Source organism: Schistocerca gregaria, chromosome 1 (genome assembly GCF_023897955.1).
Source record: "Schistocerca gregaria isolate iqSchGreg1 chromosome 1, iqSchGreg1.2, whole genome shotgun sequence".
Lineage (NCBI taxonomy): Eukaryota > Metazoa > Arthropoda > Insecta > Orthoptera > Acrididae > Schistocerca > Schistocerca gregaria.
Window position 1 is genome coordinate 651,497,813 of NC_064920.1, and position 72,089 is coordinate 651,569,901.

General features: G+C 42.4%; 1 protein-coding gene across 1 annotated transcript; it reads left to right on the plus strand.

Moving 5' to 3' along the window:
• Positions 1-612: 612 nt before the first annotated feature.
• Positions 613-29,420, plus strand: LOC126267024 (facilitated trehalose transporter Tret1-2 homolog). The gene is made up of 3 exons (XM_049971843.1): positions 613-658; positions 19,670-20,700; positions 29,079-29,420. The coding sequence occupies exons 1-3, from the start codon at positions 613-615 to the stop codon at positions 29,418-29,420; spliced, it is 1,419 nt and encodes a 472-aa protein (XP_049827800.1).
• Positions 29,421-72,089: the final 42,669 nt, after the last annotated feature.

Consider the following 72,089-nt stretch of genomic DNA (forward strand, 5'->3'; position numbering starts at 1 on the left):
ATATGCTGAACAAATGATTTCTGTATTACGATGTTTATTATCCTCTTTTACATAAGGGAGGGCCAACGGCCTTGCTGCAGTGGTAACAACGGTACGCGTAAGATCACCGAAGTTTAGCGATGTCGGACCTGGCTAGCACTTTGATGAGAAACCATTAGCGTCTGACGAGTGCTGTTGGCAAGTCAGTTGCACTCAGCCCTTCTCAGGCCAATTGAGTATCTGTTTGACTGAGAAGTAGCGGCTTCGGTCACGAAAACTGACAACGGTCGGGAGAGCGGTATGTTGACCACATGTTCCTCCAAATCCGCACTCATATACCACCACATGCCTTCACACTCAGCTGAAATATTGAAAGTGGCTGATATGTTATCTTCAAGTAATGATTAGGAGAACAATCATTTGGAAGCTGATGACACGTAAGCTTTAACTACTTAGTTTTCGAGCATAGAGATAAATTGTTATTCACTAAATAATAACATGTAGATAATAAGAACTGAAAACAAGAGCATCCTCCGACTCGATTAGCATCTACGGATTATCTGCAGCTACTTATCGAGCTATATTGCTGGGTATTCCACCATTCGTGCGAAGAGCTTTGGACACTGGAGCACGATGCTGAAACGCAGCCGGCGGTTGCAGTACCTGGCTGCACTAGCAGGTAAACAGGCGCTGGGGCGTTTCCCATGCCCTCGGCGGATCATCTGTAAGTAAGGAAGTTACGGTTAGCAAAAAAGGAAATACGCTACAGACAAAAATTTGTCGTATAATTGTGGTACCTACGACGTGCCCAGTTATAATGAAGATTCTGTGTATAATACGCATATCACAAGCACCCTTAAGGTGGAACGTAGTTCATTTCTGTCGTTGTGCAGGACTAAAGAAAACGAAACGTCTTCCCTCGCCTATGAAATAGGAGAATGTAGCATGATGTGTGGTTGCGATATCTGCAGATGCTGTCGGAATCAGATGCAGACAGGTCTCCGACTCTAGAGAACGTACTCGATTTCTGTATCAGCTAAGTCTAGTAACTGGATTCGACCTGTATTATTGGCTTTCGCGGGAAATACAATTGCTCGTTAGGCGAAAACAGCTGGAATAGTATTCACTAAAAGTTATCGCACTGATGATTGAAACTGGTGTAGTCCCCTTCTGTTATGGATTTTCTTGGCTGCTAAATATTTCAAAAAATAATTATTCAAGTGGAACAAAAATACCTTATAGAAAATAATGTCTTCTTAAACAATGTGAAAAAACCACAGTGCCTTCTACTACGATGACGAAAAAAATGTGGGCATGAAATATTTTAGCGCTGGTATAAATAATTTAACGAGTAACAAGACATTGCCAGAACAACTCTTTTAGTTTATGTATTTTCAACATTTCAGCACGGTCAGCAATCGTGATAATCTAATATATAAGGAACTATCAGCCTCGATTGCGGTAATGAAACCTAGGTAAAGGTTGGTTTCATTACCGCAATCGAGGCTGATAATTTCTTATATATCTTTTAATTTACATATCGCGGGGTATTGCTATCTGGAATATCTTTTCTAAAAGAAAATTTCTTCCATTTGCCCGTAGCAGGAGTGTGCACTTTCCCTGTATATTGAATGTATATTGTCTAATTCCTCTCCGAGTACGTTGGCTACTTACATGATATTTCTGTGACTATCTGCAGATCTCAGTTAATCTTAATGAGAGTCCTTGGCCGGCGTCAGCTCAGCAGCTTACGTCCTTCAAAGTTTGAGTAATTTTCTAGTGGCCTTAAATGGTAGCCGAAGTCCCAGTTTTGTTTCCTGTCACAATTTTCTTCTCAAGAAATTGTGGTTAAATAATAATGAAAAGTGGCCTATAGTTCTATTCGGTTAGATTCCTGAGGTTTCAATACTGTAGCTGCAAACATTCAAGTATTCTTTTACAGTCTTTCCCCTGGACGTAAATGTGTAATGTGTCACATTTTCCGCCAGACATCAGCTTTATATTTGGCAGCAGGGAGTGGTTTGCAGTCGGGTTGCAAGATGTTGATTTTGACTGTGCGGACTGCATTCCGTGTGCTGAGACTCAGTTTTATTCTAGGCGATTCCCAAATAGTCATGTCATGGTCTGCTTGCACATAAATACGTAGGCTCACTAACTCTGTGGGATGCAGTTCGTGTGATGATACTCAGATTTTTCCTGGTGCATTTCCTATTAGTCATCGTGTGATGATAATTTCCTGCAAATAGTTCTTATCGTAGCAAATCGTAGTTTTTAACAGAATTATCCTTTGCCTCTTTCCCGAAGATGTCACTAAAACTGACCATAGCGCTGTCACTTTAATGTCCAGTAATATAGAATGATCGTTTTTCCATATTAGGCTCCAATTTGTTTTTGGATGTTTCGCTATCAAATAACGTCTCGGCACACGCCTCATGTCAAAGTGGTGTAGACATACAGCCATCTGTTGCAGAGAATTTGGATCGGCGTAGTTATGTTGCAGACAACAATAGTAAATACAGCTTGGTACTGATCACCCCGCATCTAGATTTACTGGTGGGGTGGCATTTTTTATATATTGTGAGGCGTGTTGCAATCTTCCTGGTAGAGTGCCTTCGTTCTTACTAACAAATCTATAAATGTCTTTAAATACATGGCCACACAATGTTTATACGTGTCAGGCAAAGCCAAGGCCACCACCATGGCAAGCGGTAACAGTTTTGAGAAAGCATAATTTATGTACACTCCTGGAAATTGAAATAAGAACACCGTGAATTCATTGTCCCAGGAAGGGGAAACTTTATTGACACATTCCTGGGGTCAGATACATCACATGCTCACACTGACAGAACCACAGGCACATAGACACAGGCAACAGAGCATGCACAATGTCGGAAACTAGTACAGTGTATATCCACCTTTCGCAGCAATGCAGGCTGCTATTCTCCCATGGAGACGATCGTAGAGATGCTGGATGTAGTCCTGTGGAACGGCTTGCCATGCCATTTCCACCTGGCGCCTCAGTTGGACCAGCGTTCGTGCTGGACGTGCAGACCGCGTGAGACGACGCTTCATCCAATCCCAAATATGCTCAATGGGGGACAGATCCGGAGATCTTGCTGGCCAAGGTAGTTGACTTACACCTTCTAGAGCACGTTGGGTGGCACGGGATACATGCGGACGTGCATTGTCCTGTTGGAACAGCAAGTTCCCTTGCCGGCCTAGGAATGGTAGAACGATGGGTTCGATGACGGTTTGGATGTACCGTGCACTATTCAGTGTCCCCTCGACGATCACCAGAGGTGTACGGCCAGTGTACGAGATCGCTCCCCACACCATGATGCCAGGTGTTGGCCCTGTGTGCCTCGGTCGTATGCAGTCCTGATTGTGGCGCTCACCTGCACGGCGCCAAACACGCATACGACCATCATTGGCACCAAGGCAGAAGCGACTCTCATCGCTGAAGACGACACGTCTCCATTCGTCCCTCCATTCACGCCTGTCGCGACACCACTGGAGGCGGGCTGCACGATGTTGGGGCGTGAGCGGAAGACGGCCTAACGGTGTGCGGGACCGTAGCCCAGCTTCATGGAGACGGTTGCGAATGGTCCTCGCCGATACCCCAGGAGCAACAGTGTCCCTAATTTGCTGGGAAGTGGCGGTGCGGTCCCCTACGGCACTGCATAGGATCCTACGGTCTTGGCGTGCATCCGTGCGTCGCTGCGGTGCGGTCCCAGGTCGACGGGCACGTGCACCTTCCGCCGACCACTGGCGACAACATCGATGTAATGTGGAGACCTCACACCCCACGTGTTGAGCAATTCGGCGGTACGTCCACCCGGCCTCCCGCATGCCCACTATACGCCCTCGCTCAAAGTCCGTCAACTGCACATACGGTTCACGCCCACGCTGTCGCGGCATGCTACCAGTGTTAAAGACTGCGATGGAGCTCCGTATGCCACGGCAAACTGGCTGACACTGACGGCGGCGGTGCACAAATGCTGCGCAGCTAGCGCCATTCGACGGCCAACACTGCGGTTCCTGGTGTTTCCGCTGTGCCGTGCGTGTGATCATTGCTTGTACAGCCCTCTCGCAGTGTCCGGAGCAAGTATGGTGGGTCTGACACACTGGTGTCAATGTGTTCTTTTTTCCATTTCCAGGAGTGTATATTTAATCTCTATACGAACCACGCCACTAATGTCAGCATTTATCTAGAATAATTTTTTGGCATCTGTGGGACTGCTGCGAAGTAAGAGAATTTTGCAAGAACATATATATTGTTCGCATCTGTTTAACTTGTGCAGATGCAGATATATACCTAATAAACTAGTAAGAGATAGCACTGATACCCCATGGTATATAAAATACATGAGAACACTGTTGCAGATGCAACGAAAAAACATGCCATATTTAACCCTTTATTTACTGTAATTCTAAAACATATAAAATCATGGTCCATCATCTTTACTTTGATTGTCGATGAATTGTTATTAAATCCATAACTAATTATTTTTTGAAAAATGATAGAGATTCATTAAAATGCATGAAAGATTAGGAGGACTTGTAAGTCCGGACGTTATTATACAAGCGAAGTAAACTGAAGTGACAAAAATAGTGGGGTACCTCTTAAGATCGTGGCACGGCGTAGTACAGAAATCTGATGTGGCATGGACTCAACAAGTCGTCGTAAGTCCCTTGCAGAAGTACTGAACTATGCTGTCTTTATAGCTGTCCATAACTGTGAAAGTGCTGCCGGTGGAGGTTTCTGTGCACGAACTGACCTCTCAATTATGTCACATAAATGCTCGATGGGATTCATGTCAGCGAACCGGATGGCCAAATCATTCTTTCGAATTGTCCATAATGTTCTTCAGACCAATCGCAAACAACTGTGGCCTGGTGACATGGCGCATATTCACCCATAAAGATTTCATCATTATTTGGGAATGTGAAGTCCATGAATGGCTGAAAATGATTTCCAAGTAGCCGAACGTAACCATTTCCAGTCAAAATCGGCATAGTTAGAGCATAGCACCCAGCCCATTCCATGTAAACGCAGTCCACACCACTACAGAGCCACCACCAGCTTGCACATTGCATTGTTGACAACTGGCGTCCATGGCTTCGGGGCGAATGCGTCATACTCGAATCCGTCCATCACCTCATACCAACTGATATCGGCCCTCAACTGACCAGATCACAGTTTTCCAGTCGTCTTGCGTTCAGATCCAGCTGTTATGGTCACGAGCCCAGGAGAAGCGCTGCAGGCGATGTCGTGCTGATAGCAAAGACTCTCTCATTGGTTGTCTGCTGCCGTAGCCCATTAACGCCCGGATTCGCCGCGAGGTCCTAATGGTATGATGGTCGCACGTCCCACCATATTTATGCAGTTATTTCACGCTGTTTTACTTGTCTGTTATTACTGACAATGTAAACAAACGCTGCTGCTCTCGGTCGTTAAGTGAAGGCCGTCGGTCCCTGCGTTGTTCGTGGGGAGAGGTAATACCTGAAATTTAATATCCTTGGTACACTCTTAACACTGTGGATTTGAGAATATTCAATTCCCTAAGGATTTCCGAAATTGAATGTTCCATGCATCTAGCTCCAACTACCATTCCGCGTTCAGAATCTGTTAATTCCCGTCGTGCATCCATAATCATACAGGAAACCTTTTCACATCAATCAGCTGACTGCAAATGACACCTCCTCCTATGCACTGCCCTTGTGTATGCGGTACTACCGGTATCTGTATATGTGCATATCGCTATTCCACGACTTCTGTTATCTCAGTGTACATCAAAAGGCTGAGAAGTCCCAAAAAGTTCATACATCTATGATTATTACTTATGGTGATAGTTATAAATTCAATAAAAAATATTACACTCTGAGCACTTTGAATGGGGTCTAGATTCCATCTTGTAGACGAGCTTCATATCTGCGTTTTGAATTGACAAATGTTGGCCTTTGGAAACGAAAATGCTTTTTTCTCCTTCGAGTAGAAAGAGGATATTTTTTTATCCTTTTTGGTTTTTGCAATGTTCTGTACGTTCGCTTTCCAAGTGGAAGTAGACCAAGCGTAGTTCTACTTTTGAAATCAACCAATGTAACTGTCCCTTTTACGGCATAGCGTGAAATGTAGGGATACATAAGGGTCATTTCCACCATTGAATAACACATTCAGTACCAATAAAGTTTTGACGTTCTGACTACCTCCTAAGGAGAGCTCACCATGTCAGCAGTATCTGTGCGACCCAAGTGTTCATTACAATCATGTTCGACTGTTAGTGCCTCCACTTAAATCTCTGATACATCGCTCTGGGTACTGGAAATACTGCAACTCCATTCTCATGATTTTGAAAGAAAGTGAACTGCATGATTGTCAGTCCACATTGTGCGAAGTATTAGCACATACTTCAAGAGATACCGCTTAAACATTTTGTTCATTGCCTGAATATTTTTCTTAAGCACTTAGTTCAGGTTCTGTAATATTTTGTAAAGTGTCTTTGCGTTATTATTCCGCCGAGTACTATGCATCATTTCACCTTCACTGTCATCGCTACATTCAGATGGTGTATTAGTATCATCTGGACACTTTTTCTAGTTGAGTACGAATTTCTTTGTCTGTTACCCCTCTTCTGCAATAGGTAGTCATAGCCTGAAAGAAAACCGTACTAAGTGCATTAATGTTTTACAAGTCAAGCATTATTTCTGTTGCTTTTTTATAAAATGGAACGTCATAATGTTGTCAACAATTATGTGTCTTTACTTACAAAATGTGAAAGCACAAAAAGCTATAAACATCAAAGCAAACTTGTGAAGTCCCTATCCTGTACCTGATGGGACTAATAAATCTTAATCATATTTTACATTATAACTGAATATTACAGTGGTACTGCATTGATATTTTATCCAAATTAACATTTGTATCCACAAACTACACCTAAATTTTCAATTTTCTTAGTTCAAAAATAAATCTTACTTTTACGCACGTAACCTTGCAGCGTTGTTCCACACCCCAAGCAGCCATTTGCAGTAAAGCTGTTCACATTTCAGGCTGTTGTATTGGCATTGGAGTGGCTATACTGACGTGCAACGTAGTAAGCACAAACTGTATGAAAGAGGTGTGACTGGTTAACTCCTAACTCCCACCACTAAATGAAGGGTTAAAAGAACGTGAAACCCGGAAGATTGGCGTAGTCTTACGAAGCTCATAATTTAGCGCTAACTTATGCGAGATGCTTTTAATAGTTTCGACAGCGAAACTCTGTCTTGAAATCTGCTAGAAAACAAAAAGAGATTCTGGTCGTATGTGAAGTACACCAGCAAGACGCAATCGATACCTTCACAGCGAGATAACAATGGTGATGTTCCTGATGAGAGTGTGATGATAGAAGAGTTACTAAACTCTGTTTTCCGAAATTCCTTCATCAAAGAAGAGGAAGTAAATATGCCAGAATTCGTATCAAGAACTACAGAGACCATGAGTAACTGAGAAACAAATATCCTCGGTGTAACGAAGCAACTTAAATCAATAATCGCAAGGCCTCCGGTTCAGATTGTATCCCAGTCAAATTGCTTTCTGAATTTGCTTGAACAATAGCGCCATTCTTAACTATCATATACAACCTCTTTCTCGTCGATTTCTCCGTCCCTAAGGATTCGCAAGGTGTACAGGTCGCACCAATACCCAAGAAAGAAAATATGAGTTATTCGTTTGATTAACAATACCCAAGAAAGAAAATATGAGTAATTTGTTTGATGACACTCCCATATCGCTAACGTCTATTTGCAGTGTGTTTGGAACACACAAAGCGCTCGAATATTATGAATTACTTCGATGAAAACGATTTATTGATCAATAGCAACAGAGATTCAGAAAATATCGTTCTAGTGAAACATAACTGGATCTTTATTCTCACAAATTAATGAGTGCTGTCGACAGGTGTATTGATTCCATATTTTTATATTTGGTTTTGACACTGTTCCTCAGAAGCAACTTCTAATAAAACGCCGTGCCTATGGAATATCGTCTCAGATATGTGACTCGATACGTGATTTCCTGTCAGAAAGGCCACAGTTCGTAGTAACTATTGGAAAGTCCTCGAGTAAAAGCCAAGAAGAAATTTCATTTCCTATATTGTGCAACTGCAGCCTGGAAATAATACATATTTTGTTCCTTCTATTCGCATTACAAATTGGATAAAATGTTTATTTTCCCTTCCTCATCAATGAAAATCCATTGTTTTGCTTTTTATAAAGTAATAATAAAAAATAAGATGGGGCGCTGGTTTATTTTTTTTACTTTTTCGAGCGTCTAAATAAATATATAAAAATAAAAAATGGTGTAGAGGCTAGGCTACTAAACTGTTGCATAGTTAAAAGGAAAAGCTGGGTGATAACGTGCTTGCTTCCTGTGCACTGGGTCCGGGTTCGATTCCCGGCCGGGCTGGAAATTTTCTCCGCTCGGGGACTGGGTGTTGTGTTGTCTCATCACCGGCCGCAACTCGCGCCGACTGAAATAAGACTCGCACTTGGCGGCCGACCCCGACTGGGACATCGCGGCTGGCAATGCAATGCGATCATTGTTTTAATCGAGTAATGCAAGGAATTTTCATGTACCCTCTGCTGTTCCTGCCCTACATACACGATTTAGCTGACAAGTTGTGCAGCTCACTTGCATTGTTTGTAGATGATGCTGTTATTTATCGCCTTTTCATCTCATTATATGATCAAAAGCAAATGCAAAATTATTTTCACAAGATATCTGCAGGGTGCGAAAAGTGACATTTTACTCTAAATAGTGAAAAGTGTAAAGTATTCCACATGATTAGTAAAAGCTATCAGCTAAATTTGCATTACACGGTGAATCACACAAATCTGAAGGCTGTCAATGAAACTAAATGCTTAGGAATTACAATTACGAATAACTTAAATTGGAACGATCACATAGATAATGTTGTAGGGAAATTAATCCAAAGACTGCGATTTTTTTCGAAGAACACTTAGAAAATGCAATAGGTCTACTAAAGTGTGTGCTTACATTACGCGAGTCCGCCGTCTTCTGGAGTATTACTGTGCAGTGCGGGGTCCGCATCAGAGGACTGACCAAGTACACCGGAAGAGGCCAAAGAAGAGCAGCTGGTTTTGTATTATCGCTAAATAGGAGAGAGAGTGCCACCGATGTAATACGCAAATCGGAGTGGGAATCATTAAAACAAAGGCGTTTCTCGTTGCGGCAGTATCATGCCATGAAATTTCAATCACCAACTTTCTCGTCACGGTGTCAAAATATGTTTTTGGAGTCCACATACGTAGGGACAAATGATCGTCATAATAAAATAAGAGGAATTTGATCCTTCACGAGAAGATTTAAGTGTTCGTCTTACCTACGCGCTATTCGAGATTCGAAGGGTAGAGTAATAGCTTGAAGGTGTCTGCCAGGCACATTGTGTACTGTTGAGCAGTCACGTAGAAGCAGATGTAGAGATGTTATTTTCTTAACGAAGCCTTATTTAGCGTTTTTCCTGCCGTGTCTTGTGGCTTGGCTGTAATGAAGATTCTCAGCTACAGTCCGGAGTGTGTATATACTCCGCTAGCCGTTGTGCAGTGTGACGGTGGTTGACAAATCGTACCAGTATTGGGGATGGTTTTCTGTATACCTCCGTACACCCCTGATCTCTCTTGTCTTACTGTTACGATCTACAACCGTGATATACGATTGTGGCAGCGTAATAGCCATCACGTCTTCTTGGAATATAAGTTCTGTAAACTTGAGTGTTCGGCAAGAACTATGGTGAGTTTCTTCTTTCCTTGCAACGATCCCTATTTGAGCTCAACGAGGATATCCATTACACTTTCTTATGGACTGTGCCGACCTGTTACGATCGCTCTACGTTTCTGGTCATGCTTACCCGATAAGGACTCCGCCAAATGGGATAATACGCTACAAGTGAACAAAATGACGTCTCGTATGAGGTTGTTACAACAGATACACTCCATCAAATCTAAGACTTCTCTTCGCCTTTCTTGACATTGCTTTTACTTTAACGTCCCAATCGTGCAGCTTGTTAGTATTTTTCTTACATGCTTATACGTGTGATAAGCTCTGGATGCTCACCACAAACCTTGTAACCGGCTACTATAGGGTACGTTATCTTTGTTATAGTCATACTCTTGCGTTTATCGATACTGAATCAGAGCTGCCATCCGTCGTACTAAATTTAAATCATTTGCAAGTCGTCTGCATTTTCTTATCGTCATCTGAAGACGACACTTTCCTGTATACGACAGAATCGTCAGCTGCTGAACATATCTGATAAACTGTTCACATGTACTAAGTTTGAGACGGCGGGAAATTAGGCGAAGAGAAATTATGGCTCATAGGTAGACTTATAAACAGCCGTTTTTGCCCTCTCTATTTGCGAGTGGAACAGGAAGAGAAATGAATAGTAGTGGTATACTCACCGTGCGGAGGCTTGCGGAGTGTGTACGTAGGCTTAGTGGAACAAGCTTGTAGGGAAGGCGAATGGATGACTTCTATTTACTTCCAGAATTTTGGGAACGTGAGGTTCGTCTGTAGAGGAGAACACCTCTAGTACCCTAGTGCGACCTACGTTTTAAACAAGGTATCGTTGATTTATTTCTTGTCAAACAAACGGAAAAATAATGTCTCCAGTCGCTCCTGTAAAGACACTGTTCTGGAAATTCATTTCCATTAATTTTTCTTTTTTAAGTTGCGTTTTTATAAATTCCAGGTGTATCGGATATCTCCCAGTCCCTTCTGTTGAAAAAGATGGTCACAGGGGTTCTAAGTGCCTTCACACATTACTGCTTCTAAAAAGAGTAACACAGTAAGTTGCCCCTTAGATGAAGTTGCATATTGTGGGGATCATCTGCAAGTCTGTCAAACTGCAGCCGGTGGTTCGCTGATTGTCTGAGTAGAGGACTGTTGGCCTCGTATCACTTGAAGACGTCTCGTTGCCCCTACTTGGCAATCTCCTCCGTAGCTAGTGGGCTTTTTACACTTTCTTGGGTCACACCCGTTGCTACACACTAGCGACTATTTGCCGCGAGTCCTTTGCCACCAGCCATCTCCGCCGCCCCCGCAGAGTCGTCAGCACCTGTGCCGGAAGTGATTCTGCGTCAGGGGTGGGCACGGGTATAGACGCCTTCCGTGCTCGACGTCCCAGCGCATTCTGACTTCGCGTGAGCAAGAGGTCGACGCCTGGCCACGCCCACGGAACTCGGACGCTTACCTGTCTCCGGAAAATGCATCTCATATCCTGTGTTAAATGAAGAGTATTGCCCTGCTGTTAGCGTCTTGCTCAAGGCCGATCCCGTAACGCACGCGTGGGAGAGCAAGTACGCCAGCCTCACGACCGGAGGAACGGCAACCGACCTCTCCAGTAATGGTCATACCACGACAGACGGTTACGTCTGAGAGAACCTTGCTTAGCTCCAGGAAGGTCACAGTGTTGAAACGTAAGGTATGATGTAATAGCATGCAACAGATGGATGTTAGCGATACTGGTTGCAGTTCTATGCATCACACTCTTACCCATTTTGTGAACAGGTGTGCCCTGCGCTTTTTGCCTGTCACATGGATCTATTCACTGCGCAAGAAGCTCTTGATAAATGTGAGGAGGAAAAGTATTTGTCTCCTCGATGTATTCAATGTAAAATCTAATGTAATTCCGTCAGCGCCTGGTGCATTATTCGCTTTAAAATAGTCTTCACTGTTTCTGGATGTGGACGGTACCAGTATCGAAATCTCCGACTTGTGAGTAAGGGCGGCTATCAAACGTGGATACATTGGTATCTATTTCAACGCGGACTTCTTTCAGTTTCCTGCTGCCATCCTCAGTTTCAACACGAGACGGGTTCACAATAGACCGGATGATTCGGACCCGTTCAGTTATTTCCATTAGGACGAGAACTTCCTAAAACTCTATGATAACATCTGAGTGCGGAAATTATCACAGGCTTCACGCGCCCTTCTAACTGATGCACTAGTTGCTATTAACTTTTTTTTCACACCTACATCTACACCATATGGTGCATGGCAAGGAGTACGTTCTCCCACTCCTGTCAGTTGCCTTTCATGCACCACTCGCAAATAGATCGACGGGAAATCGACTGCTTCTGTGCTTTTGTTTCAAGCACTAATTTATTATTATCGTGACTTCGCAGTGCTTACGAAAAATATACGTTGGTGGCAGTAGAATACTATTCTGCAGCCAGATGCAAATGCTAGGGCACGTATATATATTGTGAAAAGGAATGGGTCCCATAACACTCCCGGGTGGCAGGCTAGAGGTTACTTTAACGTCTGTAGACGTCTCTCCACTGAGAACAACATGCTGTGTTCTGTGTCCTAAAAACTCTTTAATCCAGCTACACAGCTGGTCTGATATTCCGTTGGCTCTTGCTTTGTTTATCAGGCAACAGTGTGGAACTGTATCGAACGCCTTCCGCAAGTCAAGGAAAATGGCATCTACCTGTGAACAAGTATCTAATATTTTCTGGGTCCCATGAACAAATAAAGCGAGTTAGGTCTCACACGATCGCTGTTTCCGGAATCCATGTTGATTCCTACAGAGTAGATTCTGGGTTTCCAGAAATAACATGATACGCCAGCAAAAAACATGTTCTAAAATTCTTCAACAGATCGATGTCATAGATATTGGCCTATAGTTTTGCGCATCTGCTCGACGACCCTTCTTGAAAACTGGAACTACCTGTGCTTTTTTCCAATCATTTGGAACCTTCCGTTCCTCTAGGGACTTGCAGTACACGGCTGTTAGTACGAGAACAGAAGCCGAGAGCAGAGCCGCGTAGGCTAGAAGGCCCTATGATGAGGGACAGACACACACATAACCGGCCGACCGCCAAGCCCACCACCCAGCCCATGTTAAAAGATAGACCCCTCCAGAAGAACAGTATAGATCTTACGATAACACAAAACGGGCCACACCAGCTGCAAGTTTTAGCGTGAGACTATACGCATCTCTGTTACATAGCAAACATTAAAAACATTGCCCCACCACGAAAAGTATAACGTTTCTCATTGGATAGGCAGAATTTTTGTAGGCAGAGCTTAAGGTTAACATTGAGACCCTGATTGATCAGTTGAAAACACAGCAAGATACCTTTTTCATACACCCACTTCAGTAACTTGTAGTAAAGGGAAGTTCGAGAGAGTTGCTACCGAGACGGCGATGTGTGTGGAGCTGCGCTGCCCGCCACCCTCTGAACTTGCCCAACCACCGACAAGGTAATGAACGCATGCGATGCCGCATAACAGCTAACAGCGCGAAAGGCTTCTCTCAGAACTGCAGAAGTCTCATCTGTTACATCCCCTTTTTACGTAATACAACTGTCGATCCTCAATTAAACTTCGTGGTATTCACATTTGCTACTTGAAGTTAAAATCTGAAACGCTATGATTTTTCTGTTATATAATTATTGAGAAGCCACATCAGCCACTGTAATTTACGAATAATTAAATAAATAATTGAAGATAATTGAGGGTCACTGTAGACCATTTTTGATAGTTTTCTCTTTTATGAAACTTAATTTAAGTATGGCACAGGTCATCCTTCGATCAATTATAGAACTTGGAAACCAATTCAGGGAATATTCGTTCACATTTTTGTTGAACGAAGTTGGTTTTTATTCGGCATAAGAAGTCAGCCTTACTCTGCCAACGGCCTTGTCAAAGAGGGCGGAGAAGCGGATATGGGTTCAGGGCACTCTCTTGTCCTAGGTGTGGGAAATTGCCCCTAAAGGCGGAAGAATCAGCAATGATCAACGACATGAGGATGCAGAAGGCAATGGAAACCACTGCATTAAAGACACGTAACGTGTATCCACAGGACATGTGGCCTGTAGTTGAAGAAGTGTCATGATGATCTCTCCATTGGCAAAAGAATAGTCCCCCATTCGGATCTCCGGGAGGGGACTGCCAAGGGGGAGGTTACCATGAGAAAAAGATTGAATAATCAACGAAAGGATAATGTTCTACGAGTCGGGGCGTGGAATGTCAGAAGCTTGAACGTGGTAGGGAAACTAGAAAATCTGGAATGAGAAATGGAAAGGCTCAATCTAGATATAGTAGGGGTCAGTGAAGTGGAAGGAAGACAAGGATTTCTGGTCAGATGAGTATCGGGTAATATCAACAGCAGCAGAAAATGGTATAACAGGTGTAGGATTCGTTATGAATAGGAAGGTAGGGCAGAGGGTGTGTTACTGCGAACAGTTCAGTGACCGGGTAGTTCTAATCAGAATCGACAGCAGACCATCACCGACAACGATAGTTCAGGTATACATACCGACGTCGCAAGCTGAAGATGTACAGATAGAGAAAGTGTATGAGGATATTGAAAGGGTAATGCAGTATGTAAAGGAGGACGAAAATCTAATAGTCATGGGCGACTGGAATCCAGTTGTAGGGGAAGGAGTAGAAGAAAAGGTTACAGGAGAATATGGGCTTGGGACAAGGAATGAAAGAGGAGAAAGACTAATTGAGTTCTGTAACAAGTTTCAGCTAGTAATAGCGAATACCCTGTTCAAGAATCACTAGAGGAGGATGTATACTAGGAAAAGGCTGGGAGATACGGGAAGTTTTCAATTAGATTACATCATGGTCAGACAGAGATTCCGAAATCAGATACTGGATTGTAAGGCGCACCCAGGAGCAGATATAGACTCAGATCACAATATAGTAGTGATGAAGAGTAGGCTGAAGTTCAAGACTTTAGTCAGGAAGAATCAATACGCTAAGAAGTGGGATACGGAAGTTCTAAGGAATAACGAGATATGTTTGAAGTTCTCTAACGCTATAGATACAGCAATAAGGAAAAGTGCAGTAGGCAACACAGTTGAAGAGGAATGGTCGTTTCTAAAAAGGGTCATCACAGAAGCTGGGAAGGAAAACATAGGTACAAAGAAGGTAGCTGCGAAGAAACCATAGGTAACAGAGGAAATACTTCAGTTGATTGATGAAAGGAGGAAGTACAAACATGTTCCGGGAAAATCAGGAATACAGAAATACAAGTCGCTGAGGAATGAAATAAATAGGAAGTGCAGGGAAGCTAAGACGAAATGGCTGCAGGAAAAATGTGAAGACATCGAAAAAGATATGATTGTCGGAAGGACAGACTCAGCATACAGGAAAGTCAAAACAACCTTTGGTGACATTAAAAGCAACGGTGGTAACATTAAGAGTGCAGCAGGAATTCCACTGTTAAATACAGAGGAGAGAGCAGATAGGTGGAAAGAATACATTGAAAGCCTCTATGAGGGTGAAGATTTGTCTGATGTGATAAAAGAAGAAACAGGAGTCGATTTAGAAGAGATTGGGGATCCAGTATTAGAATCGGAATTTAAAAGAGCTTTGGAGGACTTACGGTCAAATAAGGCAGAAGGGATAGGTAACATTCCATCAGAATTTCTAAAATCATTAGGGGAAGTGGCAACAAAACGACTATTCACGTTGGTGTGTAGAATATATGAGTCTGGCGACATACCATCTGACTTTCGGAAAAGCATTATCCGAACAATTCCGAAGACGGCAAGAGCTGACAAGTGCGAGAATTATCGCACAATCAGCCTAACAGCTCATGCATCGAAGCTGCTTACAAGAATAATATACAGAAGAATGGAAAAGAAAATTGAGAATGGGCTAGGTGACGATCACTTTGGCTTTAGGAAAAGTAAAGGCACGAGAGAGGCAATTCTGACGTTACGGCTAATAATGGAAGCAAGGCTAAAGAAAAATCAAGACAAGTTCATGGGATTTGTCGACCTGGAAAAAGCGTTCGACAATATAAAATGGTGCAAGCTGTTCAAGATTCTGAAAAAAGTAGGGGTAAGTTATAGGGAGAGAGGGGACCTTATGCAATATGTACAACAACCTAGAGGGAATAATAAGAGTGGACAATCAAGAACGAAGTGCTCGTATTAAGAAGGGAGTAAAACAAGGTTGTAGCCTTTCGCCCCTACTCTTCAATATGTACATCGAGGAAGCAATCATGGAAATAAAATAAAGGTTCAGGAGTGGAATTAAAATACAAGGTGAAAGGATATCAATGATACGATTCGCTGATGACATTGCTATCCTGAGTGAAAGTGAAGAAGAATTAAATGATCTGCTGAACGGAAGTAACAGTCCAATGAGTACACAGTATGGTTTGAGAGTAAATCGGAGAAATACGAAGGTAATGAGAAGTAGTAGAAATGAGAACAGCGAGAAACTTAACATCAGGATTGATGGTCACGAAGTCAATGAAGTTACGGAATTCTGCTACCTAGGCAGTAAAATAACCAATGACAGACGGAGCAAGGAGGACATCAAAAGCAGACTCGATATGGCAAAAAAGGCATTTCTGGCCAAGAGAAGTCTGCTAATATCAAATACCGGCCTTAATTTGAGGAAGAAATTTCTGAGGATGTACGTGTGGAGTAGAGCATTGTATGGTAGTGAAACATAGACTGTGGGAAAACCGGAACAGAAGAGAATCGAAGCATTTGAGATGTGGTGCTATAGACGAATGTTGAAAATTAGGTGGACTGATAAGGTAAGGAATGAGGAGGTTCTACGCAGAATCGGAGAGGAAAGGAGTATGTGGAAAGCATTGATAAGGAGAAGGGACAGGATGATAGGACATCTGCTAAGACATGAGGGAATGACTTCCATGGTACTAGAGGGAGCTGTAAAGGGCAAAAACTGTAGAGGAAGACAGAGATTGGAATACGTCAAGCAAATAATTGAGGACGTAGGTTGCAAGTGCTACTCTGAGATGAAGAGATTAGCACAGGAAAGGAATTCGTGGAGGGCAAAAAAAAAAAAAAATAAATAAATAAATAAATAAATAAATAAATTCCGTTTATCAGTAGTGCAATTTATAAACAATGTTTTGTGAGTAGAATAAAAATTCCATTGGTAAACGTAACTGCTTTTTCGACGTTATTTTACCAGCTAACTAAAAATTGGAAAGCCTTGAACCCCTTCCAGTAAATTTTGTTAGTATCAAGATTCTTTTACAGGGAGTGCAGTGGAGCTGACGCTGAAATCATTAAGTATTTCGTTATAGCATCGCTAGTCTCACTGAATGCTTCTGAATTCTACATGTCATGTGTGGAGATACTAAAAGGTATCAGATAGATTATATAATGGTAAGACAGAGATTTAGGAACCAGGTTTTAAGTTGTAAGACATTTCCAGGGGCAGATGTGGACTCTGACCACAATCTATTGGTTATGACCTGTAGTTTAAAACTGAAGAAACTGCAAAAATGTGGGAAATTAAGGAGATGGGACCTGGATAAACTGAAAGAACCAGAGGTTGTACAGAGTTTCAGAGAGAGCATAAGGGAACAATTGACAGGAATAGGGGAAAGAAATACGGTAGAAGAAGAATGGGTAGCTCTGAGGGATGTAGTAGTGAAGGCAGCAGAGGATAAAGTAGGTACAAAGACGAGGGCTGCTAAAAATCCTTGGGTAATAGAAGAAATATTGAATTTAATTGATGAAAGGAGAAAATATAAAAATGCAGTAAATGAAGCAGGCAAAAAGGAATACAAACGTCTCAAAAATGAGATCGACAGGAAGTGCAAAATGGCTAAACAGGGATGGCTAGAGGACAAATGTAAGGATGTAGAAGCTTATCTCACTAGGGGTAAGATAGATACTGCCTACAGGAAAATTAAAGAGACCTTTGGAGAAAAGGTAACCACTTTATGAAGAGCTCAGATGGAAACCCAGTTCTAAGCAAAGAAGGGAAATCAGATAGGTGGAAGGAGTATATAGAGGGTCTATATAAGGGCGATGTACTTGAGGACAATATTATGGAAATGGAAGAGGATGTAGATGAAGACGAAATGGGAGATACGATACTGCGTGAAGAGTTTGACAGAGCACTGAAAGACCTGAGTCGAAACAAGGCCCCCGGAGTAGACAACATTCCATTAGAACTACTGACGGCCTTGGGAGAGCCAGTCATGACAAAACTCTACCAGCTGGTGAGCAAGATGTATGAGACAGGCGAAGTACCCTCAGACTTCAAGAAGAATATAATAATTCCAATCCCAAAGAAAGCAGGTGCTGACAGATGTGAAAATTACCGAACTATCAGTTTAATAAGCCACGGCTGCAAAATACTAACGCGAATTCTTTACAGACGAATGGAAAAACTGGTAGATGCAGACCTCGGGGAGGATCAGTTTGGATTCCGTCGAAATGTTGGAACACGTGAGGCAATACTGACCTTACGACTTATCTTAGAAGAAAGATTAAGAAAAGGCAAACCTACGTTTCTAGCATTTGTAGACTTAGAGAAAGCTTTTGACAATGTTGACTGGAATACTCTTTTTCAAATTCTAAAGGTGGCAGGGGTAAAATACAGGGAGCGAAAGGCTATTTATAATTTGTACAGAAACCAGATGGCAGTCATAAGAGTCGAGGGGCATGAAAGGGAAGCAGTGGTTGGGAAAGGAGTGAGACAGGGTTGTAGCCTCTCCCCGATGTTATTCAATCTGTATATTGAGCAAGCAGTAAAGGAAACAAAAGAAAAATTTGGAGTAGGTATTAAAATTCATGGAGACGAAGTAAAAACTTTGAGGTTCGCCGATGACATTGTAATTCTGTCAGAGACGGCAAAGGACTTGGAAGAGCAGTTGAACGGAATGGACAGTGTCTTGAAAGGAGGATATAAGATGAACATTAACAAAAGCAAAACGAGGATAATGGAATGTAGTCAAATTAAATCGGGTGATGCTGAGGGAATTAGATTAGGAAATGAGACACTTAAAGTAGTAAAGGAGTTTTGCTATTTAGGAAGTAAAATAACTGATGATGGTCGAAGTAGAGAGGATATAAAATGTAGACTGGCAATGGCAAGGAAAGCGTTTCTGAAGAAGAGAAATTTGTTAACATCGAATATAGATTTATGTATCAGGAAGTCGTTTCTGAAAGTATTTGTTTGGAGTGTAGCCATGTATGGAAGTGAAACATGGACGATAACTAGTTTGGACAAAAAGAGAATAGAAGCTTTCGAAATGTGGTGCTACAGAAGAATACTGAAGATAAGGTGGATAGATCACGTAACTAATGAGGAGTTATTGAATAGGATTGGGGAGAAGAGAAGTTTGTGGCACAACTTGACTAGAAGAAGGGATCGGTTGGTAGGACATGTTTTGAGGCATCAAGGGATCACAAATTTAGCATTGGAGGGCAGCGTGGAGGGTAAAAATCGTAGAGGGAGACCGAGAGATGAGTACACTAAGCAGATTCAGAAGGATGTAGGTTGCAGTAGGTACTGGGAGATGAAGCAGCTTGCACAGGATAGAGTAGCATGGAGAGCTGCATCAAACCAGTCTCAGGACTGAAGACAACAACAACAACAATGTGTGGTCTGGCGTCTCCTTACCAGCAACAGGTCCAAGGTTCAAACTAGTCAATTCCCTAAAAAACACGCTCAGAGCGTCGTTGCGCGAAAGTGGTAAGGAGACACGACTCAGTACAAACAGACACCATGCAGAATGTTGGAATGTTAATACCTTTCTTTGGACTATCACAATTTTTTTCTGTGTTTATTTTACTTATACCATAATTGTTAGCCTCTGTAATTTACCAATATGTGGTTTTTTTCACAACCAGCTTTAATTAGATAACAATATAAACTGTATGTTCACAGCGTCGGTGATACACTTCGCTTTCGGCACGTTCATGGCCTGGTCGCCGACTACTGTGCCCATCTTGCAGGAGGAGGACTCACCGGTGCCGCTGACGCCGGACCAGGGCTCGTGGATTGTGTCCATCAACTCACTCACTAGCTTGGCGGCAGTCCTTACCACTGCCTATGTGGCTGATGTCTTCGGGCGGAAGACGCTGATACTGGCGGGTGCCGTGCCAGCTCTCATTTGGTGGTTGATGGTCGCCTTTGCCAACTCCTATGAAATGCTGCTCACCGCCAGGGTCATCGGGAGCTTAACTGGTGGTTTCATCGGTGGCTCTACCACAATGTTCCTGTGTGAGATAGCTGATATCGAGATAAGGGGGACACTCATGGCGATTCACAATATTTTCATGCTCTGTGGAAGTTTGTTCATGTACTGTATCGTACCCTATCTGTCCGTAGCTACTGTGGCCTTCAGCTGCATGTCTATTCCCATTATATTTTTGGTCACGTTCATATGGATGCCGAAGTCTCCGTATTTTTATCTCCTACGGGGCAGAGAATCTGAAGCTGTTAAGTCTCTTGTGAGGTACAAAGGCGAGCTGACATCAGAGGAACTCCATTTCGAGCTCGAAACGATACAGAAAGCTATCCACCAGAAGCAAGAAACAAAAGGGAAGTGGAAAGACGTATTTCTCGTGCCAGTTTACCGTAAAACGTTGCTCGTAATGCTTGGATACGGACTGATCCACACATCCATGGGATCTATAGCATTCTCCAGCTACACGACCTACATATTTCAGAAAAGTGGAAGTGAACTCGATGCAAATGTGTCTTCGATCATCGTGACTGCTGTTTCTTTATTTGCAAGTGTAGCGTCGTCATTTGTCATCGAGAGGGTCGGCCGGCGACCTCTAGCTGTAGGCTCAGCACTAATAATGGGCGTCTGCCTTGCCGTAATGGGCGGATACTTTTATGCTGACGCCGTCCAGGGCGACGTGAATTTCGCCTTCGACTGGGTACCTCTCACTTGCTTCATCTGTTACAATGTAAGCACATATTTATTTTTATGATGAGGGCGTTCTGAAAACTAATACCTTCTAATTTTTTTATTCTGTTCTGGACATCGGTTGGGGTGTAACACGTCATGCGTGATACTCCGTCGACTTTCTGCTTCCATGACGCAAGTTGAAACCTTTTGCCGCTAGAAGGTCCGAATTCTAGCTTGTAACGTCGTGATGTACAGTAACTATGTCGTGTGGAAAATAGTTTCTCTAATCGACTTTGTAACCGCAGAAAACTTCGTCCACACATGGCGCACCCTCTCACGACACACACGATCGCTGCGACATCTGCAACAATCTGACGCCTTGGGTTCACTGTCATCGGTCATCCTCCATACAGTTCCGACTTGGCATCATCTGATTTTCCTATGGTTCCAAAACTTTTAGAATACCTTTTAGGACTTCAGTAATGAAGTGAGGCAAGCAGAGGTGAGGTTGTGGCTCCGCCAACAACGTCAAACATTCTACAGTAGCGGAATCAATAAATTGGGAGTGATTTGTTTGTCCCAATGGTGACTAATTTGAGAAATAGATATGTAGACATGAAGAATAAAGATTTAGAATGTTATCAGAATTTGTTCTATTTTAAATGTCTGGAGACTTTTCACATAAAAAAATCGGAGGCAATACTTTTCAGCACACCTAAGCATTTATTTATTGTTGAACTACCTTCGGTATTTTTTCCTCTATACAATGTAACATAATATTTTTCTCCCATATAATTTGCATTGTTGTTTACTCCTCAGGCTTGCAGCAGATATAGTCACAAGTTACATTGATAAACCGGAGCTTTATGACCACTACGTTGCGAGCACCTGATGAGGTAACAAAAGTATGTAACCGGAGCAGACAGTTGCTCTAGCGAAGATATGGGCTTCAAGTGTGGAAATCCCTTGAGATAAGTGACTTTGATAAAGTGTGGATAATTACTACGCAGAGCCTGTGAACAAGTATCTAGGAAACGGCGGAACTAATCAAATGTTCATGAGCTCCTTGTTGTTGTTGTCTTCAGTCCTGAGACTGGTTTGATGCAGCTCTCCATGCTACTCTATCCTGTGCAAGCTGCTTCATCTCCCAGTACCTACTGCAACCTACATCCTTCTGAATCTGCTTAGTGTACTCATCTCTCGGTCTCCCTCTACGATTTTTACCCTCCACGCTGCCCTCCAATGCTAAATTTGTGATCCCTTGATGCCTCAAAACATGTCCTACCAACCGATCCCTTCTTCTAGTCAAGTTGTGCCACAAACTTCTCTTCTCCCCAATCCTATTCAATACCTCCTCATTAGTTACGTGATCTATCCACCTTATCTTCAGTATTCTTCTGTAGCACCACATTTCGAAAGCTTCTATTCTCTTCTTGTCCAAACTAGTTATCGTCCATGTTTCACTTCCATACATGGCTACACTCCAAACAAATATTTTCAGAAAGGACTTCCTGATACATAAATCTATATTCGATGTTAACAAATTTCTCTTCTTCAGAAACGCTTTCCTTGCCATTGCCAGTCTACATTTTATATCCTCTCTACTTCGACCATCATCAGTTATTTTACTTCCTAAATAGCAAAACTCCTTTACTACTTTAAGTGTCTCATTTCCTAATCTAATTCCCTCAGCATCACCCGATTTAATTTGACTACATTCCATTATCCTCGTTTTGCTTTTGTTAATGTTCATCTTATATCCTCCTTTCAAGACACTGTCCACTCCGTTCAACTGCTCTTCCAAGTCCTTTGCCGTCTCTGACAGAATTACAATGTCATCGGCGAACCTCAAAGTTTTTACTTCGTCTCCATGAATTTTAATACCTACTCCAAATTTTTCTTTTGTTTCCTTTACTGCTTGCCGTGAGAAAAAGAAGTAGAAAGAGAGTGCAGCTGTCACTAGACGTTAAATGGTTGGACGTCCACCACTCTTCACAGAATGTGGAGTTCTGAGACTTGTCTTCTCGGTAAAGTGGGATAGATGATGATCTGTGGCATCTTTGCTGAAAGAGCACTATTCTAGTGCACGCACAAGTGTTGGGGAGCACACCGTTCATCGTTCGTTGTTGAACGTGGAGCTCCGCAGCAGACCACCCCTATGTGTTCACATGTTGACCCAACCTCATCGTCAGTTACGATTGAAGTGGGCACGGGACCATCGGGATTGGACCCTCGATCAACGGAAGCGTGTCGACTTTTCTGGTCAATCCCATTTTTGCTACACTTAGTAGATGGTCGTCTCCACAAACGCCCTAATCGAGGTGAACGGCGCCTCGAAACGAGCAGCGCGCAGAGGACGCAGGCTGGTGGGAGCGTCATCAAGCTATGGGAGAGTTTCTGAAACGCTTGCATGGCACCTGTGGTAATAAACGAAGACACTCTTGGCACCTGCGACCACCTGCATCCTTTCATGCTTGATGACTTCCCTGACGGCAATGTCAGCTTTCAGCAGTACATTTGTCTGTGTCTCGGAGCTAGAACCGTAGTACTGTGCTTTGAGGAGCTCCGTAGTCTCTCTCGGTGACTAAATTTGCCTGCCGTGAATCCTATGGAACGCATTTGGGTAGCTACCGCGTGCTACCACCGCGTGCGCTAAACAGTGTCCCGTTATTTACGCGAATTACATGGCTTGTGCGGAGACATCTAACGCCACAAATCTCCACAAACCTACCAACGAACTGCCGGATCCCTGATATGTAGGATGAGTGATGTATTTCGTTGCAAAAACGGACACTCAAACTATTAAACAGGTGGTCATAATGTTTTGGCTCATGAGTGTGTACGCTTACGTATGTTTCATGACCGCAACTGTATGATGATGATTTCATGCTTTTTGCTGTTTCCACAGACAATTTGCAGCAACAACATATAGGTAGACAAGATAACGTCCATCATTATGGAGTGTAAATGAAGTCGTAATTTAGAAACAAACCATACATATTTTAAAATATTTTGCTCAACCTTACAGAAGGTACGTAGTGTCCAATACACTGCGTCACAGAAGTTAGTTACTACACAAGAACGAAAGTCCCCTCTTTCACCAAAGCTCGAGAGATACTACGGTGTAAAACCAAAAGAGCAATGTAATGTGGAAACTGAAATTGTGACCTTAGCAGCAATGGGGCCTCAAATAAATTTAGTGGCGACAAGCCTTAAATCAGAAAATGTCTATAGCTGGTATTTTTTGTGGAAATGGAAATCATGTTACTCTCTTAGAAAAACTTAAGTTTTATGGAACTGATGAATTCACACTCAATTGGTTTGCCTCATATTTAAAAAAAAAACAGAATCTTAAATCAAACAATGTTGAAAGGGGAAAGAATTTTAGTGCATGGGGTCAAATCACAAAGAGAGTTTCAAAGGTTCAATTTTGGGTCCACTCCTATTCCTTACATACACTCCTGGAAATTGAAATAAGAACACCGTGAATTCATTGTCCCAGGAAGGGGAAACTTTATTGACACATTCCTGGGGTCAGATACATCACATGATCACACTGATAGAACCACAGGCACATAGACACAGGCAACAGAGCATGCACAATGTCGGTACTAGTACAGCGTATATCCACCTTTCGCAGCAATGCAGGCTTCTGTTCTCCCATGGAGACGATCGTAGAGATGCTGGATGTAGTCCTGTGGAACGGCTTGCCATGCCATTTCCACCTGGCGCCTCAGTTGGACCAGTGTTCGTGCTGGACGTGCAGACCGCGTGAGACGACGCTTCATCCAGTCCCAAACATGCTCAATGGGGGACAGATCCGGAGATCTTGCTGGCCAGGGTAGTTGACTTACACCTTCTAGAGCACGTTGCGTGGCACGGGATACATGCGGACATGCATTGTCCTGTTGGAACAACAAGTTCCCTTGCCGGTCTAAGAATGGTAGAACGATGGGTTCGATGACGGTTTGGATGTACCGTGCACTATTCAGTGTCCCCTCGACGATCACCAGAGGTGTACGGCCAGTGTAGGAGATCACTCCCCACACCATGATGCCGGGTGTTGGCCCTGTGTGCCTCGGTCGTATGCAGTCCTGATTGTGGCGCTCACCTACACGGCGCCAAACACGCATACGACCATCATTGGCACCAAGGCAGAAGCGACTCTCATCGCTGAAGACGACACGTCTCCATTCGTCCCTCCATTCACACCTGTCGCGACACCACTGGAGGCGGGCTGCACGATGTTGGGGCGTGAGCGGAAGACGGCCTAACGGTGTGCGGCACCGTAGCCCAGCTTCATGGAGACGGTTGCGAATGGTCCTCGCCGATACCCCAGGAGCAAGAGTGTCCCTAATTTGCTGGGAAGTGGCGGTGCGGTCCCCTACGGCACTGCATAGGATCCTACGGTCTTGGCGTGCATCCGTGCGTCGCTGCGGTCCGGTCCCAGGTCGACGGGCACGTGCACCTTCCGCCGACCACTGGCGACAACATCGATGTACTGTGGAGACCTCACGCCCCACGTGTTGAGCAATTCGGCGGTACGTCCACCCGGCCTCACGCATGCCCACTATACGCCCTCGCTCAAAGTCCGTCAACTGCACATACGGTTCACGTCCACGCTGTCGCGGCATGCTACCAGTGTTAAAGACTGTGATGGAGCTCCGTATGCCACGGCAAACAGGCTGACACTGGCGGCGGCGGTGCACAAATGCTGCGCAGCTAGCGCCATTCGACGGCCAACACCGCGGTTCCTGGTGTGTCCGCTGTGCCGTGCGTGTGATCATTGCTTGTACAGCCCTCTCGCCGTGTCCGGAGCAAGTATGGTGGGTCTGACACACCAGTGTCAATGTGTTCTTTTTTCCATTTCCAGGAGTGTATGTGAATGATCTTACACTTAACAGTCAGAATTCATACTTTTTGCAGACAATACTAGCGTTACCACATATCCCATTAAAGAGAAAGAGAATGAAGAGATCGTTAATGATATTTTTCAACGAATTATTATATTATTCTCTCAAAAGGCACTCTCTCTCAATTTTGAGAAAACACCCTACGTTCAGCTCTGGAAAATAAAGCCATACCAACAAGTAATGTAGCTCAAGTACAGGAGGCAGCAAACGGGGTAGAATGCACCAAAGTTTTAGATGTGTGTATTGATGAAAGCTTCAACTGAAAGAAATGTATTACTGGACTACTCACACGTTAAGTTCAGCTGCCTTACCTTTCATATAATTGATAAAATTAGAAGCAAACGAATCGATCATATGACATATTTTGCACATTTGCAGTCAATAATATCTTCTGGATTAATTTTCTGGGATAACTCACCACTTAGAAAGTGTTAAAAGCTCATATGCAGGCAGTAAGAATGATTTGTGGTTTTTACTCAGGGTCTCCATGTAGACACATCTTTAAGAAGCTATACGTTGTAATTGCATCATCGCAGTACATATATTCGCTAATGATGGTTTTAAATCTAACTTAAAATCATTTCTACTGAACGTCTCTCTTATTCCATGGACGAATTTTCATTTAAAAACTAATAGCCTGTATTCAGCGGCATCATTGGGACCAAAAACTATGTTCACTAATGGTGGCACTGATCACGTCCAGGTATTCTATAAACTGACTCTTTCCACACAGTTCCGATTAAAAAAATCATTAAACTGATATACGGAACATATGAGTAACTAAATAACTATCAGTGATGACCTGAGAGATTTTCAAGAAATGCAAGGTCGCTACAGGTGCCGCCAAGTACTCCCAGTTACACTCATATATACAGAGTTCACTTTGGTGAATTGTACTTCTGAGCACATTCTTGTGATGAAACTGATACGTAATAAGAAATAACTACGATTGGATTGTATTCAACGAATATTTTTTCATAATTTCGAACAAACACAACACGTACAGAGATAAAATACTTATAAACATGGAGCGCAATATATACAATACATTACAGAACCGCAAGAAAACAAGGGACACGGTACATAATGAGTGAGAGACATTCGGAATTGCTAATGTAATAAGGAAACGGGACCCTTAGGGTAATGTCAGCGGCAGTAACACTTCGTTTTTCTGCGGTTCAGTTTAGAATGGTGCTAAATACGTGAGCTTATGTAAAAGAAAAAATTGTACACCTCTATAAAAGTTAAAAAATATTTGATTCAGTTCATAAAATACTTAGGTCACATTAACTTACGCACCCGGGATTCTTAAGTGTCGAGGCATCTGAAAAGCTTCGCGTATGCTGAACCAGTCCCTGGTGTGCAAGCCCTAAAGCAGCGTCTTTCACGACGCCTGTGACTCTATTCAGAGAGAAGTCGGAGAACTCGAAAGAGTGCGGCAATCCACAATGTCAAGTGTGAACACGTGCACTGCATCCCATGGATGTCGCTTTGAATATCTGTTGCGACGTGGATTTGATGCAGCTCCGTCCTGTTTCCAAGATGATTTGTTGTTGCATGCACACTGTGCGTGCCCACATGTTCATAGGACTTTGTTTCCTGCATTTCCTGTCAAGAATCCGTCCCTGTAGTTACCAAGACTGCAACTGAGCCGAACAAGAGATGGTAGTGATACGGAAAACGGGCGCACGCTCATACGAACGTGTACACTGGGTGGCGACGTGGGAACAGTATCATAAAATATGGCACAGAAATTTGGGTAGCATCTATGTAAGTAATTTTACAAATGAAAGGTAGAAGAACGTAAGGTACAATAGTTACCAGAAGACAAAAAAAGCGCTCCCAATGCATACACTCAACGGGTAACTAGAATTGCGTCATTCCAGTGTTTTAACTATGATTGCTGGAGTGGTATAACCTAGTACATATATTCTACTCCCTATTTCAAACCATTTTTATATGGCGTCATTTGGGAATCATTTCTGAAATCACTGTTCTCCACTCTGCCATTTCCTTGGTTCACCTCTAGTATTGTCATTATTGTTATGTGGTTTATAAATCACCATATGTTTATTTTCTGCTCTTAAAGCTGTTTTTAATAAACGTGTACACTTTTTGTTATTTTATAATTGTATTCCACAACGCATGGATGCCCCCAATTTGGTTAGATAATAAAATAACTATTGTAACGTTTTATGATTCTGTCTCTTCTTGCCTCTATTATCAGTCTTGGCGGTCTTTGCGGTCTCTGCGTGCCTCATGTCGTCACCACGATATTACATCTTTCGTGCGTCTATGCAACACATTTAATTTTCCCTTTCCGCAGTCCTTCTTTTATCTCGATTTTGTAAGCATCATTTTACCGAGACTTGACATCAATATTTATCGTACAATTATGCAGATTCTGTTTTTGAGATTCAGATTTTCATCATCTGCACATATAATTCGATTTATACTTTTACGTCTATCTGTTTCACTACTTTACCCTTATTCTTTGTTCCGTTTATCGGAATGATGTTTCTACAGTCTGCCATATTTTAACTAGACTACGGGGCTCTTGACGGTCGAACGTTTTTAGTTCAAACGGTCAAATCTGTGTGAAATCTTATGGGACTTAACTGCTAAGCTCATCAGTCCCTAAGCTTACACACTACTTAACCTAAATTATCCTAAGGACAAACACACACACCGATGCCCGAGGGAGGGCTTGAACCTCCGCCGGGATCAGCCGCACAGGAACCTTTTTAGTACAACTGGACAGAGAATGTTGGGTCGTCTACAGGTTAGTACTTCAACTAAGTTATTAAATAGATTTGAGTACATAATGCTACTATACAGTTTCGTGCACAGTCCCAAACGGGATTTTTATCCATTTTGCTATTGTTTATATACAGATGTATGCCTGAAGATGTGGCTCGTAAATACATGTTTATCATACACCTGAAACAGTCTTTTCCATCATGGTAGAATTCTAGAGCTGTGGATGCCCACAATACAAAATTTTCAGTAGTTTTATTAGTATAAGTTATTTCAGTCAAGTGCTCACGCAGATATATGACAGAATCGGTTACGATAATTCTTGGCTGATGGTTGTGTAAAAACATGCAAGGGATCTATAGTCCCATCAGACTCCTACCAGTAATATACAAATGTTGTTCTGTATTCCCAGAAATGGAGTAAAATCTTAACATCAATGATGTGGTATGTCCAAGGGTGTCAATAAAATAAAGTGTTTTTTTAAAGTGGTATAAGGAAACCACAATACAAATATGACTTTTTTTAAAAAAAAGTTATTAACAGTCATGGACCCAAGAACTAAAAGAAACGTTTAATGCAAAATTCATTTGGTAGAACCTATGCTCGTCTTTAGATACTCATCATATTCACCTTTGGATCGCCAACAATAGTTCCTGTAATGAGCATTAATCTGCATATTTTGCAGAATATTTAGTTGTCAAGGGATATAAAAATCTGTTACATTTGAACTGTAGCATCATGCTAAAGAGAACTTAATATGTTTCAGCTATGCAGTACTGGTGCGTCAGCGCCAATTGGATCCCTGCTCACAGGAGAGGTGTTCCACGTGTCCGTTAAGGCCATCTGCTTGACGTTATACAGCACAACAACAGCTCTCTACAGCTTTGTCCTGAAGAAGCTGTTCCAAGTGGTTTCTGACGGCCTGGGTGCTTACTACTCTTTCTGGGCGTTCTCTTTCATGTGCTTTGTCTGTGCAGTGTACATGTACAAGCTGCTACCCGAAACAAGAGGAAAGACCTTTGCAGAGATCAACGACGATATGGAAAACATCACTGGCGGACACGTTGACGGTGACAATAAAGATTCAACTAAGACAGGTTCTGGCTGAAAGTTAAAAACTTGTACCTAAGTTAATTACTCTGAAATGAAATAATATACTTTGTTCCGCTTCATTACTACTACATCACGAGCAATAACTATGAAAGAAGGAACCAACTGAATCCGTTTCCATCAAGAAAACACCTAGAAATGTCACATAGACAAACCTGATGCATGTTTCGTAGAAACTCAGAGTATCTGACGTTTCTCAAAAAGTTGTTGGATAATGTTATTCTCATTATAGACAGTGCACCCTTCACCAATCTTTGTACTGTAAGTTTGACAACTGCAGTTTCTGTATACCTAATATAACTTATCATAGGCCATCTTTTGCTTATCGTAACAAATGTGATGTATGGGTGTCGTTTTCCCCACGTTAACAAATATATTTTCTGGATGATCTGTTTTCAACAGCTACATATGAACGACATCACCACATTTAAAAATGTCTTAAAAAGTAAGCACCGCAAGAGAAATTTTCAATAAATTGGAAGTGATTATCTAATTGTCTACGGCTCGTGTTTTAAATGACAGCAGATTGTTTGTCATTTACCTTAAGAGAGTGAAAGACGTATCTTACTTTGGAAAAAATTGTTCAATCGTCATATTGTGTTCATTTCAATGATATTTTATCAATTATTGATGAGATTTATATGCGGTTTAAATTAACTTTCTTGTAGCTTCTTAGATTTACCGTTATAATGAAATTTTAAAAGTTATTACCACGCTAGGAGAAAAACGAACTTATGCTTGCGAGGATCTGATTTTCAGTAAATTATTTAATCATACAGTTAGCTGCGATTTCACTATTTTATCATTACTGTGATATAAGTCTATTTAGCTTTCTAGTGCAGTAGACTTTGTGAAACTGTCGGCTTTCTTTAGTTAATTGTGACGTGAAGTAGAAGGTTTGGTACTTACCATAACCCCTTCCGTAAGTTTTAGCAGCATATGCAGAGGTGTGCGTCTTCAGACGAAAATTACCTGGAATTAAAATGATGTGGCTTTGTTTTGTTTTCCTTAACAAATGTGAAGTATGTGTAAAGAACTGGTCAACTAATTTTATTTATCAAGAATCCAATTTTCTTCTTGCATTATTTTCTAGAACGTTTTTACAATAGTACCAAACAAACATAACAATTGCAGCAAACATCAGCCTTATTTCTTTGTATGCTGAGCATTGTTCTTGTTTAGTGCTCAGACTGTGACATTACTTTAACAAGAACCTATATCAAACAAAATTCGTGTGTAAGAGTACATATAATACATCTTTAAGCTAATGAAAATGAAGCTTCTCTAAGAAAAAACAACTAGCGAATACTTTCAGTTTTTGATACAGTAACAGCAATTGTAAAAATGGTTCATGTTACAAGTGGGTATTAAAGTAAGCGAGTGACAACACTTCATTTAAAGCTTTCAACACTTGTCTTTCTGAATACACACCATGTCTTCCTGTACATAGACAAACAAAAGTATCCTGCTCAATCTACAAACTCTGCTACACTGAAGAACCAAAGAGACTGGTACACCTGACTAATATCGTGTAGGGCCCCCGTGAGCACGGAGAAGTACCGTGACACGACGTGGCATGGACTCAACTCTATAGCAATCCAGGACGTGTGGGGTGTCGCATGGCCCCGCTGGAATTGGCCAAATCCGTCGGAATGGGCAATGGACATGAATGGATGCAGGTCATAAGACAGGATGCTTACGTACGTGTCACCTATCCGAGGCGTGTCTAGATGTATCAGGGGTCCCAACTGCACACGCCCCGCACCATTGCAGAGCCTCCACCAACTTGAACAGTCCCCTGTAACATGCAGGGTCGAAGGATGCATGAGGTTGTCTCTATACCCGTACACGTCCATCCACTCCGCACAATTTGAAACTAGGAAACAGTCCAATGTCGATATTGACGGGCCTGACGAGGCATAAAGTTTTGTGTCGTGGAGTCATCAAGGGTACATGAAAGGATCTTTGGCTCCGAAAGCCCATGTGGATAATGTTTCGTTGAATGGTTCGCACGCTGACACGTATTGATGGCCCAGCACTGAAATCTGGAGCAAACTGCGGAAGGGCTGCACTTCTGTCACCCTGAACTATTGATTCGTCGTTGGTCCCGTCTTGCAGGATCTTTCTCCGGCCGCAGCGATGTCCGAGATTTGATGTTTTGCCGGTTTCCTGAAATGATCATATGGGATAATCACCCCTTCATCGCTACCTCGGAGATGCTGTGTCTCATCGCTCGTACGTCGATTGTAACACCACGTTCAGTTTACATATCTATAATACAGGTTCACAGGAGAGCTTCTGTAAAGTCTGGAAGGTAGGAGACGGATACTGGCAGAAGTAAAACTGTGACTACCGGGCATGAGTCGTGCTTCGGTAGCTCAGATGGTAGAGCACTTGCCCGCGAAAGGCAAAGGTCCCGAGTTCGAGTCTCGGTCGGGCACACAGTTTTAATCTGACAGGAAGTTTTACATATCTATATTTGAATACGGATGCCTATACCAGTTTCTTTGGCGCTTCAGCATATATGCAAAAAGATATAACAGCACTATATATAGCTAATACAGTGTCCAGTCCACCTCTTACTCCTGGGTACGGATTTAAAGGTTCTGTTCTCAGGACCTGGTGTGGGCAGTTTCATCAATAAACTGGCGTCATCAAAATCCTATATGGATGGCCATAGGGTGCTTAAAAATGCATGATGCCATTGGCGGTAAATTAAAAGATGCAGGAAGATGGAACTAACGCATTTATGCTAGAGGGAAATCGGACACAGTAGCAGATGCAATTAAAAAAATCCAAAGTGACGTAACTAGCCTACTTGTGCTGGTTATCAACAAATACATATAGGCTATGAATTACAGCATACACACATACATCTGTAAAGGATATTATGCACATCTGTAGATTTGGGTGCTTCTGGTGGCTAGATTAAAAACAGATGAAGCCTTTGCTAGAGCTCAATTCGATATCACGCATGTCTCCAAAGACTGTTAAGTCAGCAGTAGCTGGAGTGAGCTGATATGAGATAATACACATAGAGCCTGCCACCCACGCAAAAGCTCGCAGCCAACTGTTGAAATTGTGTTCTGTTTTTTTTGGATTAAGGATTCACACATAAAAAGCCCTCAGAGGAGAAGTTTATACCCTTGCAGGCAACTGCTTTTCAAAGTCAGCCAAACTTTATATTGATTTCATGCAAAGGTAGAAAACTTCATCTTGCAGTGCAACTTGTTTGTAGTCTTTTGCCGATAATGATAAATTAAGCTGTTGAACAGTGAAGACTACGTGATACTACAAGGAAATAGCATACGGAACGGTAGATGGTGACTGGAATTACGCCCATTGACTACCACATTAAATGGTCTCATATCATTTGTTCGATGGTTTGTCTGATTGTACTGATGTATTCAATCTTGCACCACAGTTATTCATTCGAAAGAACCTTGTATAGTGAAATATTTAAACGTCCTTACTATTTAGAGTTTCATTGATCACTCTTATGTTCTTGTAAAGAGACTTTCTAAGGCCTTTTACAAATGATTCTTAACCCTTTTAGCACTACCCCTGTTACTGTTATACCATAACTTCAAATGCTGGAGACAGTACGTATATTAAACTATGTTGTTAAACCAATTATGGCATTTATAAGCAGTACAATGTTACCCTCTGTGAGGAATTTTGTAGATATGACCGTTATGTGCCTAAAGGAGATTTTCCTATCGGACGTGAAAGTCAGAATTACGTAATTATACAACAAGTAACAGATAATATTTTACCTATTTAAACCGATCAAATGATAAAGGAAAACGGTCGCCAGCCTAATTAGGCACAAGAATGTGTAACATTCCTGTTCAAAAAAATAGATTTAAGTAACTTCAGTGGATAAACACAGCTTATACCTGCCCACAGGAGAGTGAAACGAACCCAGTCACAAGCATATGTTAACGTTAAAGAGAGTGCTGACAGTTATAGCAGAACAAAGCTATTTGCATAAGCACAACATATAATGGCACACACTTCTGCATTCAGGGCTTAGTCAAACCGAATAGTTACAATAACATAACTATTAAAGATTACCGTAGAATTATAAAATTGGGCATGAATTTAGTCCCTCTTTACCAAATACTTTTTACCTGACATGAAAATTAAATAGAGTTCACTAGCAAACTATTTATCACAGTTGCCTGAAGAAAAGAAGTTACGACTTTTATAGGTAAAGTTCTTTCTGTTAATAAATTTCCAGGAATGAGCAAAAAAGACAGAATATGGATCCTGTTAAACAGGCAATATATTCTTTAACACACATAAGGACCACGAATTTAGCAGATACGAATATATAACATTCAACAGTGATAGTTTTTAGGTTTTACTGCACTGGGACACAAGCTGACATAATTATAAGACAATGACTCACCTTTTTGCATTTTTCTTTACAATGCAAAACACTACGAGCCACAATTTAAGAACATTTTCTTTTGAAACTGACAGCAAATTGTTTTAATATCTGTTTTTACTCTTTCATTTCTTTAAAATCAGTTATTCACTTTATGATTTTTGAAAGCCCACAAACATTGAAACAAGCAGTTTCAGTTGCAAAAATACCTTCAGCAAACATCATTTACTATCTCACTCACATTTGCCACATTAACGTTGAATTTATTTACTATCTTCTGACTATATTTAAGTGGCGTTATTTAGTTAAGGACGGGACTTTCACATTTTCACAACATGGACACTCGGTAAGCATATTTAGTATGGAAAGGGTCATAAGAGGTTATGTGACTGGTGATAATTCAAGGTAATATTTCAAGGTATAGTTTTTGGTTTACCTTAATATTGGAAACAAATAAAACATCCACATAAACTGATCCTTCACTTTACATTTCTACAACTCCTTATTTCCGTTGCAGTGATTGCGCAATGTGGTGGCGAGTACGTCCTGGCAGGTGGATCATCAGTTGATAATGATAAAGCTGTGTCATTTCTTGGTGACGGTGATAGATACACTTTCCAAAACAGAGCTAACTTATTAATCCTTCCATCCGAGGCTTTGGCACAATGGAAAACGGCATAAAAAGCCTCTCTCGGCAGCAGCACAATCTACGGTTGTTACATAAGCTGTTGGCGGTTCAGTAGCTCGTGTCTAACTCGTTGTCCACCTCTTCCTTCATGCTAACTACATTTTGAGCGCGCTGCATGATTCCGTTCCCGAGGGGAACCACAACTCCTTTCATACATATAAAGAACTAAGAATCCTACGTGAGGATCAGTAAATATAGAGTAACAAGACATTTTGAACAAAACATATCACTTGCACATACAGACAGTTTAACATTAAATTATTTGAACAAATTTTCTATTATATATACAGTAAGTTTTGTCTCCCTCCAAATGAGGCAAAGAATTTAACTAATAAAGACAATACATTACACAGTCTTTTATCAGGACATCAAAGTTTTTACAAATAAAGAAGTAAATACCTTTATAATATCGATTCAATCCAGCAACATTTACAGAAACTCAACGATGTAATATCAAATAAAACAAAACGCAAAATAAATCAGTAGAGCATTAGAGCTATGGTGTTACACCCTAATGTTACTTCTATTGTGTACCTTTGTAACTAAGTTTGCAATCTCAGTGCCAGTTTTGATCTTGTAGATCCCTAGGGTGTGTTGAGGAGGGAATGACAAAGTGACATGTTATGGATAACACTTGCATACATTGTATAAATGATCATGTTGCGAAGCACATCTGCACAAGTCAAAATCATGGATCATACAGGTACTAGGGAACACACGATCATTGTCAGTCATGATCGGTAGTCACAGGAGTTACACAATATGACATCTCCACAGAGTCCCCTTCACCATAATGAGAAGCACTGAGACAACTTACGAACATGATGTGAAGGTGGAGCATCGAAATGGCCCCTGTGCAGCGATGTATGTGTTGGAGGAGGAGCTGCGAGCATCAATTGGGGATATGTTCATAAAATATTCATTGCTCGTACTGCAGTTGGACCACACAGAGGTAGTAATCTTGAAGGTGGGTGGATGGTCGCCAAGTCCGGCCATAACAGGACTGGTCAGGAATGGCGGTCGTCGGAGCTGGCCCGGCAGGATCAGCCTGTGGAGTGGCGAGTTTTGTGGTCCTCAGTCATAGTAGTAGAGAAACACGATGTTGTTGAGACGGTAACAAAGGCGTCGGGAAACAGCCGTGACGTGATGGCCGCTTTATCAACTCGTTTAGTAGTTGGCAGGTACGTGTAGTGTCGCCGAATTGTGAGTCGAACTAGCAGAGGGGCACGGTGGCAGCGTGAGGACGCGGTTGCTAGCTGCTGCTGCTGACACGGCTGTGTAAAGGTCAGTGTCCTGAATGGGAAAAGTAACGTCACAGTCGGCAAAGCTCGATCGCTGTCGGGCACGCTCGGCTGATGCGTGTAGTTGAACACGCTGTTGCTGGTGCTGCGGTACGTGTGCGGTGGCATTATTGTCACTAAATTGATACATTGTTGGTTTTGAAGTAAAGCGAAGATTTTGTTCGCTAATTTGAGCCTGTACTCCAACGGATCTCTCTCGTGGTGGTAAGTTGCACTTGTGACGAAAGTGTGGCCTCCCAGAATGTCGCCAGTGTGTGGTTGGGATCCGTTGAAATTTGAATAATATCCGTTGAAATTTGAAAAATATTCGTACCGATGCCATAGTTATGATGGGGTTCTGTTTGCAAAATGTTCCTTACATATCACTTGTTGAAGTTGGTCTTCAGGTGTTCTGGAGAGTCGTTGGGGAACTGCTGTTATGTAGCAGAATATTTGTCGTCTGCTAGCGGAGCGTGTTTGTTGAAGTGCCAGAACAGAATGACAAATATTTCACCTTCACTGATAACGTCATATCTGGCGAGAATACTTCTCACTGCCGTGAATCAAATGGTGTGTTGTTCGGGATGAAAGTACTGGTAGTGATAATGTAGACGAAAATCCCATTACTGTACGTGGTGCGGTGGATAGCGAGGGCAGAATGTCCGTCTGTGTTGTCAGCTGTGACAACACCGAATCGAAAGACAGTTCTTTCAGCGCGGAAGAGCCGTCGTTCAAAGAGGGCGATCGCGAATCCGACCGGTCGGATGCTTGTGGTTCGGTGTGTGCATTTGCAGGGTGGGAGGTGGCAACGAAATCGCACAACAGGTCGGTCGTTGGTTGACATTGTCTGTAATTGTCGGTGTATTGCACTGGCGAGTGTCACTATTATTTCTGAAGAATGCGGATTATTGGGGAGTCGGTTGGGAAGCACTGTACACTCCAGTACCGCACTCTTCTGTGTAATTCGCGAATTGCGACGCGCAATGTTGCACGATGACTGCATTGCTGATGCGTAGTATCTGGATTGGCGTGCATTTAACGTTCCTTGAGGTCGTCGCGGGTCACCAATATAGATCCGTAATGCACCTTGAGACAAGAATAACGTACGCGACGCATTACGGGTAAAACTTATTTGTTCGTATAAATGGTCGCATACACAAAGTACCTCTGCAGAAGTCGAAGTCATGGATCATACATGGGACACACAATCAACACCAGAGGTCATCTGCTACGAGCCACGATCAACAGTCAGGAGGGTTATGCAACATGGCGTTTGCCACAGTCTATTTGAGCGGTGACTTATGCATATTTGAAGAGCACATCAATTACTGTTCACTTCTTCAGCCACTTCACCTTGCAACCTGTTCGGAATGAGACATCAGCCAGAAGATGTTCTGCACAGGAAAAGGGAACTACCAAACAAAACAAACAAACATGCATTCATTATAAAAAAAATTACATTTCCTTCTCTATTCATTACAGATAAACAAATTATTCAGATTCGTCACTTCCTAGAAAATCATCTAATGCAAACAGCTGGTCATTTCAATTCAAGGCAATATATCTGCAGCATGTAACCAAGTTTTATGCTACTGGCACTAGAAATTTACCTATTTTTGTGAATTCTCCTTTGAAATCAAATATGATCTCACATATTCTGTTCCTAAGATCCTAAGATCCTAAGTATGTTCTTGGATATGTGAAATTCCACACAATAATGAAGTTAACCGTTTCCATATATTTCCAATTTACGAAATGCATCTTTTGTGGATCTCATTCCTGGCGGAACGTTTTCATACTCAACTTTCCATTCTTTAGTTGCGTTTTTCACTTTATTTTCCGCAACCATTCTAAACTTCAGCCAATAATCACTACTCTCTAAACTTGCTCTTACGCGAATTATTGCCTACCGAATTTGAAGCTAGCAAAGAAACTAATCGCCCTAGAAATTAATTCTTGTTATTCCAGAGAAGATAGAAGAGTTTTGCTTACAATTTGTTGGGGGCCGTCTTACAATCATGTATATCAAGTTCACTTTTTTCCCTCCATACCTGTACATTCCCATCATGACTTGTATGTCATCACCTGTCAAAAATGATCCGCCACTTTCATCTAATGCACTTTTAATAATATGATCTTTGATAACCCTGAGAATTTTATCTCATGTGGTGTAACTCTTTTTACTGGAACTGTATATAGTTGTAGAGAGTTGAAAAAAGCATATTTGTGCCATAGACGGTACAATTTTATCTTTATTCTGTAGCGATTTAGTTTATTATCATCATCTTTACAGGAGAACATCAGTGTACATCATGGGTGAGACATAAATTTTCGACATATATGAGCACAACAAGTGTAGAATATGTAAAGTTGTCATAGCAATATGTCTTAACCCAGTCCATGTAATTGTGCTGTGCTTTGACACACTTAGAGTACTGCACACTTGTCTATAACTCCATACTTACCTTATTTGTACATTTTCTTCGTGGTAGCGGCAGAGAGGCTTCACATCTTTAAGATTCCCAACTGAATACAGAAGGATACTGGACTCGTCTACTGTTGAGTTTTAATACTAATAATGAAAGTCGCTGGTGCTTGTGTTCACTGCTGATTCGTCTATTCCGTACTTTCCAAACAATTATGCTTCAAATAAACAATTACAGACACAACGAAACAACTGCATGAAGCAAAGCCAAATTTCACATCTCACTTTCTGCCATCTACAACTTCCAACTTTTAGCCATGAAATATAGATATAATACATTTATTAAATAAATTATTTTGCTTGGCAAATAAGTTACTTATAAATAATCTTTTTTCGAGTTGTTTGCAAAGATTAAATTTAACAGCTGAAATGACTTCAAATAAAATAAAAAATTAATCGCGGATATTCGAAATAAATGTAGTTCTGTAGTAGAAACCATATTCTATTCTTAAGCAATATATCTCACATGTTAAATAATAGTGACGCCTCATTTCTAATATTAACTTATCGTGCATTACAATTTTGCCTACTAAAGTTGGTTTCGTCTTTGCTTAAGTGACATTCTTAACCTATGACACTCTAATGCTTGTTTTCGTATGATAATCTGATGAAATTAATATTACTCTACATATCTCTGAACATTCATGTTTACTAAATTACTTAATCTCAAGATTTACTGTATCTCTCGTTAACCATTTTCATTGTTCCTTTTCTCCAATTATAAATGATTTCCGATTATTTGATACTACATTATTTCCTAAACATAATTTAATACCATAGATGACATTAAGCCCCTAACTACATCTTCCTCAACCTTCATTTATCACCACATTTATTTTTGCTCACATAAAATATCATCATAAATCCCTAATACGTCTTCATTAATCCTATTATTTCACAATTTCACTATACATTCTCAATATCTCAAAAGTTACAGTGCTTCAGAGCTCAGTTAAAAAAAAAAAAAAAAAAAAAAAAACTCATCTTACAGTAACATCATGACAGTGCGTTTTACTAGCGTTAGTACATGTCACGGTCTGAACCCCATCTTGACTATGTCCTCTTCATTACCTACGTCACACACATTAGAGTAAGTATACAAACTACTCCCTCACTATAGCTACAATAAATCAATTAGTGTGACTGTTTATAAAGCTGTTCTACTGCAAGAGTTGTCAAACGTTTCTCACTGCGACCAGAATGATAGAAAATAGGTGTTACTGATGACAAACACTTTTAATCGAATCTCTGACTCCATACTACCCTTAGCAACTTCAGTATTCTCACATAAATCGTTAAATTTTTTAAATCAGCATGGCAGTACAAACCAAACTAACTCCACCGCTGTCTATGATCTTCGGTGGGGTCAGGGACTTTCAAGTGCCTCGAGATGACTAGGCGTTTGTGTTGTCCTCATCGTTTCATTGTCATTCATCAAAGTGGCGAGATGGGACTGAGAAAAGGTTGGGAATTTGTAGGGGCACTGACAACCGCGCAGTGGAGTGCCCCAAAACCAAACACCAAAATCATAACCTATCTATGACCTTCAAAGGTAACTCTGGTGGGACTATATAAATGATTGAGAATGTTATATAATTTTTGTGTTCTAATAACATTTATTGTTTCTAAAAACAGACATAAATTATGCTAAACAAGTTATTGATTGAATACCATAAACAACTAAGAGGTGATTTCAGACTACATTGCACAAGGATCCTGAATGGCCGAGACAGTTTAACTAGTGTAGTGATTCAAGTACTCTGGCCCTAAATACTCGGATAACGCAGTCTGATTTAATGTGATGTTGAGCAGACTTTGATTGATGAAATCTGCTGAAGTCTCTCCACATAGATCGCAGCTGAGAGCAAGTGGCGATTGAAACCGGTTCTCCCTGACAATGTACGAGTGGCAGTACGTTACCCCGTTTCCTTCATGTGGCGACGTAGCTTGCAGCTGGTGCGTCGGACGCGAGACGTGGAGCGGCACCTGTGAATCGATCGCGGCCATGAAAGAAATGCAAAAAGTTCATGGTCTAGCGATCACGCAGACAGATCGCAATTTTCTCTCTACCAGAACCCTGAAATCACAGTAGATTTCAGTGTGTGACACACCCATTCGCTGGTAGTACCAAGGACCAGTTTCACACAAGGATACCAAACGTCAAGACTAATAAACCAAAAACGAATAAATGTGCCGTCAGCAAACGAGGAGCCCAAGACGTTTGAAGTCACAATGTCGGTACAGTAAGAACTTCACCACAGGCTCTTCAGTCTAAACTACTCGCTATTGCAGTCAGTCTCAGGACAGGTCCCAAGTACCAACCACACATGCCAGAGCCTCGACTAGAAGTGCCTACCAGACCCAAGTTCTGCACTCGAGTGCTTCACACCATTCCAGGCAAAAATCCGTATGTCCCGCAAAGAGCACAAACAACACCACCTTCACATCGTCTTGAGCCAATCACATAGCTCTAAAGGTGCTAAATATCCCCTCTCACACGACAACACAAACTCATGTCGAACCAGGGCATGAGTTAAGAAACCTGCATCTCTGAAAAAAAAAAGAAACCGCCAATAACTGGCTTTTTTAAAATTTCGCAGAGGAGGAAGAACTGATTTTCTCTTAAATCATGTCGCTTCCCATTGCAACAAGATAACAGATACAATCTCAAAAATGTCTGAATCGTCTGAGCCTTGGAGCTTGTTAGTTCTAATCATAAGGTGTATCAAAAATTCTATCTCTCAACGTTTCTCAGGCGCCAGAGGTGTCTTATACAACCGAGGTGGCCGATGGAAGTGGTTCACTGACCTATTTTCACTATCATTGAAGACGAAAACAGGTGAATTTTTATTGTGCGTGGCTCTGCACACAATGTCTGGTCTATGGCTTCATTGTGTAAATACATTCCTTTAGACCGTTGCTCCAGTCCAGGCCTTCTGCTGGTGTCACAGCAGGTAGTGTGGCATTGTTCTGCTGGACACCTGTCACAACAAGGGGCTGATCTGACTGCCCAGTACGGCTGTGAGCCTGTCCAACACGATTTACTGAGGGATGGGCTCGCTGCCAATTGCTTACAGCTGCCAACATGCCGTTTCTTTGGGGAAGAACTCTACGAGGCTCCATCAATGTGTGCCCAGGCCATTAACTTTCTACAGTCTTGTTCAAGGTGCGTCAGTTTGTAATAAAATCTTTAACAATTTTCCGCATACGAAAAATAAGTGAGAGAGTAACTTGTCCTCTTTCACAGTCTCTGCACATGGCTCTGCACACAATGCCCATTTTACGTCTCCACTGTCTAGTTGTGTCCCTTCAGTCCATCGCCCCTGACCAACCTTCAGCTGGCGCCAATGCAGGTATCGTGGCATTGTTCTGCTGGAGTCCTCTTTCAATGAGGGGCTGCTGTGACTGCCCTGTACGGCTGTGAGCCTGTCTCACATGATTTACTGAGGGATGGGCTCGCTGCCAATCGCTTACAGCTCCCAACATGCCGTTTCTACGAGGTAAGAACCATAGAAATACCTCATGATTTTAGAGGCCGTTAACTTTCTAGAGTCTTGTTCAAGGTGTGTCAGGTTATAATGAAATCTTTAATAATTTTCGTTGTACGAAAAATGATGAGAGAGTAACTAGCCCTCTCTCACAGTCTGTGCACCACTTTGAAATCTTATCAATATTCGACTGAATACATATGCAGCTTGCTATAGATAGCATGTCATTATAGATAGCTGCATCATCTCCAAAAACCATGATTTTACTATTAATTTTCTCTGGTCATTAATATACAACACGAACATGGGAGGTTTCTAACATACTTCCCTAGTGCACACCCAAAGGTACTTCTATATCAGACGACGTCTGTCGATCCAAGATAACATGCTGCCTTTTAAAAGTTCTCAATCCAGTCACAAATTTCAGTTGATACCCCATATCATGGTACTTTTGACAATAAGTAGTGTGCGTCAGCGTCCTTGGTCTGTTAACGTGGGGTGCGGTATCATAGGCTACAATGTAATCTATCCCCCAACAACGCATGTTACGCCTATTAACTTGAACGTGGTTCGTTAATGTTGACGCGTCAGAGAACATTATACGACAAGGAATTGCAGGTCTCTTTCTATTTGCTTGAGCGCCTAATTGCAAAGGTGCATCTGATTCTGAAAATTGTGGGGCAATTGTGCTTGCATGTGGATTTGAGGCAGCACAGCCAGAACTGGGATTTCGTTATTGATGTTTTCATATACAGTTGCTCTGCGAGTTCGCTTTTTAGGCGTCAGACTTTCCTTGGTAGTAAAATGTTGCACAACACGATGAATAGTTGCACAGGATCACGGCCTATCAGCAATACGTTCGGCATAAAGAGCAATATCGGCGTCCAATTTCTTGCCGCCTGGTCGGTAGTTAAAATTGTTTCGGTGTTCTATGCATCAGATTCAACGTCCATTACGTCAGATGATTCAAAATATAAAGAAAATAAGGCTCCAGAGAGTGTTGGTGCCTAAACGTTCACTGCAATGGAGCTGCCACGTGTGGGCCGCAGAAAAATGGGACAGTCTTGTGAGTGTTTACACGATTCGTGTACATCCATGGCAGGTACGTCTATCATGTCGCTTAATGCACATTTTACTTTCTTGTGGTGGCTGTGGTTTCTATTCCACCAGTAGCTGCGTAGCGGTCAGCGCAGATGTTTCCGCGGTTGGGTAGAAACACACTGAAACCAACGCCATGATGCCAGGAACGAGGGCAGCCACCGAAATTAAGCATTGCGACGGTTTCAGCACTCACCACAATCAACCCTGTAGCGAACAGAAAACTATAGACAAGTAGCTTATTTGCCAGGAATGTCAATGTCGAGCCTTATTATTTGTACTGTTGACAGGTGTCATGCATAATTTTGGTACATGAATTTTTGGTGTCTGAATCGATTGTGAGCGAGCAGCGATGTTGTAAGCTATATCGCAGAAGTAAACTGAGTATCTTTTTCTTTGAAATGCGCGAGGGCACAGACAATGTTTAGCTTTGGTATTGAGAGTTGTCGAAGTTCTGCTATGTTAGAGTTACGCAAGTGAAGAAGCTATGGCAATATTGTTTTTCAAAATTAATGTCTCAATTTATCCTTTTGTTCAATGAAAATTATTGTATGAAAATTGTAACGGAAACTGATTTGTGAAGGAGGAAGTTTAACAGAATTAAGTGTATACCAGAAGTGAAATGTCAGGGGTAAATATTATAATGATGGTCCTTTGTTTCACTATTGCTGCTCCATCGGACTAACTTGGTTATTGTGCTAAGAGTGTCGAGATCTGAAAGATAGGAAAGTGTATTATTTGGATGTTAAGACGTTCATTAAATTTGAAATCAGCCATGAGCACTTTTTCAAAGTGTACAAAAAAAGCCTTTGTGTTGTCATCTATGCCCGTATTTCATTTTTTACCTATCTTTCTCTTACAATATTTGACGGTTTTTTTTTGTAGATTGGCAACTAATAGAGAACTCATTGCACCTCATGAATGCACCGGTGCAGATATAGTGATTTGCAGCTTTAGCATGGCCGTGCAACATACAGCAGTACTGCAACGCGTTATTCAGATTTGCGAAGGATGGAGGTAAGGACTAAATATTTGGAATTTTTTATTAATGTATTCAATCAGGCCACCTTACTTTATTCAGAGACAGTTTTTGTGATCAAATTTTGCAAAGGTTTCATGTCCAAGTTAATTATTTAGGCAGTTAATACTATGCAAAATTCTCGCAGTCAGACTGCTAGCTTCTGCAGTATGAAACACTTCCCTTTTCATTACGACAATTATTTGCTTTTACACTGCAGCTTATCTTTCACATTACGACAGTACAAGTTTCATTACGACAGTTCATCTATTATCACAGCTCTGGCTTACAATCAGAAACAGTATTTCAGATATGCTTTTATTCATTTAGATCAATTTCACTGCACAATGACATTTGTAAAACTAAAGTAACATTTGAACGTAAGTACCAACCGTTAGACCACCGGTTTTACATTTACATCGTAAATAAAATGTAGAATCAAATGCGCCGGTTCTTAATTGCCAAAAAAAGGTACACTTGATAGCTGTCGATTACATCGCCGTCTATCACGGATGGAAAACAATACTTTAAGTAAACCATACCTATTTTTGGGGGCAGGCCCTAGATGTGCAGTAAAAATGGGGGTTCCCAATTTGAAAATACTAAGCTGACCCCGCGCAACCAGGAGGGGTGGTTAAATGATCAGTTAAGCACAGACAGATGTCCCATTTACTAATTTTAACTTTTCGCTCAGAACATTTTTTTTTCGTACGATGCGTCGTTATCGAGATATTTAGTTGTCTCGAGTTAAAGCAAACGTCCTGTGTTGTACTAGAAGCATTTCTACATATTTGTGATACCAAGTTTGGTGTTTCTATGCATGTAATTCTCTATTGTTCATTATTGTATTCTTCCCCATTATTATTTATTTGAAATACTGAACAAATGATTTCTGCAGTGCGATTTTTATTATCCTCCTTTATCTAAAGGAGGGCCAACGACTTTGCTGCAGTGTAACACCGGTACGCGTAAGATCACTGAAGTTAAGCGATGTCGGGCTTGGCTAGCACTTTGATGGGTGACCAGCAGGCTCTGCCAAGCGCTGTTGGCAAGCCAGTTGCACTCAGCCTTTGTCAGGCGAAGTGAGTAGCTATTTGACTGAGAAGTAGCGGCTTCGGTCACGAAAACTGACAACGGTCGGGAGAGCGGTGTACTGGCCACATGTTCCTCCATATCCGCATCCAGTGACACCTGTCGGCTGAGTACTACAAGTCAGTACCGTTGGGCCTTTCGACACCTGTTCGGTCCGATTGAGTTTATATAAGGGATGAAGACGGTAACCTCTATAAGGCCACTCATAGATCACAACATGCCTTCACACTCAGCTGAAATACTGAAAGTCAATCGTCTTGGCTGATAAGTTATCTTCAAGTAATTATTAGGAAAATAATCATTTGGAAGCTAATGACATGAAAGCTTAACTACTTAGTTTTCGAGGATAGAGATAAATTGTTATTCACTAATAACTTGAAGATAATAAGAACTGAAAATAAGAGCATCCTCCAACTCGATTAGCATCGACGAATTATCTGCAGCTACTTATCGAGTTATTAACAGCGCAAATTGCGGGGTATTCCAACATTCGTGCGAGGAGCTTTGGCTGCGCCTGTATCTGTTCCCAACAGCCACGGCACTCTGGAGCACGATGCAGAAACGCAGCCGGCGGTTGCAGTACCTGGCTACACTAGCAGGTAAACAGGCGCTGGGGCGTTTCCCACACCCTCAGGAGATTATCTATAAGTAAGCTAGTTACAGTTCACAAAAAAATTTACTACAGACCAATATCACTGACACTAATTTGTCGTATAATTGCGGTACCTACGGCGTGCCCACTTAAAATGTTCTATGTATAATAGGCATATCACATGCATCCTTAGTGTGAAATGCAGTTCATTTCTGTCGTTGTGCAGGGCTAAGGAAGGGGAAACTTCTTCCTCCGCCTTTGACAATGAACGATGTAACATGATAGACTTGTGGTTGCGTTATGTGCAGATGCTGACGGAGGCAGATGCTGACAGCTATCTGGCTTTGGACAGCCTATTCGATTTCTGTATTAGCCAAGCCAGGTAGCTGGATTCGACTTGGATTATTGCCTTTCCCGGAAAATACAACTGGGTGTTAGTGGAAAACAGCTGGAATATTATTCACTAAGAGTTATCCCACTGTCCGCAGCTCGTGGTAGCGTTCTCGCTTCCCGCGACCTGGTTCCCGGGTTCGATTCCCGGTGGGGTCAAGGATTTTCTCTGCCTCGTGATGACTGGGTGTTGTGTGATGTCCTTAGGTTAGTTAAGTTTAAGTAGTTCTAAGTTATAGGGGACTGATGACCATAGATATTAAGTCTCATAGTGCTCAGAGCCATTTGAGCCAAGTTATCCCACTGATGGTTAAAATTGATGTAGTCCACTTCTGCTATGCATTTTCTTGACTACTAAATATGTACAAAAAAATAAATATTAACTGTTCCAGTGGAACAAAAATACCTCACAAAAAATGTCTTCTTAAGCAATGTGAACAAACCACAGTGACATCTACTACGATGACGAAAAAAATGTAGACATGAAATATTTCAGTGGTGGCGCAAATAACATAACGGGTAACAGATATAAGACTCTGGCAGTGCCGCTCTTTTGGTTTACATATTGTCAAAGTAAAGGACTTGACTTCTTGGTTGTATTTGCTAATTCACGCACAATGCCCCGGAGTGACGCTATCTGGAAAAGCTTTTCCAAAGGAAAGTTTCTTCCATTTGTCCGTAGCAGTAGTGTGCACTTTCCCTGTATATTGAATGTGTATTGTTTAATTCCTCTCCAAGTACGTTCGCCACTTACGTGACTATCAGCAGACCTCAATTTATCTTGATGAGAGTTCCAAAACGGCTCTGAGCACTATGAGACATAACATCTGAGGTCATCAGTCCCCTCGAACTTACAACTACATAAACCTAACTAACCTAAGGACATCACACACATCCATGCCCGAGGCAGGATTCGAAACTGTAACCGTAGCGGTCGCGCGGTTCCAGACTGAAGTGCCTAGAACCGCTCGACCGTGGACGATGAAATCCTCCAAGCTGCGCTTACAGGCGCATTTACTGTGTGGGATGCAGTTCGTGTGCCGAGACTCAGTTTTTTTTCTGGTACATGTCCCAATAGTCATCATGTGCTAGCAAAAAAATACCTGGATGATAATTTCGTTCACATACCACTTATCCTCGCAAATCGTAGTTTTGTTAGATATATCCATTGCCTCATTTCTAAAGATGTCACTAAATCGGACCATAGCGCTTCACGTTAATGGGCAGGATTATAGAATGACCTCTGTTTCATATTAGGCTCCAATTTGCTTCTGGCTATTTCCCTATCAAGTAACGTCTTGGAACATACCACAAGAGAAAGTAATATAGACATATAGCCATCTGTTTTATGGTATTTGCATCGGTGTAGTTATGTTCCAAATAATAATTAATGCAGCAAGCTACTAGTGGCCCCGCATCTAGATTTATTGGTAGCGTGGCATTTGTTGATATATTTCAGGACGTATTGCTATCTACCTTACTAACAAATCTATTAATGTCTTTAAATACATGGCCACACAATGTTTATTCGTGTCAGGCAAAGCCAAGGCCACCACCATGGCAAGCGGTCACAGTTTTGAGAAAGCATAATTTAAATATATTTAATCTCTATACGAACCACGCCAATAATGCCACGATGTATCTAGCATATTTTTTTTCGCATCTGTAAGACTGCTGCGAAGTAAGAGACTTCGCAAAAACACATACATATCGTTTGCATTTGTTTAAGTTGTGCAGATGCAGATATATACCTAATAAACCAGTAAGAGATAGCACTGATTCCCCATGGTACATAAAATAGATCAGAACACTGCTGCAGATAAAACGAAAAAGCATACGATATTTAACCCTTTATTTACTGTATGCTTAAACATATAAAATCAAGATCCATCATCTTTACTTTGATTGTCGATGAACTGTTATTTAATTCATAACTAATTTTTTTTTGAAATGATACCCATCAAAATGCATGAAAGGTTCATAGGACTTTTAAGTCCGGACGTTATTATACAGGCGAAGTACACTGAAGTGACAATAATAGTGGGGTACCTCTTGAGATCGTGGCCCAGCGTAGTGCAGAAATCCGATGTGGCATGGACTCAACAAATCGTTGGGAGTGCCTTGGAGAAGTACTGAGCTATGCTGTCTTTATAGCTGTCCGTAATTGCGAAAGTCCTGCCGGTGCAGGATTTTGTGCACAAACTGACCTCTCAATTATATCACAAAAATGTTCGATGGGGCTCTTGTCGGCGATCCGGGTGGCCAAATCATTCATTCGAATTGTTCACAATGTTCTTCAAACCAATCGCAAACAATTGCGGCCCGATGACATGGCGAATTATCATTAATAAAGATTTCATCGTTATTTTGGATATTCGGTTTAGTTGGACCAGAGGACCCAGCCCATTCCATGTAAACACAGGCCACACCATTATGGAGCCACCACCAGCTTGCACAGTGCCTTGTTCACAACTAGGGTCCATTGCTTCGTCGGGTCTGCGCCATACTCGAACCCTGCCACAATCTCATACCAACTGAAATCGGTACTCATCTAACAAGACCAAAGCGTTGAGCGTTCGCTGCAGATGATGTCGTGCTGTTAGCACCTCGTTGATCGTCTGCCCATTAACGCCAGTTTTCTTCGCGAGGTCCTAACGGATATAATGGTCGCACGTCCCACCCTGCTTTCTGCGATTATTTCTCTCAGTGTTACTTGTCTGTTAGTACTGACAACTCCAAACAAACGCTGTTGCACTCGGTCGTTAAGTGAAGGCCATCGGCCAGTGCGTTGTCCTGGAGAGAGGTAATACCTGAGACTTGGTATTCTTAGTACAAGCTTAGCGCTGTGGATTTCGGAATATTCTATTCCCTAAGGATTTCTGAAATTGAATTTCCTATGCATCTAGCTCCAACTACCATTCTGCATTGAGTCTCTTAATTCCAGTCGTGCAGCCATAATCATACCGGAAATCATTTCACTCTATGACCTGCTACAAATGACACCTCCACCTGTGTACTGCCCTTTTATACCTTAAGTAGGCGGTACTACCGCTATCTGTATATGCATATCGCTATTCCACGATTTTCGTTATCTCAGTGTACATAAAGAGACTGAGAAGTCCCAACAAACTCATACAGCTATGATTATTACTTATGGTGATAGTTATAAATTCAGTAAAAAATATTACACTCTGAACACTTTGAATACTGTCTAGATTCCATCTTTGTAGATGAGCTTCGTATCTACCTCTTGAATTGGCAAATGTTGGCCTTTGGAAACGAAAATGCTTTTTTCTCCTTGGAGTAGAAAGAGGATATTTTTTATCCTCTTTGGTTTTTGCAATGTTCTGGACGTTCGCTTTCCAAGTGGAAGTAGACCAAGTGTAGTTCTACGTCTGATATCAATGAATGGAAGTGTCCCTTTTACGGCATAGTGTGAATATAGGGATACACGAGTGTCATTTCCACCATTGAATAAAACGTTCAGTACCAATACTGATTGACGTTCTGACTACCTCCTAAGGAGAGCTCACCATGTCAGCAGTATCTGTGCGACCCAAGTGTTCATTACAATCATGTTCGACTGTTAGTGCCTCCACTTAAATCTCTGATACATCGCTCTGGGTACTGGAAATACTGCAACTTCATTCTCATGATTTTGAAAGAAAGTGAACTGCATGATTGTCAGTCCATATTGTGCGAAGTATTAGCACATACCTCAAGAGATACCGTTTAAGAATTTTCTTCATTGTCTACGTCTTTCTCATTAGCACCTAGTTCAGGTTCTGTAATATTTTGCGAAGAGTCTTTGCATTATTATTCCATGGAGTGCTACGCATCATTTCATCTTCATTGTCATCACTACACTCAGATGGTGCATTAATATCATCTGGACAATTTTCTAGTTGAGTACGAATTTCGTTGTCTGCTATGCCTCTTCTGCAATAGGTAGTCTTACTATGAAACTAATGTTTTACAAGTCAAGCACAATTTCTATTGCTTTTTTATAAAATGGAACGTGGTATTGTTGTCAGCAATTATGTGTCTTTACTTACAAAATGTGAAAGCAGAGAAAGCTATAAACATCAAAGCATGAACCATGGTCCTTGCCGATGGTGGGGTGGCTTGCGTGCCTCAACGACACAGATAGCCGTACCGTAGTTGCAACCACAATGGAGGGGTATCTGTTGAGAGGTCAACAAACGTGTAGTTCCTGAAAGGGGCAGCAGCGTTTTCAGTAGTTGCAGGGGCAACAGTCTGGATGATTGACTGATCTGGCCCTGTAACACTAACCAAAACGGCCTTACTGTGATCGTACTGCGAACGGCTGAAAGCAAGGGGAAACTACAGCCGTAATTTTTCCCGAGAGCGTACTGCTTTACTGTATGATTAAATGATGATGGCGTCCTCTTGGGTAAAATATTCCGGAGGTAAAATAGTCCCCCAATCGGATCTACGCGCAGGGAATACTCAAGAGGCCATCTTTATCAGGAGAAAGAAATCTGGCGTTCTACAGATCGGAGCGTGGAATATCAGATACCTTAATCGAGCAGGTAGGTTAGAAAATTTAAAAAGGGAAATGGATAGGTTAAAGTTAGATATAGTGGGAATCAGTGAAGTTCGGTGGCAGGGGGAACAACACTTTTGGTCAGGTGAATACAGCGTTATAAATACAAAATCAAATAGGGGTAATGCAGGAGTCGGATTAATAATTAATAAAAAAATAGGAGTGCGAGTAAGCTACTACAAACAGTATAGTGAACGCATTATTTTCGCCAAGATAGACACGAAGCCCACGCCTACTACAGTAGTTAAAGTTTATATGCCAACTAGCTCTGCAAATGAAGAAATTGATGAAATGTATGATGAGGTAAAAGAAATTATTCAGGTAGTAAAGGGAGGCGAAAATTTAATAGTCATGGGTGACTGGAATTCGACAGTAAGAAAAGGGAGAGAAGGAAACGTAGTAGGTGAATATGGACTGGGGCTAAGAAATGAAAGAGGAAGACGCCTGGTAGAATTTTGCACAGAGCACAACTTAATCATAGCTAACACTTGGTTCAAGAACCATAAAAGAAGGCTGTATACATGGAAGAAGCCTGGAGATACTGACAGGTTTCAGGTAGATTATATAATGGTAAGACAGAGATTTAGGAACCAGGTTTTAAATTGTAAGACATTTCCAGGGTCAGATGTGGACTCTGACCACAATCTATTAGTTATGACCTGTAGATTAAAACTAAAGAAACTGCAAAAATGTGTGAATTTAAGGAGATGGGACCTGGATAAACTAAAAGAACCAGAGGTTGTACAGAGTTTCAGGGAGAGCATAAGGGATCAATTGACAGCAATGGGGGAAAGAAATACGGTAGAAGAAGAATGGGTAGCTTTGAGGGATGAAATAGTGAGTTCAGCAGAGGATCAAGTAGGTAAAAATACGAGGGCAAGTAGAAACCCTTGGGTAACAGAAGAAATATTGAATTTAATTGATGAAAGGAGAAAATATAAAAATGCAGTAAATAAAAAGGGGCAAAAAGGAATACAAACGTCTCAAAAATGAGATCGACACGAAGTGCAAGATGGCTAAGCAGGGATGGCTAGAGGACAAATTTAAAGATGTAGAGGCTTATCTCACTAGGGGTAAGATAGATACAGCCTACAGGAAAATTAAAGAGACCTTTGGAGAAAAGAGAACCACTTGTATGAATATCAAGAGCTCAGATGGAAACCCAATTCTAAGCAAAGAAGAGAAAGCAGAAAGGTGCAAGGAGTATATAGAGGGTCTATACAAGGGCGATGTACTTCAGGACAATATTATGGAATTGGAAGAGGATGTAGATTAAGATGAAATGGGAGATACGATACTGCGAGTGGAGTTTGACAGAGCACTGAAAGACCTTAGTCGAAACAAGGCTCCCGGAGTAGACAACATTCCATTGGAACTACTGACTGCCTTGGGAGAGCCAGTCCTGACAAAACTGTACCTTCTGGTTAGCAAGATGTATGAAACAGGCGAAATACCCTCAGACTTCAAGAAGAGTATAATAATTCCAATCCCAAAGAAAGCAGGTGTTGACAGATGTGAAAATTAAGTACAATCACTTTAATAAGCCACAGCTGCAAAATACTAACTCGAATTCTTTACAGACGAATGGAAAAAACTAGTGGAAGCCGACCTCGGGGAAGATCAGTTTGGATTCCGAAGAAATACTGGAACACGTGAGGCAATACTGACCTTACGACTTATCTTAGAAGAAAGATTAAGGAAAGGCAAACCTACGTTTCTAGCATTTGTAGACTTAGAGAAAGCTTTTGACAATGTTGACTGGAATACCCTCTTTCAAATTCTAAAGGTGGCAGGACTAAAATACAGGGAGCGAAAGGCTATTTATAATTTGTACATAAACCAGATGGCAGTTATAAGAGTCGAGGGACATGAAAGGGAAGCAGTGGTTGGGAAGGGAGTAAGACAGGGTTGCAGCCTCTCCCCGATGTTATTCAATCTGTATATTGAGCAAGCAGTAAAGGAAACAAAAGAAAAATTCGAAGTAGGTATTAAAATCCATGGAGAAGAAATAAAAACTTTGATGTTCGCCGATCACATTGTAATTCTGCCAGAGACAGCAAAGGGCTTGCAAGAGCAGTTGAACGGAATGGACAGTGTCTTGAAAGAAGGGTATAAGATGAACGTCAACAAAAGCAAAACGAGTGTAATGGAATGTAGTCGAATTAAGTCAGGTGATGCTGAGGGAATTACATTTAGAAATGAGACATTTAAAGTAGTAAAGGAGTTTTGCTATTTGGGTAGCAATATAACTGATGATGGTCGAAGTAGAGAGGATATAAAATGTAGTCTGGCAATGGAAAGTAAAGCGTTTCTGAAGAAGAGAAATTTGCTAAGATCGAGTATTGATTTAAGTGTCAGGACATATTCTGAGGCATCAAGGGATCACTAATTTAGTACTGGAGGGCAGCGTGGAGATTCAGAAGGATGTAGGCTGCAGTAGGCACTAGGGGATGAAGAAGCTTGCACAGGATAGAGTAGCATGGAGAGCTGCATCAAACCAGTCTGAGGACTGAAGGCCACAACAACAACAACAACATCAAAGCAAACTTGTATAGTCTCTAACCTGTACCTGACGGGACTGATAAATCCCAATCATATTTTACGTTATAACTGAATATTACAGTGGTACTGTATTGCTATTTTATCCAAATTAACATTTGTATGCACAAAGGAAACTACATCTAAATGATCAATTACCTTAGTTCAAAAACAAACCTTACGTTGAATTACGTAAACTTGCAGCGTTGTTCCACACCCCAAGCAGCCATCTGCAGTACAGCTGATCACATTTCGGGCTGATATATTGGCTTCGGAATGGCTGTACTGACATGCAGAATAGTAAGCACAAAGTATATGAAATAGGTCTGACTGGTTAACTCCTAACTTCCACCACTAAATGAAGCGTTAAAAGAACGTGTAGCCCCGAAGATTGGCGAAGTCTTACGAAGCTCAAAATTTAGTGTCAACTTATGTGAGATGCTTTTAATAGTTTCGACAGCGAAACTCTGTCTTGAAATCTGACAGAAAACAAAAAGATATTCTGGTCGTATGTGAAGTACATCAGCGGCAAGACGCCATCGATACCTTCACTGCGTGGTAACAACAGTGATGTTACTGATGACAGTGTCATTACAGAAGAGTTATTAAACTCTGTTTTCCGAAATTCCTTCATCAAAGAAAACGAAGTAAACATTCCAGATCTCGTAGTCAAGAACTACTGCGACCATGAGTAACTAAAAAACAGATGTCCTCAGTGTAACGAAGCAATTTAAATCACTTAATAATCGCAAGGCCTCCGGTCCATTTCGTATCCCAGTTATGTTCCTTTCAGAGTGTGCTTAAACAATAGCTTCATTCTTAAGTCATAAACAAGCGCTTTCTCGTCGATAGTCCGGTACCTATAGATTGGCAAGCTGCACAGGTCACATCAATATCCAAGAAATTACAGACCCATATCGCTAACGTCTATTTGCAGTATGATTTTGAAATATATAATGCGCTCGATGTTATGAATTACGTCAAAGGAAACAATTTATTGATAAACAGCCAACGGTTGCGAAACACAATTAACACTTCATGCTCGCGAAGTAAAGAGTGTGAAACGTCCCCTTAGAAAAATTATACACGACTGTGCTTAAACTGACACACAATATTTTTTGCGCAACGCAATCTGACTTCCAAAAATCCCTACGAAAGAATGGCCCTGACTAACATTAACCTATACGTTTCACAAATCACTTACGTCACAAAAATCTTTGTTACTCAAGCTACTGCAATACAGCGAGCGCCACTACTGCCAGCTAAATAAAAGATTCAAACTACGGAAGTCACTAACTACTGAGGCACAGTTAGCAAATGAAAGATTTTAATAGAGAACAAACAATGTATTTACCTTAATAGTCATAATATATATATATCAGTTCGTGACACCAATTCTTACAAATTTCAAAACTCCGCCATCTCTCTCCCCACGTCCACCACTGCTGGCGGCTCACCTCCAACTGCGCAATGCTACGCGCTGTTAACATCCAGCTGCTGCTGCTCAACACTACAATGGCAGACAACAATGCAAACTAAACACAGACTGCGCACAGCACAGCCAGTGATTTTTCATACCGAGAGCTAAGCGGCGTTACCAATAAGAAAACCTAAACAGCCTACTTACATAGCCCCCATGCTCCCCAAAAAAAAGTTTACAAATTGTTTTGGGCAGTGGCCAACAATGATTTGATAAAATTTTTCATAATTCCTATAACAAAGATATCAAATGCACACACTTATTGATACAATGTTGGTCAGAAGCTAAAATTCTCTCACAGTCCATAAAGACAGTCCTGATCGTTCATCATAGTAAAATTGCAGTTTTTTTTTCAATGTCTGAGCAATAAAAGAAAATGCACGAAAGTAGTGGATTTCCATGCAGTCTTGAAGAAGTAGTGTTGTTCTTCCAACGGAAAGACAGTGCTGACTCTTGACATGCAGACAGGTAATGGGCCACAACAGAGCAAACCCACAGCAGAGTCAGTCGAAGTTTTGAAGAATATTGGTAGGTAGGTCAACACAGAGTAGACCCCTTGTAGTCCTGGTAGAGATTACGGTATTGGTGGGCCACCAGAGATGCAGACCCACTGTAGACCTTGTAGAAATAATGGTATTGGTGGGTCATCAAAGATGCAGACCCACTGTAGTTCTTGTAGAGACGGCCAGCAGCCATCTGTTTGACTGTGCAGGCGCACAATCACCATTGAAGAGCCTTGCAGATAATATAGCAAGTCCATAACCACCACTTGTGCACTCACAAAAATTGTTTTTGAAATGTCCTTACAACCAGCAATGCTGTTATCCAGTCCCTTACTGAATTATTAACACACGTGCAAACACTATCAGTCCCTACTTCTCACATATTGTCCATATACTATGACCAACAGAAATGTGTGCAGTGAAATGTAATTTACAAGTTACTTAATTTGATGAACTGGTGTCAATTACAATTTTATAACATGAGAATACAATAGCAAAGGTATAAAATATATCATTGAAGAACATAATAGTACAGATAACATTTGCAGTAATACAGGCTTTACAAAAGAATCGAAATAGCAAATACACCAGTGTTACAAAAATTATAACATAAGTACATACATAAAAGATCAGAATAACTTTTGAAACATCAACTTCACACATGAGCAATAAAACAAAACACAATAAATAATTTCTAAACATATTTACAAAGAAAACGACATATTATTAATGCAAATTATATTTGAGGATAACAGTATTCCTCATCATAGTGAATGTAGCTGAATATTAGAAAATTCTACAACATTAGTCTTATCAGATGAACATATAAAGACAGGAAGAACATAAATACACAAGGGTACACAAACACATAGTGGGATAACACAAGGAAAGGGCAGGGTTTGTTTTACTGCAGTATTTCGCATAGAGATCTGCCTTAGTTCATCATTATTCCCAAAAAGTCCTATCTAAACCTGCTTTCTGTCTTCTGTACACATCCTCTTTCAAAAATAGTTTTTCTCCACTGTACACTACTTTTTTTGGCCAAACCATTTTCTTATAGCTTCTCAATGCTTTTCTTCCAATTCATCATAGTTAGATTCTTATATAGTCTACCCCCTCTTTAGCTAACTTAAATCTACTGAGCTCAGATGCTAAACTAAGGGACGAGGCAAAGCAGCAGCACAAAACAATTAACACAAACAGCAATGATAAAAAACGGAAATTGGCAAAAAAAGGCAGCAATATTACAACGAATATAAGGCAATGCGCAGCAAACAAGAAAAAATAAATCCGTAGTAAAACTGGCTTAACAGAGTAATACAAAGTCAAATTCAGTAACATTGTGCCTGGTAAACAGCAGCAGCAAATGCAACAGCTTATAACTAAACATGACAAAGCTCAAGCAGAAAAAATATTATAGTAAAGACAACAATGCAGAAAAGGGAGATGTCGATTCACATCTTAATGTCTATATAATTAAAGTGGTGCACCACAACTTATTCTACCATAAAAATTACCAAGTACTTGAAAAGAAAATTATGTATGCAGTTCCTGTGAAGGGAAGGCTTTTTGTGCTCCTTCGTTTTTTTAAGTACATCATAATTATTTACTGGATCTGTAGGCATAAAATATCTATATTAGTACATCCATTAAATTTTATTGTAACTAATGCTGCAGTGCAGCTAGAAACTAGATATTAAACAAAATAGGCAAAGCAAGGCGTGAAACATCATTTGCTAGCCATAAGTCATTTCATAATGCAGTAAACAATCTTCCAACTAGCAAGACAATAGACATAAATGTTTCTCATCATTTCATTTCAGTAAATATCATAAATTAAGAACTCCAAAGTGTAATCATATGTTTTCAAGTCTGAGTGTGTCGTATTTGCGACGCTTTCTACAAAGAAATGTCAATAGCGAGGATAATGGCACTCTTTTTTTTTTACCTGTGCCTCTGAAAGGCACACACTAATGGCTCTCTTTTGTCAGATGGTTGTCGCGCAGCTGGGTGCCCACGACGCATTACGTGCACGTGGTCACTTAACTGTCTTATCGAAATATTTTCGACACCAGTTTCTGCTACAGTGGCAGTCTCATATAAAAAAAATTCACAGGTCAAGAATTTGCGTTACAAATCTGTAGACATAAAATCATTTAAATATAATAGTGTCCAAAAAATTTTCGCCAGCATAGTGATACATTCACGCATATACACTCATTTCATAACTCTTAAAGTACGATTCTCGGTTTCCAATATCCTTTTCCACAAACCAGAGTTCCTAACCACTACCCATTATTCCTTACCTTATTCGTCGACACTTCTTCAATATTTCATCATAACAGATACATAGCATAGTCTAATAACTCATATAGCATCAGCTTATTGACCATAAACATACCACAACAGCATAATACACATAATCATCGTAATAATATCATAACATCTCAGTCAATTCTCAAAAACGTTGTAGCTTCCTCCAATAATTTAAAAACCTAAAAAAAATTCTCTGCTCATGTCAAGTGTCATCTGCCTCAAATGTACTTTAAAAATCATGTTCCCATACCAAATACATCGTTCAAAGCTCTCATAGTATCACAATGGTTCTGAAAAAATATGAACATTTCACAAAGTACAGACAAAATACAATTTTGTAAGTGTGATGTTATCCAGTTGTGCAATTACGTAAACATCTGTCACTGATGTAGTAAAATGAATGTTTGTCTCTCCCAGTTAAATGATCAGATAGCTGTGTAATTAATGTGTTAGAGAAATATGGTACCGATGTGTAAAGTTGTATAAGCAAATACCATATTAGCTAGGGCTCCTTGTGCTTGCCATACACATGGCACACAAAGTAGACGTGTACCCCCCTGAGAATTAATGTAATTATATCCTCAGGTGTTACAGATTACAGCAATGGAATGAAATGTATCACGGAAAACCTTTGTATCATTGTAGTTCAAATATCATTAAAATAAATGTTTGAAGTACAAAATTAATCACTCAAATACGTGTACTGTAGCGCTAAACTGTGCGTCTTGTTGTAAGATAATCTCTGTGGAAGTGTCGTAGTTATCGTCCTCCGAAAGCTAAGTTCTGCAGAAGTCAATGTAGTTACCTCATGATAAACAAAAGTGAAATGCTTTGCGTATAGATATCGTAGTTACTACGCTTCTTGCCGTGATGAAGTAAGTACTATACTGTAACGTATTGTTGTGCTACAGAAAAGGCTGTCTCATTGTAGCTATTACACAAAGTTACTACTAAAACATGTTTTCCTTTCCAGAAGAATTCAGAAAAATTGTGCAGATATAAAACAGATACACCGCAAAAGCACAATGTAAATTGTGTCACACATTAGTAGCGTCGTGATATAATCGTGTAGCTATTAGAGAAACCAAATGCTAAGTCATCTTTAATCTCACCGAATGAACTTCAAATAAAGAATGTGTTCTCAAGTAAACCAAAATGTTGCATTAAAATCTCATTAGCAGTACTGGTAAATGTTCTAAGTATGTAAGCCTTATAGTCGTTACGAAATCATGCAACTAACAAGCACGAATGTACATGCATAATAACAGTGTGACGTCTGTTCACTATAACAATGCACTCGTAAATACTATCTAAATAAGTTCTCTAAGTTCTAGACTGGATAGTTAACTTCAAAACATTGTTGCATGTTAACATATTCTTAGTGTGACAAAGTATACTAGTGACGTGATGTGAACAGCTTTATGGCAAAGACAAAGTTAAAAAGCAGATTATCTTTCAATAAATGGTTTTACATGTAAAATGTGGTGTAAACCTTTACTCTTCCTAGTACGCAGACTGTCAACTGAAAAGCAATTATCATCTGGTTACGTCGGTAAGGAACACTGGAATTTTGCTCAAGGTTAGCTTATGTTATTTTTCTCTGAGCCAGCCGGCGCACGCGGCTGCCTGCGGTGCGAGTCATTGTCTGTCTCTTTGTTGGCGCGCGTCGTTATTAGGATTAGGAGACCTAACTTGCCGAGAGGGCCCAGCTCTGTTTGGATCCCGCCAGTTCTGATGAAATTCCGGTCTGTCGTTATGATTATATCGTCTGTCGTCATGTCGGTAGTTCCTGTAGTTTCTTTCTTGTCGGTTAAGTGGTGGAGAATTTCTCCCTGAATTATCATTGCGCTGTGGACCGTTGCGTCTAAAGTTATTCTGTCTCCCTTGATAGTAATTATTTTGGTTCCCATATTGTCTGTTTCTCTGATTGTCTCTGTGATAGTCATTACCGTGGAGAGGTGATCTTTCCCTGTAATAATTACTACTCTGCCAACGGTTGTCATATGTGTGGTGTCTGTTTTGGTCACGATTTACGTTGTACGAATAGCCTTGTCGTGTACTATTTCTGTAATCGCGGAATTGTGACAGGTGTGACATGTAATTGTTGTGCTCCTGTTTTCGCGTTCCGCGATTGTCAGTGTCAATTTCCAGTTCTTGTAACAGTCCCTGAAAAGCTTCAATGTCGTCTTTGCAACGCCCTGCCAAAATAATATTCATTAAATGTTCAGGCAATTTCATTATGCAAATGCGGATGAGTTCTGAAGGGCAATATGGGTTTGAAAGATATTGGTTCTTATACAACATATCTTCAAAATATTTGACAAGACTGGAAAATTAAGATTGTTCAAAGTGTTTCGTCATCATTATGCTATGTTTTACTCGGTCTTGTGTAGCTTGAGACCAATATGCTGAGAGGAAAGCATGATAAAATTCTCCTTCACTGTGACAATCGTGAATGATCGATCGCATTCTTACAGCTGGTTCATTCTCCAAGTAGCCACACATAAATTCTAAACTGTGTTCTAATGACCAGTTGGGAGGAAAACAATGAGAGAATTGATGAAGCCATGCTTGTGGATGAATGTCGTTGACAGAATTCTTAAATGTTTTGAATTTACGTGTAGTAATGAACAGCTTATAGTCAAAATCATCGTGTCGGCGGGTAGCATATCGGTCATTGTTACGTCGTTTCGACGGTTCCATCTCAAAATTCGGTGTACCTTGCCAATTTCTTTCATAATTTCCTAAGTGCCCTGTGTTATTATTTTGTGGCTCTTCCGTATTTCTATGGCCCTCTTCCCGTATTGGAGCGCGAGTGTCCTCTGAAATACGTATTTGTTGTATTACCTGTGTCAGCTGATCTTGTACTTCCCAGATTTCTCTTTGGTGTTGCGTACTAATTTGATTCAGAATTGAATTTCCTAATTTGTTCGCACTCTTATGTGTCATTAAAGACTACCGGTTTTGTGTCATTCAGATTATCATCTACCTTCGTAGATAAATTAGTGAACTGATCCGAAAGTTCGGCTACTTTCTCCGATAGTGAACACATTTCCTCAGTGTGTTTTTCTGAACCAAGTTTCAGAGTGTCCATTTGTGTTGAAATCGAATCTACTGTGTCCTTTAAGTTTTCCTGAGTTCTTGCAAGTTGCGTAACCGAATCGGTGGATGCACCTGAGTCCATTTTAGCTTGCAAGTTGTCATGATTTTCACGAACAACAGTTTGCAATTCTTTTATGGCTGCTTCGTGATTCTGTAATGCGTTTTCATGCCACGATAAAATAGGTTGAAAATGCTCACAAACTTGTGTTTTTACGTCATTACAGATTTTTTGACATTTCGATTCAATGTTATGTAACTCAGTAGTTAAGTCTTCACGTGTTTGTTCAAGTGTGGTGTCTAACTTCTGAAGATTATTTTCCATTGTGTCCAACTGTTGCTGTGTTTGTCTCTGATTTTGTTCCATTGTGTCTAACTTTTGAAGATTTTGTTCGATTGTGTCTAACTTTTGAAGATTTTGTTCCATTGTGTCTAACTTTTGAAGATTTTGTTCCATTGTGTCTAACTTTTGAAGATTTTGTTCCATTGTGTCTAACTTTTGAAGATTTTGTCCCATTTGTTGCACTGGTGTCTGAAACATGTTCCTCAGTGCCATTCGGCAATGCATTTGAACCGGCAATATTCGCAGTTTGAAAAACAGAAATTGTGTCTTGACTTATTTGAGAAAACGGTGAGGACGCAAAACCTAAATCTACAGTATTTGCAAGAATGTGTCCTGTCATTTCAGAATCCTGAGGCGAGCTGTTGCCAACCGATCGATCGATAATGCTTCCCTGTTCACTAATTGTTTCACTGTCTAAACCATTGTTTGCAGCCCGCTCCATTTCCCTATGTACAATTACCAAATTACTACTTTGAACATTAGTTAATTCATTACACGGTGGCGCTAACACACTGCTTTCCTCTTCACTGTCATTTCTCAGTTTACTTTGGAGCCTAGTATTACGTTTTTCACACGCCATTATTGTCACAATATTTCACACGACAACACAGAAAAGCACAATTTGAAGAGCAAAAATAAGAGAACACATTAACGTAGCACTGAAAATAATATCTAGTTAATTGCAAGCGAAGCTGCGAAATACTTGGTGCAAGTCTACATGCATGCCACAACTGTTGTACTGTACAACAATGAAAGACTACAACTACAAAGGAGATTCTCTCTACAATTACGCGCTAGCAATAAACAAAATCTACATTAATTACACAAACTACAAGAAAAAAAATCAGAAGATTCCAGTGAGGTATCCTCGGCTAAGGGTCGACATATGAAACGTCCCCTTAGAAAAATTGTACAAGACTGTGCTTAAACTGACACACAATATTTTTAGCGCAACGCAATCTGACTTCCAAAAATCCCTACGAAAGAATGGCCCTGACTAACATTAACCTATACGTTTCACAAATCACTTACGTCACAAAAATCTTTGTTACTGAAGCTACTGCAATACAGCGAGCGCCACTACTGCCAGCTAAATAAAAGATTCAAACTACGGAAGTCACTAACTACTGAGGCACAGTTAGCAAATGAAAGATTTTAATAGAGAACAAACAATGTATTTACCTTAATAGTCATAATATATATATATCAGTTCGTGACACCAATTCTTACAAATTTCAAAACTCCGCCATCTCTCTCCCCACGTCCACCACTGCTGGCGGCTCACCTCCAACTGCGCAATGCTACGCGCTGTTAACATCCAGCTGCCGCTGCTCAACACTACAATGGCAGACAACAATGCAAACTAAACACAGACTGCGCACAGCACAGCCAGTGATTTTTCATACCGAGAGCTAAGCGGCGTTACCAATAAGAAAACCTAAACAGCCTACTTACAAGTGCTATCAGTAGGGGATGTCATATTCATTCCATATTTTTATATTTTCAGATGGCTTTTGAGACAGTTCCTCACAAGTGACTTCTAATCAAACGGCGTGCCTATGGAGTATCGTCTCAGATATGCGACTGGCTACGTGATTTCCTGTCAGTAAGGTCACAGTTCGTAGTAACTGTTGGAAAGTGATCGAGTAAAAGAGAGGAAATCCTCTGATTTTCCTGCCCTACAAAAACGATTTAGCTGACAATCTGAGCAGCCCACTTCCACTGTATGTTGATGAAGCTGTCATTTACCGCCTTGTGAAGTCATCAGGTGATCTAAACCAATTGCAAAATTATTTATAAAAGATATCTGTAGGCTCCGAGGAGTGACGTTTCACTCTAAATACTGAAAAATGTTAAGTCTTCCACCTGAGTAGTAAAGGCAGTCACCTAAATTTGTATTACACGATAAATAACGCAAATCTAAAGGCAGTCAATGAAACTAAATGCTTAGGGATTACAATTACAAACAAGTAAAACTGGAACGATCACATAGATAATGTTGTGGGAAGAGCAAACCAAAGATTGCGACTTATTCGTAGAACACTTAGAAAATGCAATAGGTCCACTAAAGTGAGTGCCTACACTACGCCGTCTTCTGGCGTATTACTGTGGAGTGCGGGGTCCTCATCAGTTAGGACTGGCGAAGGACACCGAAAGAGTGCAGAGAGGAGCAGCTCGTTTTGTATTACCGCTAAACAGGGGAGAGAGTGTCACGGCAATCATTAAAACAAAGGCGTTTTTCGTTGCGGCAGGATCATCCCATGAAATTCCAATCATCAACTTTCCCCTCATAGTGTGAGAATATTTTGTCGACGTCTATATATAGAGGGAGAAGTGATCGTCATAATAGGATAAGAAGAACTGAGATTTAAGAGTACGTTTTACCCGCGCGCTTTGCGAGAGCGGAAGGGTAGAGTAATAGCTTGATGGCGATAAACCGTCTGCCAGGCACATTGTGTACTGTTGAACAGTCACATGGATGTAGATGTACGTATGTTATTTCCTTAACGAAGCCTTAATTAGCTTTTTCCTTGTCATGTCTTGTGGCTTAGCGGTAGTGAAGATTCTCAACTACAGTCCGCTAGCCACTGTGTAGTGTGAACGGTGGAGGGCAAATAACACCATTATTAGGGATGTCTGTCTGTATACCTTCTTACACCCATGATCTCTCTAATCTTATTCTTACTTTCTGCACGCGTGATATACGATTGTCGCAGCGTAATGGCCACCAAGTAATCTTGGAATATAATTTCTGTAAACTTGTATTCCACAAGAACTAAGGTGAATTTCTTGTTTCCTTTGCAACAATTCCTATTTGAGTTCGACGAGTATTTGCGTTACAGTTTCGTATGGACTGTGCCGACCTGTTTCGATCACTCGAAGTTTCTGGTCATGCCCACCCGATAAGGACTCCGGCAAATGGGATAATTCGCTACAAGTGAACAAAATTACGTCTCGTATGCGGTTGTTATAACAGATGCACTCCATCAAATCTAAGACTTCTCTTCGCCTTTCGTGACATTGCTTTTACTTTAACGTCCCAATCGTGCAGCTTGTTAGTATTTTTCTTACATGCATATACGTGTGATAAGCTCAGGATGCTCACCACAAACCTTGTAATCGTTTACTAAAGGGTACGTTATCTTTGTTATAGTCATACTCTTGCGTTTATCGATACTGAATCAGAGTTGCCATCCGTCTTACCAACTTTAAATCTTTCGCAAGTCGTCTGCATTTCCTTATCGTCATCTAAAGACGACACTTTCCTGTATACGACAGCATAAAAAAAAATTGTTGAAATGGCTCTTAGCACTATGGGACTTAACTTCGGAGGTCATAATTCCCCTACAACTTAGACCTACTTAAACCTAACTAAACTAAGGACATCACACACATCCATGCCCGAGGCAGGATTCGAACCTGCGACCGCAGCGGTCGCGCGGTTCCAGACTGAAGCGCCTAGAACCACTCCGGCCTCCCCGGCCGGCACGACAGCATCGTCAGCGAACAATCCGATGGTGCTGCTGAACATATCTGAAAAATTGCTTATGTGCAGTAAGTCTGAGACGGCGGGACAGTAGGAGATAAGAAATTAGGGCTCTTACGGAGGCATAAAATTAGTCGTTTTTTTCACTCTGTTTGTGGGTGGAACAGGAAGAGAAATGACTAGCAGTGGTACACTCATCGTGCGGTGGCTTGCGGAGTGTGTACGTAGATGTAGTGGAACGCGAATGGCTGACTTCGATTTACTTCCAGAATTCTGGGAAAGTGAGGTTCGTGGGTAGAGGAGACTGCCTCCAGGACGCTAGTGCGACCTAAGTTTTAGTCTTGGTATCGTTGATTTCTTTCGTGTAAAACAAACTGAAAAAGAATGTCTCCAGTCGCATGATTATGCTCCTGAAAAGACACTGTTCCGGAAATTCACTTAAATTAATTTTTCTTTTTTAAGTTGCGTTTTTATAAATTCAAGGTCCATCTGATATCTCCCAGTCCCTTCTGTTGAAAAAGATGGGCATAAGGGTTCTACGTGCCTTCATACATTACTGCATCTAAAAATGGTAACAAAATAAGTTGTCCCTCAGATGAAGTTGCATATTGAGGGGAAAATCTGCAAGTCTGTCAGACTGCAGTCGGTGGTTCGCTGATTGTCTGAGAAGAGGGCTGTTTGCCTCATATCTCTAGAAGAATCCAGCATCTTGTCTCGTTGCCCCTACTTGGCAATCTCGTCCGGAGCTACCGGCTTTTTACACTTTCTTGGGGCACACCCGTTGTTACTCACCATCTGCTATCTGCCGCGAGTCTTTTGCCACCAGCCATCTCTACTGCTCCTGCAGAGTCATCAGCAGCTGCGCCGGAAATGATTCTGCATCAGCAGTAGGCACGAGTATAGACACCTTCCGTGCTTGACGCGCCAGCACGATCTCGCTTCGCGTGAGCAAGAGGTGACACCTGACCACTTCCACGGAACTCGGACCTTACCTCTCTCCGGCAAGTGTGGTTCATATCTTGTGTTAAATAAAGAGTATTCCCCAGCTGTTAGCGTCTTGCTCAAAAACGATCCCGTAACGCCTGCGTGGGAGGGCAACTACGCCATCCTCACGACGGGAGGAACAGACGCACACCCCTCCAGGAATGTTTTCACCACGACAGACGGTTACGTCTGAGACAACCTTGTTTAACACCAGGAACGTCTGAATGTTTGAGTGTAGGATGTGATCTAGGACCATACAACAGACGTTAGCGATTTTGGTTGAATTTCCATGCATCAGGCTTCTTGTGATCAGGTGGGACCTGCACTTTCGAGCTTTCCTTTGCTCATGTAGGAGCAGGGTAAACAATATTTTGTTGTTCCTGCTATGCATGTGGTTTTTGTTTCGTTGCCTGACTTATTGGATTGTCCTATAGGGATGCAGTAGCATCCTGCCTGCTGAGGGTTGTTAGTCCCTCAGCAGGTCAGGCCAACGTGTGGTTGGCCTGTGGTGTATGTTTTGGCCCAGGTCCCGTATGAGCGTTTTCTGAGTTCTCGGCCTTGGCGTAGAACAATCGTGCAGACTGTCTGAAGCGGTTCCGCAGTTGCAGGATGCCGGTCTGTTCATGTAGCAGAGTGGAGGAATGTCTTCTTGGAAGGCGCAGGGCGAGCTTTAGGGCTCTGTTCTGCACCCTCTGCAGCGTGCCTATATGAGTGTCGGCTGCCACGCCCCACACCACGGCTGCGTACTCTAGTACTGGTCTGACCAGCGCTAGGTACAGGGTGATGCCGTGTTGGTGGGCCAGCATCGACGTTGGGTTAAGCAGGGGGTACAGGGTGTGAAGTCTCCCTACAGCCCTGCTCCTAACATCCTGGACGTGTGGTCTCCAGGTAAGCCTCTGGTCGAGTGTGACCCCAAGGTATTTGCCGGTTTTACTCCACGGCACGGGGCTTCCCGTGATAGTAACTGGCGGCAAATCGGGAGGCAGTAGTCTTCTAGTGAATACTACTGCCTGGCTCTTTGCGGCGTTCTGCTTGAGCCGCCACTTGGTTGACCACGCACCAGGGTGTCGCAGCCAATCTGGAGCAGGCGTCGCATTTCCCTCACGTTCATGCTCCGCACGAATAGCGCGGTGTCGTCAGCACAGTGCTAACTTCACCGGCGCCACTTGTGGGACATCTGCGGTGAAAATGGAGTACAGCAGGGGGCCAAGAACAGACCCCTGTGGCACTCCTGCTAATACCGGCCTGTGGGTCGAGGTGCCACCATCTAGTCGGACGTGGAAGGTCCGGTCAGCCAGGTAGGAGCAGATGAGGACTCCATGCAATGTCAGTACCCCGTGCACAAAGAGTTTGTACACGAGGCCGTCATGCCACATGGAGTCGAAGGCTCTGGAGACATCACGGAACACCGCCCCAAGGTATTCCCTTGTCTCCAGGGCGCGCATGGCTGCTTCCAACAGCTGCTGAAGCTGGTGGGTAGTGGAATGACCGCTCCTGAATCCGAACTGTTCGCCCGGGATGATGCCCTCGACCGTCACATGTCGGAGTAGCCTCTTGGCGTACAGACGCTTTAACACCTTAGAGAGGCATGAGAGAAGGCTGACTGGCTTGTAGTTTTCAGCCTGCCGAGCGTCCTTATTCACTTTGGGTATGGCTACCACCTCCGCATATTTCACTCAGAGGGGTAGATCCCAGAGTGGAGGACCTGGTTGAAGATGCCAGTAAGGAGCTGGTAGGCCCCTTCCGGCAAGTTCTTCAGCAGGTGATTGTTTACGCCGTCGGCGCCTCCCGCCCTTTTGGTGTTGAGCATCTGTATTTGTTCTGCCACTTCCTCCTCCGAGATGGGGTCGATCCTGTCCCCTTCTTCTCTAGCTGCTAGGAAGATGGGGAGCTCTTCCTCCACTCTGCCAATGTGGGCCACATCGAGATTGTCATCCACTGGGGTGATCGACGACTCGAAGTGGTCGGCCAACAATCCTGCTTTCCCATCTGGACTGCAGACGACCATCTGCCCAACCTGCAGCGGTGGGACTCCCTGCCGCCGGCGCAGGAAGGACTTGACGACTCGCCAAGCGCTGCCGTTCTGTGGGTTGAGGGTGACAACTAGGTCGGCCCAGTCACAGTTTCTATGTTCCTCAACCGATGCCTTGATCTCCCTCCTCATGCTGTTTAGGAGGCGTTTGGTGGCAGGTTGTCACGTGAGTTGCCATTCACGGAACACTCTGTTCTTCTTCCATATAATCTCTCATATGTGCAACGGGAGGCTAAGGGCGAAATCCTTTGGCTGGTGTGGGGGAGGAGGTGATGCTTCTTCAGCTGCTAGTAGCAGCTGGCGGTTGAAGTACCATAGTACGTTCTCTATCCCCACTTCGTGGGGTCTGGAGCATCTGAAAGAAGTTCCAGAACGTTCTCCTGAAACCTTTCGCCATCCATTTGGTGGAAGTTCCTACAGCGGGGTGGGAGGATGGCCTCCCGACGACACTGCATACCGAGTGGTGGCGGTCATGTAGTTCCCGATGCCCTTAATAAGGGCGATATCGAGAACATCTGACTGCCCTCGGTGTGGATAGATGGTGTGGTCCTGAGGTCCGAGCGCGATGGCGCCATTGCGGAGGGTGGCACGGAGGAGTCGACGACCGCTGACGTTGGTAAGATGGGAGTTCCACTCCGTGTGCTTAGCATTAAAGTCGCCAGCCAGGAACATCCGTCCCCCGATCGTCAGTAGCATGTCAAAGTCTGCCTCCAGGAGATTACCGCATGGTGGCCTGTAGGCAGCCACGAAGGTGATCTGTCCCACCATGGAGGAGACATTGACCCCTGTGGCTCTAAGGGCTGCCAGGGCTGGGAGATGGATCTGGTGGTGTCATAGGGAGGTCCTGATATAGATGGTAGTTCAACCTCCGGCAGTTGGTCTGTCGTGGCGGTAGCAGGCGTAGTTCGCTACCTTTACATGGACTTCTGGTTTCAGGTGAGTCTCGCACACTAGGCACAGGTCGACCGCCTCATCCTGTATGAATTGGCGAAACTCACCTTGTTGTTTTACCAGTCCGTTTGTGTGAAATACGGATACCGATAGACCCTGAATATGCTGTCTATCTATGGTGAGCTGCTGAGGGAACGGTGATGGCCTGGAGGGCCCCCGTTACTGCCGTGACGAGCACTGGCAGTTGGGTGAGTAGAGTGTTGAGTGAGCGTAGTAGCTCACCCAAACTGGTTGCATCGGTACCTGGAGAAGTGGTAGGTGCGTGGGCGGGCGCTGAGGAGGCAGCTACGGTTGGTGGCTGCGATGCCGCTTCCAGTCGCCACATGGGGCATTCCGCACTTTGCAGTGGGATGCTGGTGGTGGGGGGCACTTGGGGGTGTCCACACACTGAGCTGTTGGACAAGGGCATGTCCGGCATTCCTGAGTCCTCTGGGGCTCTGAGGTTGGTCTCTTCATTTTGGTGATGGGGCAGAGACATCTGTGCTTGCTGGCGCGATGGGGTGGCAGTGGTCCCCTTGGCAGCGGCAGCATAGTTTGTGCCTGGCTGTACTTTGCGTGAGGGGGGCTTTTTGCCTTGGGGTCTGCTTGTGCTCTTAAATATAGTGCAGCCCCTGTAGCTCGCCACATGTGGCTCGCCACAGTTGCATCACTGTGGAGATTCTTCCCTCTATTTTGCACAGTCCCGGCTTTGGTGTTCTCCTGCACACTTAACGCAGTGGGATGGCATGCTGCAATAGAATGTGACATGATCCAGGCCCTGGAATGAGTAGCAATTATTCGTTTTGCACGTAGTGGCTCAGCCACCACCGTCACCCGCGCTGCCCTCTCTACCTGGAATAATTTTCTGTTATCCACGTTGTCAGAGAGGATAGCCAGGAACAGTGGCATGTCTCGCTTGGTCCACGGTGACTTCATGAGCGTCACTGAGCAGAATGGCTAACCCATGGCAACCAGTTCTTCTTTGAGGTGATCTGCCGCCATCTTCATTGGTAGGTGGCGAAGGACCACCTTTAGTTGTTTCTGGGGATGGGCGTTGTGGGTGAAGCATTTGAGCTTCTCCTGCCCGATGACTTTCATGGCTCAACGGTAGTCGTCCATCGAGCGGACAATTGTTTTCAGCAGATCAGGTCCCTGAGTCTTTACTGACAGGGAGGGGACGTCTTTGAACAACTGTAGGAAGGAGTTGTATTCCTCCTTCCACTGGATTGTGATCGGAGGCGGTGCAGGCACCTGCTTTATGGGCGCCTGTCCAGATCTCCATGTCCTCATTGTCGTCTTGGACGGCAGCGAATGAGTTAGTCGTCTGCAGAGGCGCAACGGTTTCAAGCATCTTTGCCCGAGCCGTGTGCCTCTGCTTGGGAACGACAAACTCGCTCTCTTCTTCTTGGGTGGCCTCCTCATCTGTTGCGCCCTCTGGCGCGTGTTGTTTCTTCTTCTGGGGCAGCCTGTGGACAGAAGAAAGCGCGCTTGGTGGTGGCTCGTCCTCGTCCGACGTCGCTGATCTCTTGCGAGACGGCAGCGCGACGTCCATTGCTTCTTCATGTAGAAGAAGCTGTTCCAGGTTCTCTTCTGGAATCATTGTGCCCTTTTGTACTGTGGACGACAGGCCAGCAGCCTCTTGATTGGTCTGGACCCGAGGGGCGGCCGGCAGAACATTGGTTGCTTGGGAAACTAAGCCTGGTGGCACTGCTCCCTTGAGGGCCGCCTCTGGCAGGGCAGTGTCCTTTTGTTTGGACACGCCTGGCGGGGCTCCTGTCGGTACACAGACCTCTTCTTTGGCTGCGCCTGGCGACGCAGCGGCGAGTTCGAATTTTTGAAACCGTTCATAAGCCTTCTCTGCAGCTTCTCTTTCAGAGGCTGTGGTGGCTTTGGCCATTCTGTTCGTTATGGCGAACAGTTGTAACCCGGTTAACGGGATATATCCTGGGGGCGCAGCGGAGGGCACGACCATGATCGTGGCGTCGGTTACCGCAAGTGGTGGGGCGGGTGCGGCCGCCACCTGAGCGTGCTCAGTTGTTTGTGCTTCCATGATGAGGAAGGCAGAAGAGGAAGAGACAGTCTAAACGAGTGACCGCGGACTGGTCCCACGTGAAGGGGGTTCTGGCTCACAGCGTGCCCTATCGGTCCCTAAGCGCAATACAAATTGATCCTGATCAATTTGTATTGCAGCTGAAATAATGTAGAACACGTCAATATTGGTGCTAACGTACTCGCGAGCGAGTCGTTAGCTGTAGCATTTCGCTGTTGCTTCAGCCACGTGGCCGCCGTCGACCAGCGTGCCTTCACAAAGGCGCGCAGACAAAGGCGCACGAGGACAAAGGCGCGAGCGAGACAATGCGCAGCGGCGAGCCCGAGCGACTTGACGCTACGGCGGTTCAGCGCAGAGTCCGTGTGTGACAACGCTCCAGCAGGTCGCAGGGAATGGGCGCGGACCACAGAGGAAGCGCCTGCAGCCGTTGGTGGAGGGGGAAGGCCATAGGCATAAATACTGGACCAGGTCCACCCCATCACATTCACAACAACAGCCACACAACCACCTCCCCCTCAACCGACCAGCAGAACCATAAAACTATACAGAAACGCTGACTGGGACAAATATCGAGACATACTAACAGAAGAACTAACTGCCCCCATCAGTATCACAGACCAAGACGACCTACAAAGTGTCGCACACAGACTCGAATCCGCCTTCCAAAGAGCCATAACAGAAGCAGTACCAACAAAAACAATAGAGAACTGGAAACCATCCATCCCCCCAGAAGCACTAAATCTCATCAGACAAAAAAAAACGACTACAAAGGCAAATGAGACGTGGAGACAACCCAGACCTTAAACGACAGTGGAATAGACTAAATGCTAGGGTCAAGAGAATCATTTCAACACACAAACAACAGCAATGGGACGACACATGTGCCCAGTTAAACTACAGGGAGGGCAGAAAGTTCTGGAATAAATTCAAGACCCTAACAGGACAACGAAAGACGACTCAATCCACACTACTGGTAAACAACGAGCCAACGTCCGACCAAAAAGAACAGGCAGAAGCTTTCAAACAAGTGCTGCAAGAAGTTTATTCATTTCCAGCTGACGATAAATTTGACGAACAATTCAGACAACACATAGAGTCCCAACTACCACGAATCCTAGAAACCCCCACAACCGAAACAGAAGAACAACTAACACTGACTAGAGACATAACAGAGACTGAAATAGCAGACGCAATATACACGGGACGAAACTCTGCCCCTGGTGAAAATGGTATCCAACGAATCCACCTCCAAAAAGCTCCCCTACATATCCTCACCCCTCTACTATCCCTCATCTTCAACTTTTGCATGACTCACGAAACTATCCCGACAAATTGGAAAACCAGCAGGACAATAATGATCCCCAAACCCGACAAACCAAGGACTGACCCCCGTTCATACAGACCAATATCACTACTAGACGTAATAGGAAAGACATATGAACGGATACTGACAGACAGGATACGGAAATACACAGATGACAAAGGACTAATCCCCCCTATACAGGCAGGTTTCCGACAGAAGCACTCAACCAACGACCCCCTCCTTAGAATGACTGACAGCATAGCGAAAGGTTTTAACAAAGGACACTGCACGCTCGCTGTACTCCTGGACATCGAGCGCGCTTTTGACAAATTATGGCACAACGGACTACTTTACAAACTAACAGAAATAGGAATCCCAACGAAGATGACAAGAATAATAAAAGCTTACTTAACTGACAGAACCTGCATAGTACACGTAGAAAAAGAAAAATCCGAAGCCTTTACCCCACAAGCAGGAGTACCCCAAGGCGGAATATTATCGCCCCTACTCT

Bases quoted from the DNA above. Each gene is read 5' to 3' on its own strand.
- LOC126267024 (XM_049971843.1), top strand. From the start codon at position 613: ATGCTGAAACGCAGCCGGCGGTTGCAGTACCTGGCTGCACTAGCAG. The intron at 659-19,669 runs GTAAACAGGCGC...GTATGTTCACAG, and splicing joins GTACCTGGCTGCACTAGCAG to CGTCGGTGATACACTTCGCT. The intron at 20,701-29,078 runs GTAAGCACATAT...AATATGTTTCAG, and splicing joins CTTGCTTCATCTGTTACAAT to CTATGCAGTACTGGTGCGTC.